The following is a 72,089-nucleotide window of genomic DNA, read 5'->3' as shown; positions in this document are numbered from 1 at the left end:
ATCTCTGGTCAGAGTCAAAGATTGATAGATCTGTGAAAGCCAATATGCGATGGGTCACTGCAGCATATGTGCGCGTGGAAGCAAAGTTTCAGAATCAATCGTTGCAAAAAGATGAGCCACGTTGAGGATTTCAGAGCACTTTCACCGGCCACTTATTTTGTATAGGGGCCGTTATCGTCGAAAACACGAATGTCGCCGGACTCGTTGGACTCAATTCAAGACCAGAGCATTTGAGTCCATTTACAAAATAAGTCAATAAGGAAAAAAGGCACAAGAACAAAAAGGTATGTATAATAAATATGCACATTATGTACCTACTTAATAGTAAAAAGGTGGGCAAGTGGATGTCGCTCTGCTGTACTGTAGGTTACAAGTGGGTCACTGTATAATGGATGGTATTAAATTTGAATTCAATGATATATCATTGTATAAGAAAAACGATTCTGAGTGGAGACGATATGTCAGTCTAGGTATAAGACATATTATACACTTATCTATGGTATTAAAAAAAAAATTGACCTATAATAAATTCCAAATTAATCATATCACAATATCCATTAGGTACATATAACGCGTTATACATCAACAACAAACCGTGATACTATCATCATAATATATCGATGAAAATATTACAAATTAGAAGTTTCAAGTGCCCACGAATAATATTATACAATCACAACAAAATAACTAAAATAGTTATTCTAGGTTTTTATGTAATTTCGTCCAAATTTGAACTTAAAATGACTATACAAATAAACTGTGCTTGTGTATTTTTTAGATTTTTTGGTAACCGAATTATCTATTTACATGGAATCTTGTTTTAAATTTTCAATCCTTAGCTATAAAAACTGAACATTTTATAATTTATTAATTACAATGGTTGATAATTTTCGAGATTTTGATAAATTCTGTCCAAATTTGATCTTTAAATGCTTATAAAAAAAAAACTGTGCCTATGTATTTTCAATATTTTTCAACTGCTATTGTAAAAATATATCAGGAGTCTTGTATTAAATTTTTACACTTTTTGGCCCAACAGATAAAACTTTATTGATATTTATAGAAAAAAAAAACTAAAAAAATTGAAAACTGAAAATGCCCGTAAACAGCTCAAAAAGTGTCAAAATATTTTCAAAATTGTATGGTGTATAGGAAATGCTAATATAAACATTCAGTGAAATTTTCATGTATCTACAGTTATTCGTTTTTGAATTACAAGAAAATAAGGAAATCGGTACATGAGAAATCGAGTGAATATCTAATGTTGTGAAAATATGAATTTAAAACGCTCATAAAAATTTAATTTGACTTTCTTGTAGAAATTTTTTTTTTTGATAAAGTTAGACAAACTTATGAGGAATCTTGTATTAGATTTTAAAATCTTAGATTTAAAAAGAAAATTTTTTATGAATTTCTAACTCAAAATAATTTGCAAATTTTCGTGATTTTTCCGTATTTTTTCAAGATTTGAACTTTAAACGTGTATAAAAAAAAACTGTGACTAAGGATTTTTAATTTTTTTCATCTGCCTTTGAAACAATAACCTAGGAGCCTTCTATTAAATTTTCAAGCTTTTTTACCCAACAAATAAAATTTTATTGATATTTATAGAAAAAAAATTTAAAAAAACTGAAAACTGACAATGTCCGTAAACAGTTCAAAAAAAGTCAAATTATTTTCAAAATTGTATTGTGTATAGAAAATGCAAATATAAACAACCAGTGAAAATTTCATGCATCTACGGTCATTTGTTTTAGAGTTACACCAATAACCAAAATCGATTTTGTTAAAAATCGATTTTGCGTAAAAATTCCCGTTTTTCCTTAATTTTTCTTTTGTTTTTCACATCGCTTTTGAAAACTACTGGGAAATTAAAATTTTGACCTCCCCAATGCACCAACGATATTCACTTTCCCATCGAACAAGATACTGAAGTCGAAAATCGAAGCATTATTTCGACTACTTATCGTGTACACAGACACACAAATAAAAAAAAAAATAAAAAAAAAAATAAAAAAAAAAACACACATCATTGTAAAATCAATACATTCATCGTTTCACTCAGAATCTAAAATGCTTATGAGTGAAATAGAAAATTTAATTATTAAGCTATGGCCTATGATGTATTTTTAAGACACAAATTATAAATAATCATTATTATTTATATATTTACAATATATTTCATTATATTGTAATCACTAAATTAAACATAATGTACAATAAATTAAAATATTTTAAGAAATGTAACTTATAATAATTATGAGTTATTTATCCGTGTTTTAATTGGCCCCACTGTATCTAGTGAGTAAAATAAACGTACTTTGTCTGTAATATAAGAGTAAATTCGCTATTTTAGTCCAAAATGTGAGTCAATTAACCGCGGATACTGCAATATAATCGGTGACTACTGTATAACAATTGGAGCAAAAATTAATAGAACCATTAAATTGTCCAAAAACCGTAAAATCCAAACAGGTGCAATTATATATTAAGCATATAATAGAATAGATATGTGTTTAACGCATAAGTCACGCTAGATGAATTCGTTGCCGGCTTAAGATTATTTTCGGGAGACGCTTAATCATCCACCGTTTGCTGCAGTTTTAATATTTGTTTTCACGCGTTTCAGATGGTGTCCCAACGACGTTGCTATATTATATTATAGCCATCGCAAGCCTAGCCAAAAACCATCATCACTATCGTATGAAAAAATAACTATCGTATCGGTACCTATACTACCTATAAATGTTTGGACACCGCAGTCGATCGATCACAAGACACATTATGATGTCTGGTCCCAGACATAATATTAAGGCGTACCTATAACGCACACGGCCGCGTACGACTGTACCAAATGTGGTATTTTGCGTGCACCTAATATACCTGTAATACCTATGTCTATAATATGTACACGAAGACGTACGGTAATTATTATTATTGTTATTATAGATGTTGACTCGGACTCGGTTCGCCGATGGCGTCGGAATACGCGGAACGCCACGCCATGCCACTATGCGGTCGTCGGACGTGACCGACGCTAATTTCCATTCCGAGATGCGATCGAGCTGGCGCGTGCTGCTTAAAAACCGACAAACTGCATATTATTATTGTTATTATTGCAGGTCCACACGTTCTGCGGATGAAAAGGCATTTTGGAAATCTCACTGACTTACGGCCCGGGACGTAGGGAAGGGCGTAGGGTCAACGTTTCGAGTCAGTGTCTGACGCTACGGTAACAATATTTTGCCGTCCTTGTGCGGCCATTATCGACAAGCGTGTGCAGACCAGAATTCGTTTTTCTAGGCGGACGTAACAAAGCCATCATTAAACGACTGTATTTAGGACTTTTGTCAAATCCACGTTTACATCGACAACATTACAACGACATTTTGAAAAATTCTCAAATCAGTATTAGTTCTCGAAATCATATACAAAACTCGACTTACCCGTGGTGACCAACAAGATGATGCAATTAAATACAATTTAATATTTTGCACCAACGATGTATTCGGGGTGCAAATATGTCACTATATGCGGCCCCCTCCCGAGATCTGTAATTTGCCACTACTGCAGCTCGTACACTACGTGTATGACGTAGGTACCACTAGGTATATACCGGATTAACCATTTAGGTAACACCATTTGTGAGCTCTTAAATAGCGACCTATAGGGATTGAAGTACTAAGCACTACGATCATTCCCACAGTCTCAAGGATTATATTGTCTGCACAATTTTGTGCAAATATGACTGAACCACTTCAGTAATTTCCACGTCTATAATCTTCGTGTAAACGTAAATTCGTTTATAATATATATAGATATATTACATTTTCTGTACCACGCTTTCTTTTCACGGACTATGGCCATACATCGTAATACTGTCCATTGACTTATTTTTATTACAACAATCGTTTCAATAAATGAACAAACGTGGATGCAAGTGGCATCCGGGGAGGGGGTTATAGAGATGTAACCGTCCTCCCAAGTCCGAATATAAAATTATAAAACAGATAATTATATTTTTTTTAAAAAGTTATATTTTTTCATTGTTTTAGAGACGAATACCTAATGAGCGTAAAAGATTAAATAATACTATAAGCAATTATATTAAAAATGACATAAAATAAAACATGAAAAATGTTTATAAATTAACAACTATAATATTATTTTCCGATGAATATTTATTCTGATTTAGATTTCGATCTTCAAGCGTAGTAGTATAAACGATTCAATTATTTGGTCATTGATCGGCGGTGACTGCAATATAATAGCAAGACGTTAAAATAATTCAAAAACCACAAAAACCGTCTGACATTCATTGTGATGACCTGCAGCAATGTCAACAGGCGGTAGACGGCCGCACGTCATGATATACAAAAATTGCATTATTATTCGTGATCCACGACCACAAACTATATTATTATATACTTCATAATGATATAATGTGTCAAACACGGTGAAACTCGATGTCTAATATCCTATGATTATCCCACTTTTACTATATAAAGCGACAGTGTTGTATTTATATCATTCTTTCCGACGGCGATGGATGAAGGAGGTGACCACAGCAGCTATATAGTAGGACTTACCGCTATAACCTATGACATTTTGAACAATATTATAATACAAATACATTGTATGCATAATTATGATTACTGTCTTTAAATTAAGAAAAATATACCGTGCCTACTAACACGTGCGTTACTCGACGATAGTTGAAATAATAATATTATTAAGACGGTGACGACAGCAGCTGCAGCATCAGCTATTATACTATATTATAATACGACCCCTACCCATAATATATTATAACCTATGCCGGTTTGAACGATATCTAATACAAACAGACATTGTACGCATTCTTATCATTATTACCTACGACTACGGTCTTAAAATAAAATAATATTAACGAGCGTACATGTACGACGATCGTTGGAATAATATTACCATTCGACGCCGCCGAGGTCGGGCCCGTTTGCGTTTAAACGACGATGACGGACGCGGAGACACGAAGCAGATGGATATCTATTTGACGTCCTGTCGTCCTGGGCGCCCTGCGCACGTTAAACGCGCATAGTCGCGCCGATTGTGTCCGATGTATAGAGGTACAATGTAATAATGATGATAATTGTCGAGCACGTCGGAGATTATTACTCTCCCATCACGTCTCTCGATCCAGGTCAGTTTTAATATAGGTACGTACATTAGCTGGTACCATATAAGAACGTGATCGGGAATTATAATCTCTTTCGGCTTCTAGAAAAAAAAACCTGCCGCCGCATCGAAACCGTAGTCGTTTTTATCTCTATTTATTGTATATTATAAAAAAAAAAAGTTTTTGTCTTATTACTGAATATAACATAACATTATGTTTTTTTTTTCAGTTTCGATTTATACGCGTAGAGAAATAAAATGGTAATTTTTTTTGCTTAAAATAAATTGTTTATGCGTACGAAATAACGCAATAAACTATAATATTATATACCTACATATCACTTATCGCCTATAAAAATTAACTAGTAGATAGTTTTAATTTATTCATAGTTCAAATTATATACTATTTAACGTAATAGATTTACATTTTTTTTTTTTAAGATTCGTTATGTAATAATTTTTAGTGGCCAAACTAGTATACTCTGCAATATACGGTATAATAATGTTACTGCAGGTACATTCGGAACTGTTCGTAATAATTGTACGAACACAAACAGACTGTAATAACTAATAAATGACAACGATAATAATTATTGCCGCTAATAAATAACCGTAGTATTATGCTTATATTTTTGTACTATATATGTTGTCAATAGTACGGTATATCGTGGAGGTACGGTGTTTCTGAAGAAAATGAAAAATTATCGTTGCACCTTTTCTATATTTTATATTTACTATTAATTAGATAACATTAATATTTTCACTTTTCTCGTTCAAATGATAATATAATAATATTGTGACGGATACACATATAATATTATGTATAGCTGTACTGACTTGGTACTACGCTTGCACATTGTCTGTGTCCAATCGAATGTAATAGTATTATAATTTATATATTGAATTTTAAACGATTTTCGTTAATTATTGTTTCAATACGTCAATTCGTCGTCGAGATATTATGGCCTGCAGATAATTATAATTATGAAATAGCATTATAGTCGAATAATAATTATATCCAGTAGCACTTAGGCGTATATTACTACTTCCTGTACAGCTGTACCTAATCCTCCTGATACAATATTATATTCGATTTCTTCGATTGAAATATTACACGTTTTATATAATAATTGGAAAATAATATTACGTATCGATATTATGTCGGTGCCGTGAAAAATGTCAGTAGGTATAAATACAACCGTAAGTAAAAGTGGAGATGATATATAAAACGAATTACGATTTATAACGCGATATATAAAACAGTTTCCCTTGATTGGGCGATGTTATATAATATTTGTTTTCGATAGAAAATAAAAATAATACTCCCGGAACTGTCGAGATTTTTTTATTAACTACTACTTTTTTAGTTTAATAGTCGTACTCGACCACTATATTTTATCTGTCGTATAGTAGTTGAATGATAAAATTATTTTCACCAAACGAATGTGTATAAAAAAAAAACATTTTACACATAATACGTACTGATAAAGAACTATAAAGACAAAATATCCAACGTAAGAATGTTACATCAAGACGAATAATATTGAGTGATATTAAGTTAAATTTGACGAAATTAAAAATTACATTAGAGCACTATTTTGCAAATCGAAGGTATTATAGACTTGTAATAGCCGCACATAGCCAAAATGTTGAAAGTTTAACAGTGCATATTATTATAATACCGCACTTGCAACTTAATATATTAAATATATCGGTAATGACTTACTATCGTTGTCAAACAGTTGTTTGGTGGGTTGTGACGATACTTATTGAAACGTTACATCCAATATAATATTATACTGTACAAATGTATAGGTATAATATGCTTTAATGCCGTCAAAGTGCATCATAAAATGAAAAAAAAAATGGTAGACGGTATAGTGTTTTATAAAATGCAAATTTACATGGTAATCATTAATCAACATAATAATCGCAGTATCAATTCGACGAACAATAAAAATGTATAATTATACATTTATACCCGAATTCACCTGTTACATTATACTTCTAAAACGAAGTTAACACGCTAATCCGAAAGCAGACTCATTAATAAAAATAAAAATAAAACCGGAATATGTACCTGTTCAAGATTTTTTTTTTTTATGGCATAAATATAATGTGTGTAAAACGGCCTCTTGACCTATCGGCGAAAGTTATAACACATATTTAAACATTGAATTTTAATACCGGATTTTAAATTATATGTTTTTATTTCATTCAAACGTAAATTGTACAATATACATTAATACGATCGCATCTTTATGTAAGCATATTCGTAAAAATAAAATTTACAATCATAAAAACGAAACACTTAGGATGGTGTTTAAATTTTGGTGCACACAGAAATATAAAAATTAATTAATTACCGACTTTATATTATTGTTTAATGCCAAATACATTTATAAAACATTGTTTAACAACTAATGTACCTACATCGAATGTAGGTATTGTTGCAACAGTGATCACCGATCATAATACCTACATGAATATCACAAAGGGTCATACCCGTAAAATAAATAAATATAATATTATAGGTACAATATATTATTATTATTATTATTATTATATTATATTTACAACGAATAAATATCAACAGAATCTAACAGAACTTAAATAATATGATTGTTAGACAAGTTAGACGTTTTGTTTATTTGATACTAATAATAATAATAATAATAATAATAGTAGTATTACTATTGTATACGCCGCAGCTGACACGTTTAGAGACTTTAACGACCGGATCTGACAGTGATCACGCGTGAGACGATTCCGTCCGTTCTAACCCAAACTGCAGTATTTTTCGAATTCTGTTTTAATTCCGAATAAAATGGTTCGTTAAAAATGTGAGAGTGACGGACCGAATTTGTCCGATATGGAGGAAAATAATAAAAATAAATAAAAAGTGAAACTTCCGGCACGCCGCCGAAATCATCACTGCACATATGTGACGTGAATTATGTGATTATTATATTATTATTATAGGTACCTGTGTAACATAATAACAAACCGTTTGATCGAAAGTCCATTGATATTCGCGTGTATGTTATTATTATCGGGCACGTCGAAGAGTATCGAAAAGAAACGAACGAATTGTCAGTGCCCTGCAGTCGTCATTTGGGTTCGGATTTCGCGTCTACCGATTTCGATGACTCGCTGGGGGGATCGTCGTGACGCGCGCCGACTGTTGGACAGGCGTATTGCACGAGGCTGCAGAGATGCGAGCGGCGTAATATTGTATTTAATAACAATAACGATAATGATGACGACGATGATAACAGTAATAATAGAATAATAATATTAATAATAATAGACCCACCTCGGGCGATGGCGCTTGCCTCCGAGCTAAAACAATCAAGTGAAAACGACGATACGAGCGTGCCATACAGCGTACCTTATATATACTTATATATACTTCTGCAGTGTAATAATCGGTAAACGCGGACCGATTGAAAACCATGACTATTGTGAGCGAACGTGAGCAACAATAAGCGTGCGTCGTGTATATAGGTAGTAATTTATTGTAATAATAATAATATAATATAATAATATTATATTGCCCGGAGACAATGCTGATGGACCTGTATATATAATAATATAATATATTATGATATTGGCGATCCAATATACTCTTCTGCGGTGTGTCGTCCGGACGTTAGCGACGTAGGTACGCAAACAATAAATGAATACAGTCTCACAATCATGAAGCAAAGAAGAATATTATTATTTCAAAAGTTCCGATGACTTATCTCCCGGCTACTATCGTCGTCGCATGACTGCGTATTTCATTTCATCATTATATTGTCGATATATGTTTTACCGTCGTCGTCGTCGTCGTCGCCGTGTGACTACTATGGTAAATCAATAATCCATTATTGTACACAGGTAAGTGGAGGCAGACTCGTAGGAGGTATATTATTATTTGAATCACGCGATTTACAAAAATATTTATGGTTGGGTGTTCTTTTATGGTTGAAGAAGGTAAATAATTTTTAAAAGTTATTGAACCACTATAGGAACCAGCTATGAATTCACTGTTTGGAGATCAATAGAAAATTGTTTAACATGGGTATGGTGTAAAAATATTAAATATGATTCGAGGCAAAAAAAGTCATATCCATCATTGCCTATTTTATTTATATATTGTCAGTTATTGCGCGCACCGATTCGTTCGTTTAACGTGTGACTTATGTTTACTATCATAATATTATCATATACCTAGTGGTTTTCCATTTCGTACACGTCTTATAGTCTCGTGACTATTTTTTTATTAAGCTCGCACGTGTTATTATAAGATATCCCAACTAATTCCCAAGACTTGTTTGAACATTTCACATCACTGAATAAACTTTATGGAATTATATCGAATATATAATAATTTATAGTGTTATAATTATAATATATAATAAGCTATATCAACAACTCAAGAAACTTTTCGAACTTGCGGTTTAAATATCATCCAGACTGACCATACAATATGTACACAACTTTATCGAGCGCCTAATTCATTGCTATCTGACATGTTTAAGGAAAAATATACTCGCGTAATACGCACAGTGTACTCACAGAATAAAAAAAAATCGTTTGCAATACGTACATTTACGTGTTATTTATGTTTAAAATATATTATTATTCTTTAACACTGAATAGAGATCAAATCCACTATAAAGAAATCAAATAGTATAGTTGTAATGAAGACTACACCAACACGCGATATGTCTGCAGTTAAATACACACATGTATATTATTATGACTGAAATCGGAGTACGATTTGCTCAAGTGTCGAAAACTGCGGTTTTTACGGAAACGAATAATACTTTGTTCTGAAAACGAGCGGGCGCAGTATACGTTAATTATATATTTGATTTACGGTAACCGACAATTAAAGAAGAAAACTGAAACAATGAGAATAATAATACAGCGACAACAACCACGTAATGATGATAATATGTGACGAATTAAAATATAATATGTTTTGTTTTTTTTTTTGGCGAAATGATATACGCGACGGTGGCGAATCGGCACGTGGGATTTTTCGTTCTTCTCAGACGGCACTTGTAAAAAATTAAAAACGACGTGAAAGATATAAAATATTTCATAACATTATATTTTTACATCAAATCGACTGCTGCTGCTGTGCGACTACAATACACGCGTGCAGCATATTACTGGCACTGAGCTGAGTCTCGCGAGTATGGTAAAAACGTATTCTGGAACCGTCCATCGAGTCGTATCGTCCTCGGCTTGGTCACCGCCGGCACCGTCGTATAATATTAATTTTGTCGAAGTGGTCGCGACCGGATTATCATATTATGGTTAACGATTTCGTGGACGGTTAACGATAACGACAGTGTCCGCGGCGCAAGTACGCGCGCTACGTTCACGGCCGAAGAAAGGCGCCGCCGCCGACTACGGACAAGAAAGTCGGGTAAAATGGGCGGGCGCGGGCCGGGAGTGCGGCTGCAGAGTGGGCTGCCCGGACGGATGTTGCAGTGTCCGGTCCGCGGAGGGCGGGCGGGCGGGTGGGGGAGGGGGGGGCAATAGTTACTATGCGCGCCGCGCCGTCGTGTGCAGCGGGTTCGGTAAAAAGCGAAAACCGGCGGGCAGCCTCCACAATAAATACGCCGGCCGCCCCAACAGTTGTATCATTACAGTCGTACAGTTCAAAGGAACAACAACAACAACAGTGTAACAGCGATCAGCACCAGCAGCCATCATCCACCTGCAGCTAACTACGTTCAGCAGAGCAATTCTTCGTGATCGAAAAATCGAAAAACCAACCATCATCACAATGAGTGTCGCGTTTAAGTTCGGATTAGTAGTGTTGTCGGCGTGCGTGTGCTTGGCCTCGGCCGACCCGATCCCCGCAGCGGCGGTCAGGACACAGGACGATGGATGTGCCGGAAACCAGGACTCGTTTGCGTGCGCACAGATGCAGTTCTACCGGGCCGCCCGGTCTTTCTTCGACCAGGACAAGGTTGATCTGTTAGGAGGTTTGTCCCTCGTCAAGACCGAGAAGAAGGGTAGGTCCCTCGCCGAGAACGCCGAAGATGTCAACAACGTCGAGAACGCCAAAGACTCCAACGACCGCGAGACCGCACTCGAGGACTTCACCATGCACAAGGTAATGCGCTTCTTCCAAGAGAGGACCCTCCACTGGAACTTGTCGCCAATCGTCACTGAAGTATCCGAAACCGCCCGCAGCGTCGTCGACCAAATCCCGACTCAATTCAAATCCAAAATCTCCAACTACATCGAAGAAGGTAAAAGACACAATTCAATACAATTATTTTAGTTAGATACGATAGTTTGTTTTCGTTACGATAAAGTATAGCTAAACGTCTTGGATTCCTAATTAACTTAAATTATTAGTAACACTTGGACACTGACATAGTCTCCGCGTGTAATATATTTTCTACATAACAATTTATCTACAGTAGACTAGCAATTTATATAATATTTTTATACATTAGACTAGTAGAGGACAGCCTAGGCTCATTGTTTTATTACTTCGGTTTATACTCGGTATTTAATTTTCTTTTAACCGCCAATCAAAACTTAATCGTTTCTATTAATAACCAAAATCTATTTTGAAAAGTTTTCTGTCATTTTAATGACGTTATAATTTTTTTTCTTAACGAAAATCATAAAATTATTATTTAAAAAAAACACACTTCTTGCGGCGTTCAAATAGTCATTTACTTTTTGTTCATCAGTTCCGACTAATTACCGATGGTATAATATTGTCACATTTATTGGCAATTTGCGCTGCAATTACTAGCTACTATGGTACAAATGAAAAAAATCGAAATGTAATCTAATTATCTCGCACATGTTCGATTACTATGTACTAAAACGAAACATTTTCAAAACAGGTCGTGGTATCCTCAAGAAGAAGAAGTTCTTGAAGCATCTTATCCCACTCTTGATCGCTTTGAAAGTCAAATTATCCGCCTTTGTCGTTATCGCCTACGTCGTCATCGCTTTGATCGCCAAGAAGGCTCTGTTAGCCTCTGTCATCTCTCTGCTCGTTTCCGGATTCATTGGTATCAAAAAATTGTTGGCCGCTCAACACCAAACACCTCACCATGAAGTGGTAAGTTCACGTTATTTATTTATTACTCATAATGGAGGCTAAAACACTGAAAATTCAAAATATTCATGTGTCGCACGATATTAATACGACAACAATACGTTCAAAACTCTCGAGGTATAATTTTAACTTTGGCGGAACTCAAGAGATCGAGAACTCTGTACACAAAATCCTATTCCCGGGGCATATCATTATCGTCTCGTGGGCGACAATTATTCCCCCCCCCCACAATCCCGATCCGCGCTATTTGATAATATTATTAATTACGAATATTTGTTGTTCTGGTGATCGCAGATCGAAACACACGCCGGACACGGTAGCTACGGTAGCAGCGCCCCAAGCGGTTACAGCGCATCCAGCTCCGGATGGGACAGCTACGGAGGAGGACACGACGCCCATGGATCATACTCCAACAACGTTGGCCAGACCTTGGCCTACGGTGGACAAAAGCCAGTTGCCAGATAGAGACTACGGTAAGTCGGTAAAATATCATATAATAATAATGGTTACTATTACCACCGTTGTATAAAACACACATACACGCACGTGCCCATATTATATTATAATAAACTGTACCCGATGCACCTACGGCGGTCAAGGATGACATCACACAAATACAGTGCTGTTATAATATTATTTTATATAAATCCGCGGTCGTCCGACCGTAAACCCGGACGGACATCTGAATGCGTCGCACTCGCTTTCTAGGTTAATGACGGCCGCGGAGGCGGCGGACTCGGAGTCGGTTTTTAATCGAACTCGCCGCCGCCGGTCGCTGTACATTCACCCGGTGGTTAGATCGCCTTATAAAAATATATACAATAAATAATAATGTTTCATCGCCGGCCTCGGGATATATACACATACATACATATATATAATACGCGACGACGACGACGACGACGAAGACGGTTAAAACATAACACGCGTAGTATAAATAATAATAATAATAATAATATACACGTTTTGGATAATGTTTAATGCATTGTAGGCGTGTGTGTAATCGAATCGCTTTTGAACCACGCGGGGGACCCCCTCGGGAGAAACGGTCAACGGACAAGGTGAAAGTCGGGCAAGTTCAAGGGGGACCGGGTGTGCCGTCATTCGTTTATTTGTATTATATTCCTTATTTTGTGCGCCCGGCATCACACGTGGCACACGCGCCGCAGACCCGTTTGAGAGATTTCGAATCGATAGATGATCGTTTTTCCGGGCGAGTGAAAGCTGTACTACCAAACAGGTTTTCGGGTCTTCGGCGTTTATTTGGATTTCCGGAGGCCGAGAAACTCGAGTGGATTCTCACCTCGACGACGCGATAATAATATGTAGTTCGGGGCGGTGTCCAATGTAGTTTTTATACATTATTATTATATTATATATATATATCTATTGTGCGTGTGCATGTATGTCGAACTGGTTTTGACGACGACGATAGTATTATAACGACGATACGGTGATAATATTATTAACTATGATGATAAAATCACCGTCTTCTCGGGGCTGATCAACATTGCACGCCGAGAACTCGTTTTGATTTTTTCATATTTCGTATTCCCAGTACACCACCACCTCGTTAATCTTATGATTTTTCGGGATCCGACGATGGCGACGCCTTTATACTAATGCGAACATTTTTTTGTTTTTCTGTTTTCAGACGTGAAAGGCAAGCCTGACTATTTGTATATATATAATATTTGTGCAAGGTCTTGCCCGCCGCAGTTCAACAACAATGGTGAAAACAACATCAGCAAAAAATACAAAAAAAAAAACTCACAAATTATTTATTTCAAATTATCATCGATTCCGACGCGGCGCGACACGTTACTCATACGACACCGGGACGACGAGCCATCGACTGCCGACATTTTTTATTCAAACAAGTCGATGATTCGGCTACTCGCGTATATTTACGACAACTACTACGATAGGGACCACGTGACTGACATACCTATTACCGACGCGACATTTATATAATATCATCATCCTCTCGTCATATATACCCGACTCGTTAATTATTTATTTTTAATTTTTATAATAACATAATATTACATTATATTATGACTCTTCACTTGGTAGGTTGACATTAACCCGACAAACCCGAAACGGATATGGTGTCATCCACACGACTGACACGTTGACTGAACGTACCTATGTAATATTTTTACCATAATTTATTTTCAAAAATAACCATAACGCATATATTATATAGCATAATAATATTATAATGACAAATAGATATGTGCCAAAGACATAATAATAATAATATATCAACAATAATTATAATATTACGTGTAGGACATGACTGACTTTATAGCCCCACTCGTTGACTTCACTGACTTTGACCGTCGTCGTGATGCACTGTCATGACGACCATCAAAATAACGACCATTCGACAACACGCAAACTAGCTGACAACGTATATAACCGACTCGATTAGCTTATCCGCTCATACTATACTTAGTCGTATCGGACGTAAGATAATTATATTTATTTATTTTTACCCGTTTTGTAAAAGATTTGTATTTTTTATTTAATAAATAAACGCATTTAGTTATTGCCAAAGAAAATGTCAATACGAAAGTTATATTTGAGTGTTTAGTATATTATTTTATCTTATCACCGCTTCTGTTGTCCAAGTCTATATGCTGTAACCAGACAGTGCCTTGGCAACAATCATTACACACTTTGCACTACTTAACTGTGATGTGTCAGAAGTTGTATTCGTCCGTTTGTACATCAGCACCAAAATTGCCTACACGCACGCCTGCCTGTGTGTACAATAATGGTACTACAGCATATTATCTACCTTTTGTTCATAAATAAAAAAATAAACCAGAAAAACTTTCACTCGGACAGTAATATCGCAGTGTTCATTGGAAAAACCTCATCGTCCCGCCGAACCGGTGGGTGTACCAGCACTACACTCGCTCGATTCTCTTGCCGTTGAATATAATAATATTCCTTCTTTTAATACACAAACAAATAAGCATTACATATACATACAACATAATATTATATACAAATATATATATTATTTATATATAATATACACACACACACACACTTACACATACACATACACAAACACACATAGTAGGTATATACATTTTCCAATTTCAACTTTGTCAGACACACACTTTGTTTGCGATTCATTCATCGCACATATACATTAAAAAATAAAATAAAACGTGTACGTGAGGTTTGCAATAATGTTGACACGATAAACCAATTACGGCGATTGAATGGAAACGCATTATTCATCTGCGGCACGTTTCTAACACGACGTGGCGTATATACGAGCCGTATCGTCCGTTGTGTTATCAATGGTACATTGGTACCTATTACTGCAGTCGGACCCCGGGTGGTTGCCGATACAACGATATCGAATAAAATATTATCATCTTTCGATTTAAAAACATTACAATAGTATTATGGGTAGGCAGGCATACGACAACCCGCGCTCGGTCCAGCAATACAGAACAGTTATGGCTCGGGCGATGGGTAAGATCGATAGCGTTGTGGGTTTTTCTAATAGATGATTCGAATTAAATGACAAACAGCTATTATCCATTGCAATAATACGTCTGCGGACTGCAGGAGTACCTATAGAGAAGTATATTATGCGCGTTGTTCACTCGTCGACCAACGACACTAAAGTGCACTCGATGAAACATTATGCGATCGTCATGATCATGCTATGGTTTCGTTACCATATTATTGTGCGCAGGTATATGAAATCTCGGCAACAACAAGAACGGCCGCAATCATCGTTAGCACTGGTAACGTCCTGCTGGCTGCTGCAGGCAACCAAATAATATAATATTCCGTAAGGGAGTGTTGATATTTTTTTTATATTATTATATATTATATCTTTCACCGGCGCGCGATTTGAAAGCACGTCGCCGCCGCCGTGTATACAAATAATAATAACGATTTTTTTTTTTTTTATTATTAATGCCGGACACAAATCATCACAATACGTGATTAACTGCATATTTTTATAACGAATAATCGTTAGAACGGTTTTCTCAAATTAGGCCATCAACAAGACGTATCCATCTATATGATATAGGTAGGTACATAATATAGCTGCTGCGACTACAAGAAAGAAGCACACAAAGTACGCATACTTTTCACCTGATGCAAATGGCGTACGTCACCGAGTTGTTCATCGATACGTTCAGTCCGAACCACTCGTCGTTTCTCAAAATGTTTGTGGACCTAAATAATTATATTATTATGTTTATAGATATCGGGATCCGTGTAGTCATGTTTCCGTGTAGTTTCACGGAACAAGTATTCGAATTGGGTCACATTCAAATGTATTAAGTGAACATGAAAATATTTCTACGCATATATCCTATGTATATGTGTATATGAATATATATATATATTTATCCAATAATAATAATCATAAAACAGGGAAAGTTTGTCTTATAAACCACACATACACACACACACACACACACACGCTTTCGAATAATTTACGGCAGTTGTTTATATAAATATTTATAATAATATAAAACTTTAAAGACAATATATATATACTTATACTGTCTATTTTTATGGATTGATCATGATAATCGAATCTCTCCGGTTGTAATACAATATATTACGTCGGTTTTTGTAGTTTTGAACACGTTTTCTATTAATATAATATCGTACATGGGTTGACTGACCGAATAATGAATTTTGTTTTTTGAGCATAGGTATAACCCACGCAGATCCCATTTCACATAAAAATTTAAATAAACCTAATTACAACATTCAGAACGCTGTATTATAATTGCACTGATAAAACATGACCTGAAACGCACATCCGGACGAGCGATAAATAATAATAAATTGCTTCCCAATAAAAATATGCTATTGTTAAAGAAGACAAAATATATTGTAGTAATATTTTCTTTTTAATGAACGATAATAACGTAAATATTATTACCAAATTATAGAGGTACCTACGTCCTTTGAAGAAGACAAATTTAAAATATTATACCTGTGCTCCCATCTAGTGGCACGAATTAAATGCAGTAGAAATTTACGAATAAATTATTACAGGTGGGAGGTGTGTGAGCGTTAAGTTGCTTATTAAACGCGCCGTTTATTTGCCTCCCGTGTACACGTCTTATAAAATTATCAACTAAATAAAGACATTTTTACGATCGAAATTTTTTTCTCGTAAACAACCAAGATAACATATTGAAAAAAATACGTAATACCTCACTTGGAAAGACATTGAATCGTGAACATGTTTCTTAAATATTACAATAAGAAATAATTATAATAGATATGATTATAATATTATTTATGCGTTCATCACAGTATTATATTTTGATATCACCATAGCGACTAATAACACATCACTAATAATTCTTACAAAAATTGCGTCTTATGAATTTCAGATAGACCCCCAACCAGCTAAAATACATGACGATCATATTGTCAATATTTAGATTTGATCGGATACTAGTTGCCAACAAAAAATTACAATAATGAATAATGTATCAACGATATCAATTAATATATTTTGTTAGTATACTGCAGCTGCAGGAAAGTGAACAATATTTTGTAAAAAAATTTAATACCTCATGACCTGTGCAGCATAACCAAATATAGTTGTTTGATATTCTATCGAATGAAAACAGCTTATAATAGGTCAGATTATGCTCAGTAAAATTTAGTACCAATTTACGGCATGTATTCCCACGCCTTAAATATTTAACTTTCTTTAATTATGTACTTTTTTTTGAGGAGGAAGGGACTCATTTCTGCAGCTCGTAACACTTTCTAAATTTTGATTTTTTTTTTGTTCAAACCAACGTATCATTATATCAATAACTAATATTATTTGGGAATACTTCATAGTTGTAAATCTTTATTGTATCCAATTTATACGTGCGTAATGGCGTTGAATTGTGAATAAATCTATTACAAAACTTACGATTCATACATGACGTACCTACCATGCTCGCTTTCGTTATTTCGAAAATAAGTTTTTAGCCCTGGAAATTCGTACAAACTGTCTAAGTATATATACACTATACATACTATAATAATATATGTACAAAGATTTACAAATTCAAGAAATATTTAATTTAATATGTCAAATATCTAATATTATAACATATAAAAAGCGAATTTTATAAAATATTCACACAAAACCTTTTGGATCCTAACCCGCAACGGGTATTGTCGATATCGGTTACTTTTAGAGCTTTTGTTTTCATATAAATCTCCATTAGAGTGGTTATATACAGGGTGAACCACCTCTTCTGTTCTTCAATAATAGAGTTTTTCAAAATCTGCTTTTTTGGAATTTTTAAATATATTTAAAGATCATATTTTCATATTCTTGATATTTTTAGTATTGCTTCTTTGTCTTGTGGAGATACAAACTTCTGCTTTCCAAATGAGAACAATCTCCCCCTCTCCTTCTACCAAAAATTATTTAGTGGATCATTTTTCTGAAAATGTTGACGTGTTAGAATCAAAACTCATGTACGAATAGATTTTGAGTTATTTAACTGACACAACGACACAACGTACACAACTAAGGATAATAGATCCATGATAATAAGATAGTAAGATATGGGAGATACGGTAATTTTAAAATTGTAACAAATTATAAATGGCCTATAATAAATACTAAATCCAATATAACATATTATATTTAACATTTTTTCAAAACCATTCTTAAGGACTTCTATCCTTAGAATAAATAGTTTAACAACAACTAAAAACTATTCATACAAATTTTTATTTAGGTACTTGCTCAAACAATTTTCAATAAAACATTTTCAGTATAAAGGGAGGGGAGGATGTCGTGTGAAAAGCAGAAAGTTGTACCACCTCATGATTATTAAAGCGAAAAAATGGGAGTGAGCATGCTTGTCACACCGCATACGTTATTACAAATGTTGCATCGTTGGGATACACGACGGAATGAAGTTCATTGTAAAGTATAAATATATTAATTTTAGCAGTTGGGTGCATACACAAGATACCTATAATATTACCTGTGCGAATAATTTTTATTTTATTCAACATGACGTGGTGGTACGTGTGTGTAATTTTTTCGTATAATTAAATAATAAATAATTTTTATTTGATAATCTAGAGATCGGTAAACGTGGGACATAATAATTAAAAACTTAACTTTTATCGTAGAGCAGAAGTAGAAGTAGTTGTAGTCTGTAGCAGTGCAGCTGTAACTAAGGTTGGTGGGTTGGAATGCCGATCTTAGAAACGCTATTGATTGAGCAGTTTCCAGGTGCAATGCCCTGACGCGTGTAACGTTTTTATATTTGTTAAATATTACGATAATCTTTAATATTATATTTGTTTTCAATTTTTGTGGTCGTATGTCATTATTGATTGTACGTTTTATGATTTATTAAATCAATTATGGCGGCTCGGCAGGGATGCTTCCGGAAGCAAATCATTTTTCCCCTGCAGGTCTGGTGTGATTCAAAGACAAACATTTAAAAAAGTTTAGTGTTATTATGGTAGTACCGCCTAATAGTTGTAGTAGTAGTGGAAATCGTCCATTATTTGTATATTATCATAATATATTATATTATATCGTAGGAAGTGTCAGTAAAAAACGTGAGTAAAAATTGACATCATAGTTAGCACATCGTTACCTACATTATTATTGTAAGCAGTAGCTGTTAAATGGAAAATATCGGTTAGAATAATACGCACATTATTATTATTATTATTATCGCTACCTAAATACAGTTAAAATATAATATATATTATAGTATCGTGTAGTTTCCCGGTGGTCGTCGGGATTCGTGTAGTTTATAAAAATTTGCGAGACAATATATTATACTTAGTGGCGCGCTACATAGCATGTGATCTTTACGACGTACCTATATATATTTTATATTATGGTGAGGCTGTGGGTAAGGTTTCCGATGGATGCGGCTGTGAATGTCGTGAGCACGTCGTTAAAGCGTTTAAGCGACGACCGCCGTCGCCCAAAGACCAGTGTAATATACTAATAACACGGTGCTAATAATACCTATATAGTATAATATTATGTTATTGTAATCATACCACGAATGATACCACCTCTGTACAACGAGATTTGGAACAAATCGCCGTTGCAGTCGTATTATACGTCTTATAGTTTATACATAAATTATTATAATTATCGTTTTACAGGGTGTCTTAGACCCCGTCGAAAATAACATTTTCCCGGCTAATATAATTATTTATAATTTATGTTATATATATATAGTCACATTCAAACAGTATAATATTTTGTTGGCTCACTCGACTGAAAATAAAATAATTATTTAACCAAATACGTATAAGTACACACTATAATAATTAGTGTAAATATTTTTAAGAATTATTACTGTTTAAATATTATGCTGTTCAATTGATATATAGACTATCGTGTCCTTGCGGATAAGTCTTAAATAGCTTTGGGAGGACGTTGCAGTATTTAATAGTAAACGATAGGGTATAGTTTTAGTGTCACAGCAACGAGAAACAACACATTGAGACACCCTGTATACAACAATAATAATAAATTATTTAAGTGTGCGTGTTGATCGCGATTGAACGATGCTGACTGACCTGCAGCAATCATTTGTCAAACCGATTTGGAACGTGAACTACCAATAACACATATACATACATACATATATAATACTTATATATATATTAGTATTATATGTGTCATTTTCTGCACTCGTGCTGACCCGAAGAAGTATACATATATGTTATACCTATATTATACCTTGGTGACACGTCGTTGTATAATATAAATAAACATATATATAAATATATTATATATAGTACCTATGTTTATAACATTGTAATAGTATCTGCCTCTAATTTATATACCTACTCACCGGTATATTAATACATACTTGCGATGTAGATTTTGCTCGCGCCCGGTTAACGGTGTGACCTTGTTACCTATTATAGCCGTTTAGCCACCGAGCAGTATACCGCGGTCGTAGTCATCGTCTCTGGAGGCGACGGTATTGAGTTGGCCACGTATAACATACACATGCATATACAATATAATTTATAAATTTACAATATTTATAAAATATTATATTATATAGCTGGTCTATACCTACGGTCGATATCACCTCGTTGGACAGCGATATATAGGTACATAGTATATGATCGTAACTGTTGCAGTAAAAATTCATTATTTTTATTTAATTCGACCACTATGTGGTTTGTGACTGTTATAATTATAGTAATATTATACCTATATCATTCAGTAGAATGTATCCTTAAAGAAAATGTTATAAAATCATTATTACAGTGGAAGCTCGACCTAGAATCTGTGGGATAAGTGTCCCCCCCCTCAAAAAAAAAAAAATTGGAGAGTTAATAGTATTTTAGGGGTAGGCAACGAGGTGGGTTGAAAAATATTTACTGTCACATGATTAACATTTTTTTTTTCACCGCTATACTTACGTCGCTAAGATGAGACGTACATGTAGTGAACACAATTTAAATTACTCTAACTATTGTATACCGTTTAAATTTATCCGTCCGAAGACAATTTCAAATGTTTCAAATAGGTAAGACATGTGGAACAAACTGCATAATTCTATAATTACACTTCATAATTATTGATGAAAATACCTATATATTGGTCTACATAAAAAGTTAAAACTTGTTTTAAAAGTTTTTTACCACACGTGTGGACAGTTACTCGACACTCAGTCACAACGGGTTAGATTAGGTTAAGTCATATTAATATATTATTTTAATCTTGTTTTCTCGCGCTTTATGTATTTCTGCGTACCTATATAATAATATATAATAAATATATTATACTGCATTACAATTATATATAATATAATTTGTATAGTTTATAACTTTATACGTGTCTGGACCTGTAAAATATAATAGTATAATAGACACGAACCGTGGTCACCCCGCCGTAGCTGTTTATAACCATTGCAGCTATCATAATATTAAGAGTAGTCCAGTTACGTCTCGCGGTGTCGGGCGTCAAATTCTCCTCCGGGCGTTAAAGTCTCCCGGATCGGCGTCGGTGTACTGCGGTGCGATCGAGTAGTCGTGCGGCTCGTGTATCGCGTGTCGCCGAAACGTAATATTTGAATAATAATTTGGCATATTAAATTATAATATTATCTATGCGTACCTACATGCATAGCGAGGTGTATAATAATAATATGTATTCACCTCGGGCGATGGTACCCTCGATGTGGCACACTCGATGATAGGGGCCCGCGCGACATTAAAATATAATTTTTTTCCCAAACATTTTTTTACACCGATCGACATTTGACCCGTACGCGCGTATGCAACGTATAACATATGACCTACAAAGATGCGCTTGACTCGCTCTCGTACACGACCCGAGCTCGCGAATCGGATCCGCGGGGTTATCGCGATGGGAACACCTCCGCTGCAGAGGGTATACATTTTCGACACGACAACGACAGCACGCACGAGCTGCAGTACCTATGTATATAGCGTCAAGGACGCGCATCGCGAGTTCCGACTGACCACGTATTGTCACATCATACTTAAGACATCACTGCATATGGAACGCGGATGATCTATTTGGTATTCAGTTTTCGTCAACCGTCCGCGTGACTGCGTTTACATTTGTATAGACACTATATATTATTATGTAGGTAGGTATATATAAGAAATAATTGCGAAACGAAATCACATATAGTCTTGTGAGAAAAATAAACACTAGATATCGCGCCATCCGTTAAATATATGTGCTGTTATTACGTTTATAGGATTTTATCATGATAGGTATATTATTATTTAATATACTGTATCACATATATATTATAATATGTACGTGGCGTATAATATGATATACCTATACGGTACTGACGATAAAATTTGTAATGGCCGAATACCTACGAAAATTATATACGACGACGCGGCACTGCACAGCAGTCAAAACAATTAATCGGAATAAGTATAGGTTCGTGTATCATATGCGTAATACGCATACTATACACTCTGCCGTAAAACGTGTTGTAAGTACAATTATTATATCAACAGCTCAACATAATATTATAAACCTGCAGCTAATTCGATGTGTACGATCTTACAACATACACCGGAGGATCTGCGTGAAATCATTATTTCAAGTGAAAAAAATTTTTGTAAATTTGTCATGATTAAACGATTCACATACTATATTCGTTTGAATCGTATTTATCAAACTGTTTATAAATTTGTGTACATATCGACTTTCAGTTATTAATGGTGTTGCATATTATTATAAAATATTTACACAGAAAATCCATGCACGAATTTGTTCACGAATAAATTTGTTATGATATTAAAATATTCGTGGATAACTATATAATATGGAAAATAATATTTAACATTATATTATAATTATTAGTTAACGATCCATAAATGCAATACTATCAAAGACAATAGGTGGTGTACCTACCTACGTTTTTTTACATGGCGTATAAATTATAGTTAAAACATATAAGTATATAACTATATAAAATGACGTACATATTATTGTACTTGGTATGCCAAGTCATATTATACGATTAGAATAACAACGATTTCGTATTTGTAGATTTTTTGTTTCGATCGTAATAGTATAGCTATGAGAGGAAAAATGTATAAAATAAAATAAACAAGGCACTCGAACGTCTTTTCAGTAGTAACAAATACCAAGAATATGCAAAATATAATCGATAATAATATTGTTAATTTATACTCTGAACAGTCTGAACTAGAATATGGCGCATATAAGGTACACTCGACCTCAGTGCAAATCCCGCGACGGCTGTTCGAAATGATAATGATAATAATATGATAGTGGTGTATGTAAATAAACTCGTTGGCGTCGAAAAGAAATTGTTATATCGATCTTGCCTCCTTCTCTTCCTCCTAAAAGTACGTGTGCAGAGCCTCGACTACCCATAATATAATAATATAATCCAACAGGTAGGTTGTGCGTATATGGTTGTATATTATACGTCTTGTACGTCGATTCAGTAATACGCAGAATAATATGGACTGCGGCACCACAACGTGATTGTGGTAAGACCACGACGACGTAGCAATATATCGTAACATTATTTTCGATCGTATTTAAAATTAAAATTGAAATTCCTGACCAGCGAACGGGTCGTCCGAGTGAAATCCGCTGACGAAAACCTATATTATAGGTACCTACATAATATAATGTATGCGATTCCTGCAAATGAGATGCGTATTTGGGAAATAAAATAAATATTATTATCAATATAGAATATGCGGCGAATAGTGTCGTTAATATACGCGGTTGTACGGTTGTCCGAGGAGCGTACTTACGGGTTGGTCGTCTATAAATATGAATGCGATGCGGCGATATTGCGCGTTGAAAATATTAATCTTATAATCGCATTATATATTGCAATTTCACACGCTCGGCCACGACGACCGATGATGTCCGTACAACACAAGTCGTATAATATGTTACTATAATAATATAAATGTATAGACGCGTTCCAGTTTTGAGCGCCGCGAGAAAGATGCGATCGGCCGAGTGCATTGGTTAAATTTTAAAATATGTATTCGTTTTAGAAACTTTAAATGACTTCACGACAAATTGGTTACGTCTGAAATATCATAAGACATAATATACGTACAAGTATGCAGCAGCCGAGTTGTCTAAAAGTCACCATAGGTATATACTATGTATGCGTAGAAAGTTGTTTTGAAATTATATTCTACGCAAATTGCATTTTTATTGTCAAAGAAAGAAGTTTAATGCGTAAAGACGATTGTACGTATACATATGGTATGTATATGTGCACACATCGCATCGGTATTATATTCATGAATAGAGCCGTTTCAACTGCGATTTGAACATCCGTCGTAATTAATTTTGAATTTTCTAAATTTACAGACTTTTACTATATATTATACCTACCTATATCGCCGTCGTTCGTGCCACGGACGGTAACTTATTATATATTTGTATATATTACATATTATTTTATGTACCTATATACAATTATTATAATACACAAGGTGTAACAGAAAGACCTGACAAATGAAATAACTTTTCTTCTAATTTAAACATTTTGTATTAAAAGTATATTATAATTTATAGACGCTTGCGCTATAACCAACAAGTACGGTATAACATTTTTTATTTTTATTTGTTTTTTACTGAAAATTAAATTGTTTTAATTTAGTTACATTCTTTTTTGAAAATGTTCAAAATAGTAAATATGTTAATCTAATTTTTAAACAAATTTTGATGATAAAAAACTTTTTTTTTAATGGTTTTTTGTATAAATATATTTTTTGAGTAAATTAATTTGAAACACAACAATTTTGGGAATTTCCTGATATTAGTTTATTTTTTTAATTATTTATTGTCCATAACATTTTCATTTTTCATAAATTTTATCATATTTTTAATTATGGTATCAGTTTTTATTTTGAGTTTTCGGGTCCTTCTGTTACATTCTCCATAGGTAAAATGTTATTAAATATCGTAAAACAAACATGCAATAAAATAATTGGTATTGCAATTCATACTTCTGCAGTAATATTTATATAGATACTAAATTATAGTGCCGTACCCACGGAAATCTACTACACATATAATAATGATATTATGTAGGTACGTTAATAATTACGATTATTATTATTATATTGAGTAGGTACATATTTCGGGCTTCATCATTTTCAGTCCTACTTTCAAATATTCCTAAACATTTTAAAATACAATATTTGAAAGTAGAATGAATACGAATATTGTGTTTTATTAACGGTTTGTATAGTAAATTATTAGCACATATTATGATTGGTGTACAAAAAAAAAACCGAAGGATTAAACACACATTTTAGAGAGTATACTTATACAAGGTTTTTAAAAAATTTGAAAATGCATTAATTACTGTTTGCGTATTTTTATACTCACATTTAGCAATAACGGATAACGCACTGCTGCACATTTTTAAAGTAAAATATTTAATCACCTCATTAATATTATATCATGAAATTATCGTTTATCAGTCCTAATTAGTCTAATGACCATTTCCTATTTTTTTGAACACCTTGTTTGTAAACAGTAAACGTGACCTAGTAGTTAGTACGTACTAAGAACGGGACTTAAATTATAATATATCGAAATCGACCAAGTGTTTTATGTGACTTAATAATTATTATTTTATTATAATAGAATATAATATATTCAGCCACACATTCAATAAATACGACAGTAAATTAGTATAGGTATATATTACATGGTGAGTGGACCGATGAATGAATTGGTTTGGACACAATGAAATCACGTGTATTTTTTTTCACTGGTGTCATCGTTTTTAGTAGCACAACATTTTCCATTTTAAGGGTAGGTAATTTGTTTTTGTTTTTTAAAGGAAATATTGATATTTTATGTGATATGTTGTTATCTAATATAATAATATCATTAATAATTATCGAATTAATAAATTGTTATCTATAATTAGCTTATGGTCTAATACACTGCAGAACCCTGGTGGTATGTGAATAACTCGTAGGTGTATCAGGGAGGCCCGGAAAAAAAATTATTCGAAATTCTACAACAATACACCATTTAACGACAATAGTAATGAAAAAAAATTTAAAATTAACAACGACATGCCACGCATGTGCTACGCTGACGCAATGGCTGCGATCAGCTGTTCAGTGAGCATTATGATGTCCAAGCTATTTTTAGTGAGTATAGATTTATTTTTAAAAAAATCAAAAATTGATAATACTACTGCTGAGGAACCAATACCCATCAACGAGTGATGTAAACGTGAACATTTCCATTTCCAATCAATGTGTCGCATATTCAACGAAACGAAAATTGTATAAATATGTATTATAATATGTTGCCGTTAGTTGTCATGTTTTGTCTACGTACATTTTTTGAAGACATTTTTCATAGGGGTTCACCATACAAAATATTATCGTTTGGCGTTTCGTGATTTCAAAAAGTTTAAGAAACAAGTATGTGGAGGATGGTGGTATTCTGCCAGCGGCCCTCACTGCATAGGTAAACGACTATTATAGTATTATGCACGCACAAAGCAACTTACTAGAGAAAAATGACAAAAATATATACACGTATGCGTACGTTAGCAACTTTGTGATTTCTGCAGACTTGTTCCTTATCAATACATTTATTATATCATTTTCGTTTTCTGATTATTTGATTATAGTCATGCGTGGCCAATTAGAGACCAGTGAGAATAGTGCCGCGTACAACGTATTATTGCACGCATAAAACTAAAAAAAAAATGCATAAGATTGAGATATGGCCGACATAAGTATTATTATAGGTACTCGTATATTGTTTGTCGTGGGAGTAACTACAAATGCCGGCATCAATAAGGCGCTGATGACCTGCATCAGTCACCGCAACAAAATGCAGTCATTAAACGGCGCTTTTCAGGCGGTCATCTGACGCGAAAGTGCAGAACCTAGTCGAGAAGCCATAACCATTGATTGTAAATAAATGTGTAATCAATGATATAACTTATATTACTAACCAGAAGCCATGCCCCTTAGGATATACCTCCTAAACATCAGCTAAGGGATTGCTAATAGAGTGAGGTGTTATCAAAACTGTTGTTAGAGGAAGCCGCCTAATAGATGTTAATATTATATTATTGCAATACCAATCATGTACCTAGGTATACGAAGGACGACATAATGTCAACACGCGGGCTTGTGGTACTGCATCGTGGTTGGCCGCCCGCCGATGATAAATCGATCGTTTGGCGCTCATTAATAACAATTAGGTATGACCGAAGACAATAATAATAATTGCATTATAATACAAACACCGCGTATCGTTATCCGGTGACTCGGTGACTGGGCGTTTTTCGACGGTGCGCGGTAGGTATCCAGCTACCTATACACAAGTCGTGTATCGTGAGACCTACATGAAATACATTCGCGGGTGGGTAGGTGGGTGGGTTGGGTGTGTATGTTGTTATATTATTATAAGTGCAGCTATAACCTGTAGTACACAGCGACGATAATACTCCAGGCACACGCGCCCGTGTGTGTGTGTGTGTGTGTGAATGTGACGGACTCGGCGGAATATCAATAAAATGTACCTAATACGGTTTACCGAGGGGTGACGGGTGTTGCAGAGGCAGTCGCGCCGCGGTGGCCTTAATCTATTTTTCTTTTTCTTTTTTTATTCCTCTTTACTCGGACCAGAGTCCATTTCAATACTTCGAGGAGACGTGATGTATTATACGACGAGTCTTCGCACCGAAATTGGTGTTTATAAAATATATTATATTGTTGTAATAATTACTTTATATTATACGAGCAATACTCGCATCACGTTATGTATATACTTTTTATCACCAAAGTAGTTTTTTCTATACATATTATACCTATAACAACCTACTGCTGCTGCTGCTCTCTGTCCCAGACTTTCGATCGCACTGCGCACATTATAATATAATATATTATATTGTAATAAATTAAGAAAATATGTATAATAGTATATATTCTCATATACCTTATACTAGCTGTTGAATGGGTTTCAGTTTCGGCTAGAGGCAATAGTGTTCTACATAGAACCCGAACGCTGTGAGCACCAACAATCGGTTATATTTTTTTTCCCAAGTGCTCACTCAGTCAATCACTGCTCTTGTCAAAATATTTAGGTATACCTACGTCTACGCGGAACATGATATTTTGAGCTATCTTTATTGGTTTCATATTTTCCGAAACCATCATCACATTATTCTGCTTCGAGTATTGTAATTATTAACAAAAAAAACCCATAACCAGAATTCGAAAAAAATTATTATTTATTTAACGCGTAGGTGTGCAATAGAACCAATTAGGTATATTTTATGGAATCTGACGGACTTCGCGCCCACGCCCGTGGCGACGATAACAGTAAAAAAATAACACATCGCAGTTTTCCCAATATCCGTCCAATATAATATTATTATAATATTTAGGCATAGCCAGCACAGACGCGCAACACACTTTTTTAAAAAAAAACACGTCTCGCGCATACTCACTGCTGCAAGTTCGTATATTATATTAATATGGGATAATGTGTATACGTTTTTCGTATAAATTATAATCGTACCTTAACGCGTGCGTCGTGCGGTGTGCGTGCGACGACCATTAGTCTGACAACGGGCGTAAAAAAAAATAATAACCGCACACACACACACGAATTAACGCGTTTAATAGACGGTTTCTATTTGAGTTTTTCGACGAGACGGGAAAAAAGATATATATTTATACACGTGTACCTATCTCCTATATTTATATTATGTATATTATGTACATAGTTGCTGCTGTTGATACCCTACCGTACGCGTACATAATATTATAATATATTTTATATAAATATATAATATATTATTTTATATGTATATAGACATTTTTGATTAATGCTTAGCCAAATTGGTGTCAGGTAGTGACCGTGGCCGCCGCCGCCGTAGTGTATCGAGCGGTCGCGCGTAAGGGCAGCATTCCTGCGGACGGGCACGGCGGCAGCGGCGGCGGCTTCATTTCTCCAATAACGACGTTGACCTTTGCGTCCCGATACTGGTTGCCGGACGGTCGCCGCCGCCGCCGCCGTACGCCGGATGAAAGTGTTCGACTTTCACTGCTGACTATAATATTCCAATTTTGTTCTCTTTCACATTTGCATTTTATATATATTTCCGCCGATAATATTCGGATATTATTATTATAATATATATATATATACACGCGTTGCCTGTATATAGGTATATACCAGCGTAGCTACCCACCGCTATATCATTATCATTATTGTTATCATGGCCGGCGAAAGGTCAACGAGTCGCGGCCGCGGCGGACCCCATCGCCGAGTGATTTTCGTGAGATCTGCAGCCGCCGCCGCCGCCGTCTTCGCCATCCCCGCGCTGCTTCCCGGACTGATGTTTACGGAATCCGATCGGTGTAATATTATACACGCATTACGCCCGTAATACGGTGGTGTGCGCATGCGTGCCGGCGCGTGTAATTATAATTCCAAGAGACGATTTTTTTTTTCTTTCTTTCGTTTTCGCGTTCCCGGTCGAACACTCCCGGTTTTGCCAAATATTTATACAAGAACATTTTAGTTTTACTTACGGCTATAATAATAATGATAGGTACACCGGTCGCCGGCCGTGTGGTACTCGCGATACCACTTTTGCGTACGACGGGTCTCAATTCCAGTTCCAGTTTAAATGTACTTGTATTCGTGTGTGTGTGTGTGTGTGTGTGTGTGTACACGATACATATACATTCATTCATAAAACCACTTTCATCATTCACCGGAACTACGACGACGACAACGCGCGGTGGTCGTCGAAGCGGTTGTCGTGAAGAATGTAGTTTACGGGAATCGCGGAGGTCAATCAGCGTACAGAGTGGTTGGCTGACAATATTAATTTCACAAATCGATACATTATTTCCATATTATTTCGCAACACTTGCAATGCAACGTGAAATCATACAAAACACATAACAACGGCCCAAAAACAGTAACCGCGCAATTTAGTATGGGTACCTACCTATATTGTGTTCTATAGACATACTTTTTTTTATAATATCATATCGACTAGGTTTTGGAGTACCTGTATTAATGGTATTTGCATATTATGATCACTCACTATATTTGTAAAAGAAGGATTGAAAAATATGTATATAAAATCACAGTTTGCATTGATTCTATAATATGCCAGATGTCAACGATTCATTAACTCCATAAATAATAGTGTTTCTTTTTTTGTTTTCTCTCTTTTAGAGACGCAGGTAATTTCTTTTAATAGAAATATTTAAAGCACAAATGTTTACCTACGTGATGTCTGATAGATTTCCGATTTCAACAATAAAATAGATTCTCTTTTAGTTATAATAGTAGTGGATATTACAGTTGTAGTAGTTCTGAATGTCACAACTTGTTCTGTTTCGAGTAGTACAACAATTAATATAAACATGGGGCATGTCTATACGATTGGACATTGAATATTTCCAATAAACAAAATAAAAGTTACTTAGGTAGGTGGTGGATGAAGTTCATATTAGTAAATACGTCGGATAAGTATATTTGTGAAAAACGTATTGAATTATAGAACATTATATTTTAGAAAAGTTGAATTAATTATCTCATGAACGGAACAATTACGACGATCTCAGTTTAAAAAAAGATATAGTGCTGAATAAACGTGATTTTACATTAGTTTTGACAGTAATATTCACCACACGTTGATACGATCAAATGTGTACCTACAGAAAAAGTTCTCGACTATTGTGTCTCAAAGAATTACATTTTTTTCTACTTTTATTAATATTGTGAAAACATCTGTTCAAAATAAATAATAATATATTGGGCATTTCAAAGGGTCGATGATAAAAATGTCGATAAAAATTTTAATTGAGTTCTGCATGCGCGTATCATAAATAAGTCAAAACGTCTAAAATATATAATATTTTGAAATTTTATTCATTAAACTAGTATTTCTTACCATATAAAATATTAACCATCAAATATTTTTTTTGGTAACAGTTTGTTGGTAACTGCGGTATGGCAAAGTATTTCACTCGTCATATTATATCACATAATATGATAAATAGCCAATATAGGCGAGTATAGGTAGTAAAAATTTCAGAAATTTTCTTTGAAATACAGAAATTGTAATAAAATTTGAATACTTATTTTGAATTTATTGGTAGGTAATCAGAATGAATCATATTTATTGTTATAATTTAGGCACTTACGACTAGTTTTTTTTAAAAGTCCCATAGGGTGCGCAAAACTAATCAAATTTGTGGAAAATATTATGGGTCAGTGAGTAGATTTATAAAATATTTATTCTTAATCCATATTTTACGTACTTTATTTGATTCACTTATTAAAAAAGATAGTAATAAATAAAAAAATTAAAATAGTTTGTATGCTCCAGTAATTGCTTTTTCGAATATCTTATCCTATGGTGATTTAATTATGAGCTGATAAAATTAACAATAGCGATGTAAAAATATTATAATAATTGTACAATTACCATAAAATAAATAAAACATACATAATAATATGAAATATTTAAAATAAATCTATTAGATTAACTGTTATATAGTAAACATTCAGTACATTTTTAAGTAATTAAAAATTAAAAAGTAAACAAATAATGATGTAGACCAAACTCTCGTTACAGTTTTAAAAAACACAAAAAGAAAACTAAAATAATTGAGTTAGGTGAAATATTTTGTGTGAAAACTATTAATTGTTTAATAGTATACAATAGTTTATTTAAATTTTTTAAAGAAGTTCTGTGAATTAAAATGCCATAATTTGCATCATATATATGACGTACACGTTTTGTATCTCCCACATATTCAAATATTAAATAAATAGAGAAACTTAACAATATGTTTTAACGTAAATATACCTACATGGCTACATTATTGAAATATAATATAATTATGTTGACAACAATTTGAACAGAGTAGGCCACTAAATAGTAACGTGGTAACCAAAAATCACATTAAAAAAAACACACACATCACTGTAAAATCAATATATTCATCGCTCCGCTCAGATTCTAAAAACATAATATTATGTACCGCTTAGATTAAATTTTATAAACGAACATAGTATTGAAATGTAATTAATAAGCCTAATAGTCATTTACAGGTTCGAACACGGAATAACGGTTTTCTGTAACTAATGATATTTTATTATAGCTAATTGAAAATAAGAATAATGCTGTCAATAAAATAACAAACTTATTTTTAAATCAGATAATTTAAAAAAAAACTTCTCGTAGGCATACGTTTATTTGAGTGTGTTTTATTAGATCAATGGGAAAATAAAATGAAACATACAGCGCTAAAATTAATAATAATAATATTAATCATAAACAAAGTATTGCAAACGGAAGTATGAGAACATAACTGATCGTAACAAAAACATGTCTATATGTGTAGTAACGATAAAATATAAAACCACAGAACACAAAATATACTTTTAGATTATACCTATGGTCTAATGCGAAGGTAAATAATGAAATTATATCATGTTTATTATTTTGGTTAGAAAATTCAATAAAAATGTTTACGACTTCGCTCAAACAAGAAAATAATACACAAGTGCGTTTAACTACTGCAATAATCTATGCATTAAAAACGGCCTGCAAAAGTAATACATTTATAATGAATAAAATCCGTCTCCACGCCTATAATTATTATAATGATTACAAATATAGAATATATAAATATTATAACTTTTGGACTATGGATTTTTCTGTTCTCTTTTAGAAAATTAAAAATATAAATTTATACCTACAATTTTATTTTAAATTAGTGAAATTTAACAATGTAAAAATAATCAGAAAATGTCGACGTTAAAGAAACGAGCTTTTTATCTAAGAACAGAAATAGTATGTACCTTGTAGATGTGATGATTTAATGATTATTATGTCGTAGTATTTGAATTCAGATTTCGATTTTCATTAAGACGTTTTTCTAAAATTAAATGTCAAATACATTTACGTGGAGATTTAGATAATTGGTCTTTCACCGTTCAGAATGACATTATTAAAATTGGGACAAGCGAGCTGCGTGTGAGTATTATACAGCGTGAGGGAAAATCTAAAACGAAAAATGTTTGTTTATTCTTAAGTGTATAATTTGTTTGTATTATAATAGTATTATTCTAAGCGTATTAGCTGTAAAATATCTATACCCTAATCCAAATAAGACGTATGTGTAGGATTTTCCAAATATAATCTTCAAAAATATTCCATATCATCAAATTTTCCTATCGCACATCAAAGCAGTAAAAATCACAAAATAACATAACACTGATGAATCCAGGTTTACGTCAACCAAAATCCTAAGTCTAAAAACGGAAATTAATGTACTGTTTTATAGATGTTTTTAAAAGCGTAATTGACGGAGCACTTGTGTACTGTGTTGTATGCATGATGATAGGTATACATTTCTCAAAAAAATTATTACCTAAGACATATCTTTGTTCAGATTAAACCTATGGATAGATAATAATCATATTTCACATCAATTTAGTTCGTAGTGTAAATATTTCAGTATGCTATATATTAGGTATGTATATTGTATAATGTATATTATGCGATACAAATATTTATGGACTGTTTACAGGTCCAACTTGGAACTTACCCGTACAAAATTGTCTAAACATAATAATATAGTATTAGTATGGTATCAAATTAATAATATATTAAATCTTATTTATAATTTTATATTATGAATTACCTAGTAAACAAGTCGATGATAGTGACTAGTAAAACGTTAAAGAATTAATATTGTTTACAGTTATAATTATGTAAATCAAGCTGTTTTCAAAAATGTATTTTTTTTATGTTCTTCTAATGATTAAATGTTATTTTAATATATTTTTATGGGAAAATTACTAATACTTGATAAAGCATAAATTATATTTGTAGTTATGTAAACACAAATCTGAAGTATTATTTTCTAGTTTAAAAACGAGAACTCTAAGAAAATATAAAATACACAAAATTAAATATAATATTCAAAACAGTATTGTTCAGGATATTTTCAAACAGTTTCTGTTAATAATAATACAATAAAAGGATATTATTATATACGCCTAGTTCCAATTATAAAACAATTCGATCTATGGTGCAATATAACACAATACTAGATGGATATTTTTTTATTTTCAAAATAATAAAAAAATTAGCAGTTTTTATATAGTGAACAAAGTATAATACCTAAGAAAAAGACTTTGAAAACCGCAAACGATGTGAATTCGTAAGGCGAACCATAAAATATCAGACATTATACATGCTGTTAAAATCGTATACAAAGTCATTATTAGCAGTACAAGTTATTATCGAAATTAGCATATGTGGTGTTTAAAATAATAGTAATAATAATAGCGATAATACCGCAGAGTCCATTGAGAACATCAAAAATATATATGCCGCTGGTGTATGTGCGCATATGTGTGTGTGTGTGTGTGTGTGTGTAGAACGCGAAAGGAAGGAGCCGGTAACCGGTAGATAGAGAAAGTCCATCATCTTCCGGGGGTCCAGATCGGTGGCGTCGAAAAGTGGCTGAAGTGCCCGGAACACCGAAGTGGGGGCCCGGTATATAAACATCGGCTGCCATGTCCTACCTATCATACAGTTTTTGGGTTTCGGGGCGTCACATCGTGTGCTTTTCAGACTTCAGTGCGGTCCGCAACACAAACCATACCTACCCATCTCAACCATGAACTCCTTGAGGATATGTTTTTGCCTGTTCTTGACCGTCGCCTGTGCATGGAGCTTGCCATCCGGCATGGACTCCCAGTCCGTCGGCCACAACTCCATTCAAGGCAAAGAGGACTTATTGGACGGCATCTACAGCGACTGCATTAACAAAGGATCCGTGTCATGCATCAAATACAAGTTGTTCGCTTACGTCGACAAGGCGTTGAACAAGGATGAGATCAACCTGACCGAAGGAGTGACTGTCGTCAGATCTGCCGGAAGCCCGGGAGACGGTGCCCCACGATCATTGTCATTGGACGGCAGTGCAGACCAACCCAAGGACATGGAATCCTTGGTCGTCAAACGCGTCTTGCGTTACCTGAACGAACACTCCATCAAGGTCGACATCAAGGGAGTCGATATGGTCAATGCCGTGTCCAGAACCGGAAAGTCCATCAGCGACATGGTCAGCCAATTGATCGGAGACAACGAAGAAGAAGACTCATCCGAAGAAAACCGTGGAATCAAAAAGAGTAAGTTCATAAACTTATGATAATTATTATAACAATTAAATCCATGCGGTGTTTAAAAAAAAAACTCATACATCGTATGCACAAATGCATTTATCGGCTTTCAGAGCATTTGCGAATTACACATAATATTTATGACTATAATTTCGATTATTTGACAATCGATCGTTTATATTTCCAAAATATTTATAATCGACAATAGTATAATAGAACAAAATGTTTTGTCTTACTGTAGGTATTACGTATTTACGGTAAATTCGACTTTATAATATTGCTAAATTGATCTGAAAATTATTAAAGTAAATTAATCATCGTTGATCGTCATTACCTAACCTATATTAATTTAACAAGAGAAATAAGATAACTAAAGTTATAAAAATATAATTCGTACCGACGTGAAGTTACGGCTCGCTGTATACAGTGTTCACAAACAACTATAATATTATCATAACAGTTATATCGATAAACGTGACGTCAATATTTTGTACAGCCGATTAAAACAAGTTTTTTGAATTTTATTGTTACTATCGACCTATTTGGTTTGAAAATTATTTATGTTATGATAATTTCACTGCATTCGTATTTTTTTAAATCTTTACTCGTTATATTTTATTGGTCGACGATATTAACTACCTGTATACGTTTCATTGATTTATATTATAGTATTATAACCGTAATCCGACATAACACACGCAATAGCAGAGCGTGGTCTTTATATATTATTAATTGCATGTATAGGTCAAAAAAAAAAATAATGACAGTAATAATAATAATAATATACCAAACGATGAGATAAACGGTTCGCACACGTGTCGTGGTGACTCGGCAAACGAATCTTGTGGGTGCGACGACGACGATACTCGGCGCTTACACCTCTGGCCCTCGGGCGGCCGTGCGGTCTAGACGGTAGTTATCTACACCGCAGTCATAATAATAACAACGATGACGAATGTTGTTACCACGGTAATATTGTATACCACGCCGGTGACCCCCGGAGAAGAAACGGCTTCGTATTAGCGGCGAGCGACTTCCGTAAACGACCCGCGACCCGCCGCCAGATAGGTCGTCCGGACCGCGACGGTTGACGCTCACCCGCCGCTCTGTGTCCCTACTGACCCGATTCCCGAGAGTCCGTCCAACCCACATTCCATAATAATCTTGTTTACTATTATTGCGCACAAGTGGATTTTCGATAAAAAAAAAAAAAACCCGACCGTCAACCGGTCCCCGGCCGCCGCCTCGATTTAATAACACACAGGTGCGTCGTGGTAGCCTGCTAGTCGTAGTTGTATATTATCGTACCTAAATAGTAATGATACATATTATTATTATTATTATTATCGGAGACGACTTTCTACGCGTCAATCAAATCTCACGAGAATCTCGTTTTCCACACACTCCCACGACACCGCCGCCGAGGCCGTCTTCTTCTTTCTCTTTAACAATAATAATAATAATATAATAACATCAGTCGGACACACACACAAATAAATAGAAATAAACACCCCGCGTTCCAAAGTTCTCACTCGCCGGATACGACCGGCCGTATAGAAAACGTCGTCGTGCCGCACGAAAAACCGGTTTTAGAAAGTGCTCAACCCCTGCCCGCGCCCACGAGGACCATAGAGCAACGCGATACCCGACGGCCCGCCAGCGGATAAAAAACACACGACCATGGTCGTGGCGGTCATCGGGCCGTGAATCCGTAATGCGATATTGATAAAGACTCTCACACGCACGCACGCACATAAAACTACTGAGATCGGTCGATCCTCGGCGTTTCCGATTACGTGGTTCGAAACAATAACCGCGATGGTAACCGTATATACCATAACCCGTAAACCTGCACCCGATCACTGTCACCGCTCGCATATGCAACGATACGCAATAATATATTATTATACTTACGCCCGTTTCCTTTTTTTTTTTTCTGCAGAGAAGAAGAGCAAGCACGTTCTGTTGACTCTGTTGACCCTGTTGAAGATCAAACTCGCCGCCATCCTTCCGTTCGCCATCGGTAAGATCGCCCTGATCGCCGGTAAAGCCTTGTTGTTGGGAACCATCGCACTGGTGCTGTCCCTGGTCGGCGTCCTCCAGAAGGTGCTCAGCAAACATCACGAGAAGACCGTCACCTACGAGGTGATCCCACAACACCACCACGAAGTGCACGGTGGACACGACTCTTACGGCAGTGCCGGAGGCGCCGACATCTCGTCCGGCGGATACGGTGGTGGTTCAGCCAGCGGCGGCGGATGGGGACGCAGCGTCGACTCCCAACAGATGGCCTACAGTGCCCAAGCACCGCAGACATCCCAATAAACGCCCACGCCAAACGTGAGTTTCCGGTCCGGCTTTTGCGACATCCGCTGCCAACGCGACCCCTGACTTATCGGGTCACGCTCACATAATTTGCACACACACACACACACACACGCTCACAGTCGTGCCGTTTGTTTGATTTTCGTTTTCGTTTTTACCGTTTCCAGTAGAAGTCCTCGAGTTGACGACGACCACGACGTATATGATAACACCATCATCGCATATACCTACACCACCACATCGTGTCATACCAGCGGTGCAGCTCACGCACCACAACCCCGACGACAATCAAAGTTCAAACGAGCCATCGAAACGCGAGCTACACGACACGCCAAAGCTCACTAAACTTATTTGTACATTATTTATTTATTATTTATATAATATTTATATTGATATATTTCAACATTGTTTGAAACGTTCATACTATATTTTGATGTTTTCGAAAAAAAAACTTGTGTATTTTATTTAACTCGCACCGATAGCATCCCTTAGTGACATTATCGTCCAACTACTACACACCCGGTGTTATATACCGCGGTTGCAACTCATCCCGAGTCATCGACGAATAATACGATGTACTATTATGTAGGTAGTGTTATGGGCTACGAGCTTTACGCGTGAACAATACACGAGCTGTCCACGACGACGCTTATCGTCGTGTCATGTTTAGGTATACTATGGTGTACGACCAAATGTGTGACATTAATTGTACGGGACAATAATTATTATAGGCATACTATTGTTGCTGACTACCACAAATGTATGTTTTGTTCATAACGTCTCGTTTTTTGAACGCTGGTAAAATATAGGTATAGGCAGGTGCTTACCGCAGCTACACAATACACAAATGGGAACCTAATTACACAGCTCGAAATTCGCGCGATAGAAATTCAATTGACGATAGGTATTAATTGAATACGACGCGTTTAATTTTAATAGGAAAGTTTTTAAATTTTATGGAGATCATATCATAGCCATGAAACAAACACGGACATTAACGAATAACACGATTGTAATTTATATGCGATGTGTGTAATGTGTTCGTATATTACGCGATGACGATGCACATTTCACGACGTAAACATATATTACAGTATTAATTATAGGTATATAATCTAACCATGTGAAAAATGAAAAACGATTTCGGAACTATAAATTACCAGCTGCTGTTGGCTTTGAAAAGTTGCGGGTACGATATATTATAAGGCAACAGAATAATATGAGCATATTATAATTGATACGTCACATATTATTTACCGGCATGAATATAATAATATTGTCATGTTATATTAGGGTCGTCGAATATTCTCGTATAATGTTATTATTGAAAAAACAAATTAAATAAACTACGATAAAACTCGTTTTGGACTCTATAAATAATATAATAAGATATTATAATAATATGTGTAGGTACAGTGTACACCTAATAATTATTTTTGATCGAGGATTTGTAGGTCAGAGTTAATGGCGTTATTCGAACTACGATGTGCTGGACGTATTGGAATCATGTAGTTCTCGTTATTTAACGGGATATGGCTGGCGCTGCAGTGGATACGTGTTCGACAAAGTACGTATATATAGGTACGTACATATTAATTCGACGCACACCATACACGCGGTCATAGGTATATTATTATTATATTATAAAAGTCGGGGGCCCCAGCAGGACGCTCGTACGCTACCTATATATAATATTATACCATAATTATTATTTTTCTTACACGTCATGTGTGATGATTATGGTACCTAACATTATCGTATTGTTATTATATTGGAGACCTAACCCGTGTCCGATTGGTTTCGAGTACCTAAGATCGTTGGTTCCACGCGGAGTCTACCTCGTCGTGTAACGAGACGAATATTTGAAAAACGTACGCGTATAATATACTAAAAAAAACGATGTTATGTCGATTTTTTATTAATGAAGGAGTCGTACGATTGAAATCACCATGGCTCGTTTCGAACCCCGAGTAAGCGTCTGTGAACTTTCACATATTTTCATTTCCATATACCTTTCGTTTTATGACATTATAATCATGTGTGCGATGTACAGTGTGCGGCGCTGCAAATTGTAATAACGCGTAAAAATTATTATTAGATATAATTCCACGAAGAAAAAAAAAGTGTTATATCCGAGTGATTATTGGTGGTGGTCTTATCGATTCGATAATTTTCCGTGGTGTGAAATGGAGTCATAGAATGGTTACACAGTATCTATACAGTTGTCGGAGTGACGGAAAACGGGAACAAATGCGTGGCCAGTATAGAATATTAAAATATTGTAAAAATTGCGTACTGTTTTATTTACTCGCAAACGAATACGCAATATATATAATACATTAATTTTGAACGGACAATAAAAAATACACGAACAATTTTGCAGGTCATTATTAGTCGTCACTAGTCGTTGAAATAAACATCCTATATAGACTTTAGTCTGAGTACCAGTTCGGCCATACGCAATGTCATAATATTATAATTTCAAAAGTCATTAGTTAAGACTTGTTTCACATTTGAAACGATCCAAGTAATTATTTATTTCATATGGCGGCTTAATGGTTGTTGAAGTTTTGGATTTTGTTTGATATTAATTTTATTTTCGGTCGCGTCAAACGTCCATTCCTGCAGCTATCTTGGATGAAGGTTCCTCCAGTCCGAACCTCCACCAAAGATTTATACATCTCTTTTCACTTCGTAATCCAACTCCCATCTCATACGAGGTCTTCCCAGTGGCCTTTTTTCTGTTGGAGTCTTTTCAAATACTATATGTGGTAAAGAGTCCCCGGACAAGCCCCTTTGCCCCCCCCCTTAAATCCACCAATGCAACCCACTGTAGTACCTAGTCTTTTACATTTTATTGTCTCAAATAGGATGTGGAGTTTATAAACAAATTAATTCTAATTCATAATTTTGTTTTAATAGTTGTCGACCATAGTAATAGTTAATATGAATAAAAGAGTGCAGACATCGAATACATTTATTTATTTTTCTATTAATCTATTGTTGAAAATAAATATAATATATATTTTGTTTTTTCGACTGATGTAATTTTCAATTTTATTCATAAAGCTTGAAAACATAATATAAGATACCTCATGGGTTTTTATAACTGGAATTAAAAAGTAGTTTAGGATTATTTTGTATGAGCATTGGATTTTTCGTCCAAATTTGTCAAAATCTCGAGCATTTGCATATTATTTTATTAGTATATTAACATATAATTATTAGTTGAAAATTCATAACACTGTATATTATATAATTATATAGGTATCTTCTTAAGGTTTAAAAACGTTGTATAGAGTCCACGATGAAACCAATTATAAAAGAAAATGAGTGTGATTCAATAAATACTTTTAATGAACGTCCGTAGTTAAAATTAATGGATGCATACAATATTGATGTTAATATTGTAATTAAAAAAGTAGGAATTCATTTTAGAATACATAAAATTCGATGTAAAAATATCTAATTTCGATCTAGTACCTAATTAAATAGTAAGATAGTGACTTATAAGTAAGTAAAGTTTAGGTGAAAAGAGTGGGGACAGACATTTTGCTAGGTATTTCTGTGTCACTTACTCACTTCAAGTCTCCACACTTTTTATCTAAACCTTAAATACTTATTACTATATATAATTATTAGTAAAACTAAAATTATCAGTTATTTCAAAACTTTATTATCCTCAGAAAAATATTTAAAAATGGTTTTTACTTTTTGAGATACTGATTGATTACTGTAAAAATAAACTCTAATCGCTATGTATATCATGAATAGTCACGAAATAATTCCAACACATTTATAGTTATAGTATTTGCAAATAGTAAAGTATTATTCATTACAATTAGATACTTACTAGTTACTACTTACATGCAATTAACTTATCAAAAGCGAAATTTCTTAAAAATTAATATATTCGACCCTGGTGCGACGGTTTCATTTTGAATAATTATCTACCACTTATTTAAGTTGATATTATAACACGTTAAAGACATGTGTATTTTAGGTAGGTATTGTATTCAAGAATATTAATGTATTTCTTATTTCTTATTTTTCATTCGTTAGAATAACCGTACCTATATTATATTTTTTTCGAAACGTTGTATACAATTATTCTTTCTGTTAAATTATGTTTATTAATTAAAAAAAATTAATAACTATAAAATATGCGCTCGTACAACGAGTAAGAACAAAATTAAATACGAACAGGACACAGTGACTGGATATTGGGCACTCGAGGCGGAAGCTAGACAGTGTTGCATTAAAAACGTTACATGCATTTGATAGGGACGATAAATCGTTTTAAAATTCTGATCGTACCAGTTTTACCTAAAATTAATCAAGAAACGACTGATGTGGACACGCCTAGTGAAAAAAACTACTTAATCACTAAACAATATTAATTATAATTTAATATTATTATTATAGTACTATAAAATGTCACTATAAAATCGATCGTTGTTAAATCCGTTATAATAACAATACATTAATATACGTATTACTCACTGGCTAATAAATTGCTATTATAATAGCACAAAAATAATACGTATTAATTGAGATCATAATATAATATAGTGTTATGATTATAAATTATAAAATTATGTATTGATTAGTAGTCTTGTAAAACAGACTTTTTAAACGTTTTCGATAATTACAGATATAGATGCCTACTTATTTTGAAAAGTATTGAAAATACGTATATTATATGAGTACTCAGGTAAAAAAAAGTATTCGAGTACAAATTCAAATACTTTAAGAAAGTATCTATATATACTTTAGAATGTACATAAACACACTTTTTACCTTTTAAATTAGCAGGACCAATTTTCATGTTTTCCATTAATTTCATAGAGCATTTTACCGTATCATTTAGGTACTACAATTACAACTATAAAACCCTCACCTGATTTTTTAGTCAAAATATTAGAATTTTCGGTTGAGTATAATAAATTCACGGTATAAAAAATTTATTATTATAAATTATAATTGTTTTTTTATATCTTTTGATTAAAATTAAAATAGAAAATATAATATAAACTAAATACAATAAATTGTTTGATAATTATTAGTATTTGATTTTAAATATGTATTTGAGAATTAATTAAAGAGTATTCGAATACTTTTCATGAGTACTTTACAAGAATGCTAATTTAATGTACCTATATGTCCTTTACGAAGATTGAAAACTTATAACTTATGTTGCCTATACATTCCTCCGTATTGAGTATACCTCATGATAAGTATGTTGGGAAGTATACATTGCATTCCGTAACTAAAGGATTTTATAATAATTTTTATTAATATTGAAACACAACGAAACTATAATATTATCAATCGTAGCGCAATAAAAATAATAATCTTTTAAGACATAATCCTAACATGTTTATATGTTATATAAATTATACTGTTACAAATTTAGACATTTTCAAGTAACCCGACATAATATTCTTTTCCAAAAAACAAACTTTTATTAAAACCCAATTTTAATTAAATCTAACTTTTATCAATAGTATATTATTGTATTGTTATTTTTTTTGATTTACTTAAAACCTAGAACAATTTTACAGTGTTTATAGATTTGAATTTTAACAAGTCGTAAGACATGCGCACAAAACTAATATTACTTATTTAATTGTTTACTTACAATAACATTACAATACAATATATTTTATGCATTGATACTTTATATTTTTGTGTGTAAAATAATATATTTTAATGACGTTTTTATTATTATTTTTTTTTATCAAAATTAAAAATCTTTTAACGGACTTAATGTAACTGACTATTATTACAGTTAATTTTTAATTATTATCTTAACCATAAAAAAACAACAATATTATAAATAATGTGATCTAATAATTACTACAGTAAAATTCGTTCTGCTTTTATGAACTAAAAAAAAAAATCAAATACCCATACATGTTTTATTTAGAGCCACTGCAACCGACGAATATCAACATAATATATTATTATTAAATTATCTGTGCAACAAACAAAATATACCATGTCTGTTGTAATTATAATGTAATGTTTTACAATTTACGGTCAAAAATAACGGTAATCATTAATAATATTATATGAATAATATGATTATTGTATAGGGCTGGCCAGCACATCATCTGATTTAATAATAATTATTCGCGTAGGTATACCGTATACGGCATGGTTTCAAGTATCTAGAAAAATTATATCGTCATTTTTTTCCTCTTATAATATGTCAGATAGAATAAAAATAATAATAATATTCCCAACTCGTGTCAATATAATATTACTCGATGAGACATAAAAACTAATATTATTGCATCATTTTAAGTTCGTTCAATAATAGAAACGACCGTTGTTATACAGTGCCAGTTTATATATTACATTGTTAACGATACCTCCGTATCTATTGTTATTCGTTTTTGATTTATAAGTATATTTGAATTTTAAATTGGGTTAGAAATATAATAGGTAGGACAGGTAAGTAGTATAATACTATATTTTCAAAAATAACCACCAGCGTGTACGGCGAATGAGTTCAATATTGAAAACTACTTTTATCATTATTATTCTGCGGCAATAATTTTTGGTATTTTTAATATAATATATATATTAACACACGGTGATACTGGGAAAGAAAAACATATAATTTTGAGAACAGCAGAGACACGCTCGCAAGTAGGTTATCAACCGAAATAACTCATCATCAGAAATCGACAATAATTACAACACATTGTTACTCATATTTTTGCACCCTGGAGTTTTAGATACGCAATACAAATATATGCAATCAATCAAAGGTTTCAATAACAATATTATAATAAACATACTTTAAAAATATGGTATTCGTAATATTTGGTTATTAATTTTAATAATATATTAATAGTATGTGCTCCCAATAACGTGATCATCGAATAACTCGTTAAAAATTCGATTGAATTACAGAAAAATGTCTAACCTTATACTCAATACTCATAGTCCATAGATCAGTCCTGTCTATAATAGTAACGTTAAGCCCCCTGCAAACCCTATTAATTTATCATCGAAACGACCTTAGCGACTGACGAAAATTAAAGTACTTCTAGTGGTTCGATTCAAAAAATGAAAGATGTTTTAATTGGTCAACAAGTCTACTTTGCATCGGTCGGAGCATATTTTTATATTTTAGATATTTTTGAATATATTCAAAATTAAAAATTTATAAATTTATAAAATGTAAAATATTTATTCTCGTCAAGAATTTGAAAAAATTGAAAAAGTGCTCCGACCGATGCAAAGTAAACTTGTTTACCAACGCAGACATCTTTACATTTTTTAAATCGAACCATTAGAAATACCTTAATTTTTGTCAGTGTGACGGCTATTTCACGTCCATAAATTGATTTTGAATATTAGTATCAGTAATCGCCTAAACACAACTGTGTCATTTTTAAGGAGTTGTGTGTAGGCAATTATTTCGTTCCTGCGATTACTGATCGTCTTTGTGTGTGTAGTAAATGATCATTATAGTATGTGTCATGTGTGTACTGTATACTCCACTACTATCACCCGCGACCCTCATCAATTTACAATTCATTGTTATTTCTTATCTGGCTTATGGTCGCATGCATGCACATGCACAAGTCATTTAAAGTCATAGATCAAAACCAATTTATGGACGTGAAATAGCCGTCACACTGACAAAAATTAAGGTACTTCTAGTGATTTAAAAAATGTAAAGATGTTTGTTTTGGTAAATAAGTTTACTTTGCATCGGTCGGAGCACTTTTTCAATTTTAGCAAACTCTTGACAAGAATAAATATTTTACATTTTATAAATTTTTAAATTTTTAGTATTGAATATATTCAAAAATATCTAAAATATAAAAATATACTCCGACCGATGTAAAGTAGAGACTTGTTGACCAATTAAAACATCTTTACATTTTTAAATTGAACCACTAGAAGTACTTAAATTTTTGTCAGTCGCTAAGGTCGTTTTGATGAAAAATTAATAGGGTTTGCAGGGGCCTTAAGGGGCCTCGCTACTGCCGCCATTTTTGGCTGAAAAGACCTAAAGTATTGACAAAATCAAAGATAGTTAACGTTGTCTGATTTTGATTCTAAAAAAAAATTTGAACTCACCAGAAAATTGTCTATATATCCTACGAAGCACTTAGTAAAAACTAAATTTTATATTATTGTGAACTGGAATTAAAAACTTGAAAATATGAACTTTTTCGAATCAAAATTAAAAACTAAAATTAATATTAAAAATGGAAAATGTTTCGTACGATCTACAGACATCTTTCTGCTGAATTCAAATATTTTTTCAGAATCAAAATCAGACAACGTTAACTAACATTAATTTTGTCAAAACAAATGTATGTTTTTGTAAAATTCGTATAGTGAAATTTATATAGTTATCGAACTATTGACATGTGCATGCGCGTACGAGAGATGATACCCGCATGTAATTTCACTCACACTAATTATTATTTATAACTAACACATAGATCCCGGGCGGCTATGACAAGATTAGAAATTGTCTAAATGTTGCCCCTTAAATAATGATTGTAGTGAGGCCCCTTAATTATAGTCGATTAACGGTCAGTTATTTCAACCAAAATTACCAATATTTTGTCAATCGTACCTGATTATGGACCTGATAATGCGATAAGACTTCTGAAAAATGATTTTAGTTCGTTACTAATACGGCTACTTGAGATCCATTAGGCCACATTTTACAATATTTTTCCAAAACTCCTATAAATCGCACTGATTATTTACAATTTATCCAATTATCAATGTTTGTTATTCGAATTTTAAATTAAACATCTTAAAATGTGGCCAGATCGATCTCAAGTAGACATATTGACAAATTTAAATAACTTTTTAGAAGTCTTCTCGCGATCTATCGGTAGGATTGACAAAAGTACATAAAAATGAAAATATTACATTGTTTACCACTTAATCGAGTGTGCGGGAGGGCTCCGCTATTTCGTTTACACTACAGTCACACACACTAATGATCACTTATCACCAGGGCTCGGGACTTATAGCACTTAGAATCATTAAAATAAGCACTTAAAAACATCATTATAAGTACTCTAATAGGTATTTAAAAAACATAAATTTAAGCAAAAATATTTAATCAAAAAAAACCTTCTTTTCACATGATAAAGTAGGTACTAGGCATAATTTGTATAGCTGTGCTAAAAATAATGTTTAGGAAAAGTTTCTAGATAAAAAAGGAAAAAAAATAAATGAATGCTGTAAAAAAATCAAACTTCTTTTTCGAGACATTTTGCATTATTGTTTATGGATTTTTCGATGGATTTTCTAATAAATAAAATGTAAACGATATTTACAAATAATTAAAAAAATTAATTATTTAATTAAATCTAACCGTCATTATTACATTGAATGATTTAATTTTGCATTTCATTTTAATTCTATCAAAAACAACTTTGCAGAAGATAATCATAAAAAAGTAGAAAAATTGATAAAAAAACTGAAAAAATCCAGAAAAATTAGAAAAAAGCACTTTTTGAAAAATCTTTGAAAAAAGCAAAAAAAAAAGGCACTTTAAAATTTTATAATTGAACGTGTTGTAGCACGACATACACTTCCACAGCACTCTACTACATTTTAAGTCAATCCATAAAAATAAGCAAATGCTTTAAGTCCCGAGCCCTGCTTATCAGTTATCACGCACACATTTACAAGACTTGCATGCAAGCAATTTGAAAATTGCCTAATTTGAACTCCTTAAAAACTGTCCAATTGCAATGCCGTTAAGAGTCTGACCCTTAAGGTCAGAGGATGGAGGGTGCGATAAAGACGTGATTAAATGATCGGTGCACTCATATTATTATATATATAGTTATAGTCTTCGACCGTAAAATAAACCTAAATAGATAAGAACTTCTAAAAAAAAATTGGTATATATGATCGATAGTTTATACTACCACGAACGCCCTCTATCTTTGACCGATCTGAGTGTACAAAATGCTAGTCTATTAGTTTAAGGTCTATGGCAATTTTTTTTCCTGAAAAATTGAAAAACAATAATAAATAATTTATAATAATATAAAAATAGGTATATTATCGTATCCCGCATTTCCGCCAATGAAGTTTTGTTGTTACGTATTTTCCTAATAATTATTAATTAATATTGTCATTACTCATTTTGTCAATCGAGCGCTGTCTATATATTTTATCTACAACTTACAAGTAATATTAATTATATAACATTTGAAAATACAGGTGATTTATTTTCGGGGAAATACACTCTCCCACATAAATACCAATTTGATATGTACCTAACTACGTTATTTTTAAGACAAATATTGAAATATCCATATTAATATTTTTAATAGTTTAATTTTAAATTTTAATACAATAATACGTTGATATAACCGTATTGGCAAATGTGAAATGACAATGACAGGTTTTCTTATCTATTTTTTAAAATTTTTTTTTTTTTAACAGATTATTTTGATTTTTAAGCAAAAATACAATTTTTTAATTTTCCAAAAATTCGGTTTTTTTTAATTTTCCGAAAACTTCGGTTTTTTTTGGAAATTTATTATTTTAATATTTTTCAATTTTTCCACGTTTTCCGAGGCTCTGGGAAAAAAAATGGTTTTTTTCCGAAATTTTCCCGAATTTTTCAGAAAATTTTACAGCATTTTGATCCCTACTTATTTGTACGTTTTTACATAAGTTTTAAGACTAATTTTATGGTTTAGAAAATTAGGACAAATTGTAGGTTGTGGATTGTGTGTAGGTTAGCATATCTGGAGGTAAGGTGTTATATTTGCTCTCGAAATTACGCCACTGGTTTAAGTAATATATTTTAAAAACAATCACCCATGAATAATATTATGTTAAGGATAACAAACTGCCACTCAATACCTAATACAGGCAACCAATATAAATCTATAAATTAACTATTTTCAATGTATTATATATATATTTTTAATGAACAACTTCATTCCAGAAAAAAACTTACCATAAAAATACAGTAGTAAAAATTGAACTGTAAATGCCAAATTGTATACCAATAATATTATATTGGTCTCAACCTATACGTCTCGATAACTTATACAATAAACATTTAAATACCTAATGTAGTTTTGATACTAATAGTAAGATTATTTTAAACACGACAACATACTTATCGTTCTTAAATGATCTCGGACGGTATCTATTTTATTAGTTCATAAATTTGTATATATTTTGTCGTTTTCTATGAACGTTATGTTGCCTATACTTTGCACCGTAATAATTTTTTATCGCATGCTGTGAAGTATTCCTATAACAGCTAAGGGATTCACTACTTGTTACAAACTGTATTCAATTTATATAATAGTTAAATATAATATTTTGTTTACTCATCTAAATATTTTATATCAGAGTTTATAATAATTTATTTTCACTCACTTCTTTTAATCCTCAGTATTTTGATACAGACTTTGGTGGTGGTATTTTATCCATGAGAATAATAATTGTCGATCTAGTAATAGTTATGAACGGATATACACACAGCTTGGCATTTGAATACCTAAAATATGGTCAAATGTATATTCATGTCTATGTAGAAGTAATGGTGCATTGTGATGAAAGAGTGAAATGCGATGGAGACAAAGATCATTCATCCAATATTCCAATATAATATTATAAATATTTTATTTTAAATGCTAATAATATATAATGTTCGACGTTCGTATTATTTTCCAAAATCAGATATTTTATATTAGAACCTAGAGGTATAGACACTCAGCTAGTCAACTCGAAAACAAAAGATATTGTTGGGGCTTTGGCGAGTGAAGCGATCAGAGGGGCAGAGGGCTACTTTGTATTAGTATTAATTATAAATAATAATAAATAAAAATTTAAGTTGTTAATTAAATAAAACTGATTTTACTTTACAATTTATTTGACATATTAAATAAGATACATTTATCTAACTATGAATAATATTATTTATCACAATTGTATGAAGAAAACTGCACTCCACGTGAGTTTCCAACGGACACAGTATACAAATTCAATAATAATCATACTTAGGTGGTTAGGTGTTTACAATATTCAAAAATATTAGTTTTGTGGTGAAATGAAACATCTATGAGGTAGAATGCACAAAAAAATAATTTTAAATTAAACAATAAATAAATAATACAATATTTGTTGCATATGTCTCTGAAGTTGGTAACCTACGAAAATAAGTAGGTAGTTAGGTACATTTTACAATATTGGCAATAACATATTATATACAAGGAAAAGCTTTAATATTACTGTATGCACAATAAAATTGTATATGCCTATAAATACCAATAACAGGTAGCACTGCTGATGCACATTTATCGGGTTAACTATTTAATCACATCATTAATATTATGTTATTATCATAATATTGTCATTTATCGGTCTTAACTAACTAGTCTTATGACAGTTTCCAAACTTTTTGAACACTCTGAGTATTGTGTAATATACTAATATCACTGTTCATACTTAATGAAAATCTTACAACCATTTACGAACATTATCTACCGTAATATCAACAGATAAATAGTTATCGACATCTCAGGTCCAACCATTAGGAATGAGGTCTTTGATCCAAATATTTATTCCCGCTGTTAACATTTATAGAAATGTATAATATATCCATATCCTGCTGCTTTCATCATCCGAACGAGTAGTTTTTACAATATTTTGTGATTCGAAACACACTTGTCACTCCTATTTTAATCCGTTAAATATTTTTTATTGTTATAAAAAAAAATGAATACAATGTCACTTTTTTAACGATAAAAAACATTTTACTGTCATAATCGATTCATTCCTATTGGAATGTATCCCATTCACCAACATCCGTATACGAACCAAATTATTATTTTTTATATATAATTAATTCGAAAACTTTCATTTTTATTCATAATATTATCCGTCTATTACTCAACATAATCCTATTTTTGATTTGCTATACCTACGTGCATTAACTATTCTAACAAAAAAATCGATTATTTTCCAACCCACCAATATCCATTGACTTATGAGTTTATCGCCTATACTTGATTAAATAGTGAGTCTCATTCACTATAACTATTTTATTATGTAGTTAAGACTTCGTGTAATTAAGTTGGATACAAATATATACATATATTCTCCTCCTCCTAATATATAAAGCAGAGACCCGTGTGGCGACGCCTGTGTCGATTTTTATACTGCTTTAGTGGATATTGGAGGGAAGAGGGATCGGATCGCGGCGGTGGAGCCGTCGCTGCGTTATCACCACTTCTTATCACTTTTAACGATTTTTTCATTTTTACCCCCTTTGAAGACTTCCTGCGTCTCTGCTCGGACCTTATTCGCGTTCCCGCTAAATTTACAGGCCGCGCGCGATCGTACTCTGTTCCGGGGGGGGGGGGGGGGGCGTGGTCGAGATAACGTGCAAACTGAGCGCCGCCATCGCGAGTGTTTTTTGTCGTCGAGTTGTAGGCCTTTTAAACACGTCTGCCCTCCCCGTTGACGACTTATTCGCGTTTCCCCGCTAAATTTATAGGCCGCACGCGGCTGTATTTCCTTCGGGACGAGTCCCGGGGCGGAGAAGTCGATCGTGGAGAGCACGGCGTCGTCACGATCTTAACGATTTTTCGATGATTTTCGCCTCAAGTCGCATTGAACCCCTCTGTTAGACGTCGGATCTCCCCGTTGAAGACATATTCGCGTTCCCCGCTAAATTTATAGGCCGAGAAATTCGTTTTAGTCGTTGATAGTCGTTAATTTTTCATGATGCATTGCTATAAATTCGTAAACGAATCGTTTTAATCCGTCAGGACGTTTCAAATATTAAATCTATTTATCAAAACTGGTTTTCAAATTATTAAAACAATAATTAAAAAAATACAAATCGTTCACAACATTTTTTATTTAATTAAAATATATATTAAATCGATTAGGATAAAGTTATTTACCCAAGGCATAATAATATTATGGTTTTGTTGGGTCAAAGTTGGTGCATTGTTATATAATATATATATTATATATATGCATTGTACGATTCATCAATTATGCACCATTTACTGTAACAGTATGTGGTGAACAATTTATATATTTTAATGATAACCCACACAACGACTGGTAACTCTTAAGTAAAAAGTGTGTTATGGTCCAGTACAGAAATTATGAAATTAGACGATTACAAGTTGTGCAGGGTAAAATAGTTAAAATATTAAAGTGATTGAAAATACTTTATTATAAAATTGATCGCATCAATAATTTATTGAAATAATATTTCAATTATTTTATTTACACTATTATTTGTAATTTATTACAGTATAATGACCACGGCAAGAAAAATATCGAAACTTGATTTATTTACAATACAAATTATTATTGCATTACAGTTATAATGCCTATATCGGAAATCCGAACTTATTCGAAAATATAATAATTTAACGGTGCAACAATTTCATAATAATATATTATAATATAATACATAGGTTAATATAGATATAATACAAATAATAGCTACGTTGAAATATTTAAATTATGGACGTTGATTTTTTTTTTTGGTCCGTTTCACTTTTATTTGAAGAATGACAGAAAACTGAAAAATAATATTACAATCGAAAATCGTATTTATTATTTCACTTTTCTATGAATAATTTTTATTAAATGACGGCATTGTTTATGAACGCGGAAACACGTGTTGAATGCATAAGTAATAGGACCTTGGGAATGTAACAAATCAAAATAATATATGAACGTTTGGACGCATGCATAATGGTGACGAACCGGAACATATTTTGTGTCGTCTTCTGAGACATATATTTTTTGTGATGACGTTAAATGAAAATATTCTATGGATAAAAGTAAAAGTAAACAATCCTGGGGAAATGCAATGAAGGAAATATTTCAAAACGATTAGCTGCCTTTTATGGCTTTCTATAATATGCGAGTTGAATGACAAAAGTTAGTTAACCGTATAAGAAATCCGTAAGTGTTAATAGAGACTATATGAGACATTGAGACTAGAATATTATGATATATATATAATATATATATACACATTTAGCTCTACTCTTACTTGGTATCTAAAATGTGTGTGTGTTTTTTTTTTTACTGAACCATCTGTTCTCATCTTTAACATCAACACAGATTTTGAAAATCGTGTAGTCAATCAATTACTACATATTTATAAATTGCAATCAGAATTATGAGCACACAAAGTACTGATTATCCGGATTACTTATATCATAATACTATAATTATTTGGAGAAACTTGGAATTTATTCAGCGATACAAAAATATAATGCATTATAGAAATTATTCAGAGTTCATATAATGAATAGTCTAAATATAATGTGAGCAAATAATATTTAGTTAACTCAATTTATAAGATGTTTACTTTATACCTAACGTTTTCACTATTACAGATAGGTAACCAAAAACTGTAATAAAGTTATTCACCAATCACTTAATCAGTAGTTGTTGTAGCATTTCTCTTGAAATATGGTAAATACTTTAAAGTAACGCAGCGTTAAAATCACCGAGTCTAAAAGAAACACTTGATTTTAGTTATTTTTTTGTGATTAATCAAATGTTAATCAGAAAAACTAACAATCCACTATTGCTCAAATTGTAATTTTATACAAGCACACAGTGAGATTTAAAAAAAATATTCAGGAAAATTGTAAGCTATATTTTAATCGTTAATTAATTCTTAGGCACCGTGTCTTTCGCTGGTGATTATTTTTTTTGTATCTATTCAACAATTAATTGTGTAATTGAATTGAAATTGAATACATTCATTAAAATAATAAGCAGAGACTTACTCAATGACGATGTTCATTCGAAACTAGCTATACTATAGAGCAGAGCAAGTTCCCCGATATTTTTAAAAGTTCATTTTCGTTAATTATCATTTATTACAAACTATGTTTACATAAAGTAACAACAGTTTCAATATAACTGGTGGTACATTGATGCAACATTCTTCGGAATTTGTATAGATTCAATAGCGTAGTATTTTTAGTTAACAATATTAATAACGTCATAATTTCCTAAATATTACACTTGACGAAGCAATAATCCATTGAGGCATTATCCAGAGTTATCTTTCCAACAAAAACATACGTTACGAGATTTATTTTGACTATATTATTTCTTTATTGGTTTAATTATTATTTCACGTTATTGGGTATCACAAAGTTTTCAATTTTCGTATATAAAAACACAAATAATTTAATATGAAAATAATTCCAACAATGTCGTCAACAAATTGTGGTGGTAGGCCCAAATTGGAGTTGTGAAATGCGTGTGCCGTGCAGTTTCAATTAAAAATTGATCGATTTTTCTTTTTCAACAAGTCGTCGTTCGTTCGCGGCTATAATAGGTATACCAACTATAACCGCGAACAGGTTTGTGAATGATTTACGCGCGTAGAATGAATTTTCCATCAAAATTTGATTTGCACATGACGGTTTCCTTTCATAGTTGTAATATACGTAGGTACCTGTATTATACCACTCTGACGGTGCATAGACCTGCACAGCTATCATTTTGTAGTACGCGTCAAGAGCAATCACCAACTATGCGTATTATCATACTATCACTGTCGCGTACAATGAGTGTCAGCGAGTGTGTACATTATTCAACCGGCAAATGATTTTATGCGTTCCATTAAAATAATAATAATTTGCGACAATATTCATACTATTGACTGTTACTATTATAATGGAATTATAACGAAGGACAGTTCCTTGTCTTCGGGCGCGGAAAACGACGTCGTATAGAAAATAAATTTGACGATCTGTTTTTGTACGCATCGTTCAAATTTTAACCAAACGTGGTACCACACACGTACCGCAAATATAATATTTTCACCGGCTACGAAACCGATCGTCTTTTACAGAGACTGACGTGACACTACGAGACACGTCGTGTCATTTTCGCGGCCGGTTATTATTTATTAATCATGTGTACCTGATAACATAGTCTAGACTTGTATCGACGAAAACCGAGTTGGTGTAGATCCTATACTTAAAAATACTATAATACAAAAACCAAAAAGTCGAGGAAAACCGTTAAGTAATCGATTTGTTTTATACATAAAAAATAGTTATATTAATATAATAGGCATATAAACATTTTATACTTTGAGAAAAAAATACAACTATAATTTTAGTGCGTTATATTATAATAGTACGATATTTGATCACAGTATTACACTTATGGTTTTTAAGTCGTATGTGAACTATTTATTATATTTCTATATAATTTCAATATTGGATCACGTATGTATATAGATATTGTGCTAGCCAGATGTATTCCCGGTTAAAATTCAAACCACAGTGTCCACACACACACATACTATATATTTAAGTAATCGGAGTTTGTGGATCAGTATTGGATATGAAAACAAATTGGCATTCCTATCAATACGATCGTAATAACTATTGAAATGTTAATTTAGAGGCCGCCAGACTTGTATAATTATAATATGTCTCTGCCTCTGCTATAATGTTTGGATCCAAAGTTGTGGTCATCGTGGCGGGAAGGTTTTCTCGAACCAATTTAGCGACCAACTCGAGTTGATTTAAAATAATTTATATCTTTACTCGGCAAGCGTTTCTGATCGAAATGCACAAGTTAATTTAATTAGTTAACATCGAACAAATTTCTAAATCCAATCTCAAGTGCTGGACAACAATACATTGAATTCAGCTTAAACGTGGTCTGCAGTGAGCTATAAGCACATTGAAAATTCGTTGCCAAAATCAAGCCTAATAATGTCGTTCTTTTATGCGCGAGTTTCAATCGAAATCGTGAGAATTCCCCTCCGGACACTATGGACCATTATATTATAATTTAATTATCAAACCGATATTGAGGCCATATTATATTATAATATAATATCACATATTATTATCATGGTTACAATATGCATACTCACGTTTTAGATAATTAATAGATACATGAAAAAATTGATATCGATATTTTCGCAGAAAAAATTATTATTATGATAATCTTTATGAATAGCTGCTGTCCTATAAAAAAATATTGTTTTACAAGTGTTTGCAGGTTGAGTTTTTAGTGAATATGTACTTACTATTTTTTTTGCACGGATGGTTGAATCCGTATTATACAGTATAATCAGTATATTACTATATTCTAATCCTCTCTCTCCCTATATTTAATAATATAATATACATATTATTTGCTTTTTTAATTCGGCTATATGTCATTATTAGTCCGTAGGTAATTATTAAAACTTAACAGACAACCACGCGTGAAACTGATCTCATTATCTCAAAAGATAGTCATCGTGACGTCGTTGGTCCGGAGATGAGTGCACAGACCCGCGCGTACCGTTCGAATAATATAAAACAGTCCGTCGGAACTTATCGTTATATTTTTAATTGTTAAGAGGCCATGAAAGTACATGTGTAGATGCATAAATTTTAACGAGTTTAGCTACGTCTTATGCGACGATCGATCACACTCGTCTGTTTTCATTCGTGAACGACTACACACTTCGGTGATCACCGATTGTTGATTTCATTTTTTATCACCACTTAATGTTAAGTAAATAATAAATGCATAATATTTATTCGCGAACGTTGTCGACGCTGTTGATCATCGTTTGTCCGCAAAACGTACAAATTATTATAATGTGTATAACATTATACGGGGAGATTCACCCCAATGTTTTACTTAAATTAATTCAAATTCTGATTTATGGTATTTTTAAAATATATAATTGAAGACCATTTATTCTCATACAACTGTCTATGGATGGCTCATCGATTTCTTATAGCTATCCGTGTACAATCGTTTTGAATTTCGAAAAATGTACTGTTCGGTTATCACTAGCACAATATGGCAACAACAATACATAAAATGGAAGACAAATCAAAACTATTATTTATTGTCTTCATAATATATACACACGACTGGGAAAGTGGGAACCTACTAGCAGCATACTATAATAATAGTGGTTTTGAATACACGCAGAGGGCGTACAAAGTTTGATCACGCACGTGCGATCTAAATAATACACGCATATCATGTTTAGGTATGTCGTGTATTACGGAAGTCAAACGATGTTAAACAGCTCCCGAAAATCGTTTGTATGCACGACCACGGTGTCTTAGCAAGCATACCATTACAATTATTGCCATTATATACTGGTTTTTCATGGAAAGAAAAAGTTTCTGTCTTTGGACGTCTCGGTGTTTTTCCGAATTTCGGCGTGACGAATAAAAAATACGTTTCAATGAGCATTAATTATATCATCATATTATACCGTCTTCTTTATCATAATATTATTATCATTGCGCAAGAATACTGGATGGTTCTTCCCCCCACTCCTTCGCGTAGCTCGTATTATACTTCATATTAAGTAGGTATAGCCCAGTGATTTCTTTAGGATCGTATTGAAAATGAATTATACCAATATCGGTTGATCCCGTGCGTAATCTTATAAGCACACTTTTACGCTTTACTATAGGTGGTAGGATTTTTGAAACGAAACAATTTAAAAAAAAAATGTGCTACAATATACACTTTGACAAAAACGGGGGATAAGTAGTTCGTATTTTATAGGTGCATGTATTAATATGTATTTGTTTGATATTTTTGTACAATAATCCGGGATGGAAGTAACACTATAGTGGTGTCTACCTCAGTCGTGATGCCACTCAGAAAAAAAGGTCGTTTATTCTTACATTAGGTTAAAAAAATATTGAAAACACATAGATACAGTTTTTTTAAGCTGTAAAGTTCCGATTTTGATGACATTTATCAAATCTACGAAAATAGGCTAGCTGCCTCTGTCCATAATATGTAATATACAACAGGTTAGGAGATGACTGAACTTTCCTGGCAGTTCAGCCTAGTCCTAACGTTTTCACTGATTATAATATTATGTCAAATTATTATTGTTATTAGTATAACAACTGTATTTGACTAGAAATCTAGGATATATCATTATATTATAATATGCGAATATGCCCTAAACATACTAACCTAAACTTAATAATAACTAAACATATTTGTATATTTCTGTCAAATTTATTGTACGAGTATGTAGTCGTTCATATTTTCGAAATTTGCCATACATATCATTATTACGAGTTATAACAATTTATAAGAATGTCGAATGTACCTATAATATAATTTGTATTTAAATACTTAATAATTATTATTAACACGAGCAACACTAGCATACAATATAGAAAAATTACAAATTTTATACAGTTGTTGTACGCATAATATTATAGTCTTCAACAGTCAATTCACAGTTACTATACCGCGGCTTTCAATTTTGCTGTAGCCAGCAATTCACTGTTATTATTGTGATAAGAAACTAAAACAATACCCGAGCATATGACCAACTGTGAGACTTCCTTTCATGTATTTTTTCACATTTGTTAGTTAATATACAATAGTCAATAAGCTACAAATTACACTCAAGTATTGTACCTATATTTTGTATATTTTTCATAAACAAAGCCGATTAAAGAGAGCTTGTTGAAGTTCAAAATTCTTAAATTATTTTGTCGTCCAAAAATCAGAAAATGAACATTTTTAATTTTTAATCTTAAGGCTTGAAAGTATTGTAATATAAGGTTCCTTGCAAGTTGTTCTTCAAGAAACTAAATATAAGAAATACATAGCCACAATTTTTTTCCAAAACCTATTTTTACCATGTCGAACCTATCCATACCATTCTACGGTTATGTTATATGTTACATGTTGGGGTGTTGACTTACAAATAGTCATATGACGTGATATTTTTGGACATAATTATTTCTATCAAACGAATTCAGAAATTACTAATAATAATATAAATATAATATCATAACTTCAGTTTACCTCAAAAAATAGACCATGAGGCCCGTCTCTTTTACTCTTTTGCTTAGAATAGATTTTTCCTGTACAGTATCATTGAATTAGAAATAATTATCACATTCATTATGCGTCATGAGTCATGACCTACTAAATGACGAGCCTACACTGGAAACCAGCTATACAGTGGAAGAGTTCCCCGGTTTTTTAAAAATAATTTTACCACCAGTCGGAAACCATTATAACAGTATTTCATATTATATTCGTTAATAAGTTGTCCCGACTTTTTTTTTTTACTATTTTATACGATCAAAACGATATGGAAACCGCACTCGTCGTGGGAAATGTTACTATTTTTTGTTTATCTTTTGACGGGTATTAACAACTACAATACTATAGCTACACAGACTATATGAAATTTTTTAATTTTCATAATATAGTCTGTGATAGCTATTACTAATTATATTATGACTGTGGGCAGCATAGTATCCACCGAGAGCGTTTAATTCACGTCGGTCGTAATGTGTATGGGTACCCAAGCATGTGTGTATATCGTATTATATAGTACACACGCGACACTAATTCAATTATTATTGCTTAGACTTTTTGTTTCGTTCGCATGTAAACATAATGAATTAATAAAGTACACGATAATATATATCGTACAACATGTTTTTAGGTATATTATAATGCGTAGTTATTATACTATGCCTACATGCGTCACTTCCGATTTCTTGTGACCCGATTCCGACACCCGTGTAAGTATACAAAATATACCTAGCGCACACAAATCTCATGTGCCGTGCTTTGTGAAACGATATTGTTTGTTTTCGCGCACAATATTTAATTATACAAAGGCGGCGAACATCGCTACAGGGAATCGTATTTTTCTTAATTAGGAACTGGCGCACGCATTGTACTGGGGCCCCGAACACAATGAACGACGACTTATTTTTCTGGTACGCGTAATTGAATGTAATTTGCTTACGAACACAAACCTGGAGCCGCTGCTGGTAGGTGGGCATATAGAGGCGGCCGTGGCTAGGCAGGTAAAAATAATATCCGACGCGGATATTAAAAAAACACAGACAGGTATGTGAAAACGTCTCATATTATCGTAGGTATTTTTTAACTTGGCCGGACTAGACGCGACTCGGGACGGCGCGTATTTATCACAGTCGTTCGTCTAAACCTATTTACCAAAAAAAAAAAAAAAAATTTAAAACTTAGAAACAATTTGTTGTCATTATGATAGTAATAGTAATTATATTATTATTACTTGTGGCTAGTGTGCCATCGAAATAATATCAAACACGACAAAATGCTTTCGTGGTTATACGCATTATTGTTACGGCTGGCGCGATAAATTATTACAACTATATAGGGTTTTCCTTTTTCCCAAACGTCACGCAAATGTAAGCAACCGACTCGGCGACTTACGATATTTCATATAATATTATGTATAGTATATTATATACAATTTTAAACGACGACGTAAATATATTGTGATACAATCGAGTTTCGAAAACTTGAATTTTTTTGTTCTGGAAGTGTTCGTATAAGATGTGTTTGAGGTATACAAGTCAAATTTATTTTTATTCTGAATGTATAACTGTGGCATAAATATCACAAGAAATTACTAGGATGTATTTAATATTACATCAGGTACTATTGTAGAAATAAAATATTATTCAAACGTGTGCTAAACGGTATGTAGGTATCTTTTTTTAAGATCCACAAAACCAAAAATTATGATATACGAGTTGAAAATTTATTTAATTACATTATTTAATAATTTATTTTGATCATAACTCGAGTAAGTATAAATAATATAATTGGTTATTGGATAGAACGTTTAATTCTAAATTAATAATATAATCTGGTATTTTAAACAAAATAGTTTCTGGTTAATAAATTCTAGTTCGAATTTATTAACTAAAAAGTAGTTATCGAAAATATACATGATATTATACAGGTCTCTGATATTGTAATAATAACTTATTTTTTGATAAATTATGTTATTTTATATCGTACAATTTGTTATTTAGCGACTAGTGACAGCCTGCTGTTGAACGGACTATTTCGTATGGCCAAATGTTTTGATTTCTAACCCAATAACACCAAGTAATTAATCATAAATAACACAAAATAATAATGCATATAATTTTGTTATGAATTATAATGTATAAATACTAGTAATTTCACATAACAATATTTTGTTAAACGGGCACATTTCGGTTTTTAATTGTTTTCGCATCTTCACTGTTAGATAATACAACTTACGAGAAATATAATATTATTGATATCAACAACAAGTCATTGCATAAGCGTAAAAAAATACGCAGAATCGTACGAAAATTTTTTAAATCATAGGATAATCGTTGAAAAGTTCAATGATTTAAATTAAAATATATACTCATTGTCATTCAGTCGATGTTGGTTTTAGATCCATGGTTAAGAGGTCAAAATCATTAAAAAAAATTCGGTCCATCGGAATTTGGTATTGAAAACACCTGATTGTTTATAAAAAAAAACACAAGTTGTATAGCACATGCGCTCACTGACAAAACCAAACATTTGAAAATTATCAAAAAGTGTTTATTATTGTATTTCCAACACCTCTTAAAAACCACAAATCAAACCGAGGTCTGTACACTACAATATTTCGTGTTACCTTTAAAAGGAAAACACACGTATAACAGATTCAATTTAGTATATTTTGTAGCTGCGGTATGTTTAATATTAATTTATTTATATAATGTGACCATGATGATAAGAAATGTTAGTAATTAGAGAACAATTTACTTTGAACACCTATATAAATTATAGGATATTTGATGATCTACTATAAATCATAAATTAATAAATACCTATATATGATTTATCCCATAAAAATAAAAGCAAATATTGAATAGATAATACACAACAATTGTGCAATATTATCAGATCACGGCCAACAATTAATAGTGATTATAATTTACATAATTATAATATAATATACTTATACAAAATAACAACTACATGCATATAAGCGCACACGAAATATTGGAATTTTAGTGTTTACACCGAGTAACCGTTAATCCGAAGTCTTCTACAACGATAAAAAAGTTTCCAGCAACGGTTAAAAATAGTGAAAAGACGGGAATTATATTTTTTACGGGGAGGACGCTTTCTCCCGCGTTAAAGTCTCCATGGATATGCCTCTCCGTGATGATCAGGTACCCATCAGTTTGACACTTGGACGCGGGTTCACGCTAAAAGCTTTTAACGTAGGTACAGCTAATGCGTTTGGTCTGATAATAATATGTACTTTTCATCGAAATCTTAAGTACAATAATAGTTATAAGAGTGACCCAGAGAACGATGAAATTGCGCTAACATATAGGTATGGTGAAGGTACTGCTGCACACATAATATAACATAATAAATCAGTGTGTTATATTATTATAAACACAAATTAAGATGATAATAATATTGTGTTCTCACCATCGTAATGTCACCATCGTCGTTGTCGGTATCTTCTTCGTTTCACGAACGCACACACATAGTACGAGAAAATCGATTTGACAATGATCGGCGAAACGGTATTCGAATATGATAATGACGTCGTCCATACACACACACACACACACACACACACACATTAAACGCAATGCGAAAAACGAAAATAGGAATAGATAGTGAAACGAAAAATTTTATCGAAAACATTCAAAAACTATTCACACGGTATTATTTTTGTGTGTACTTAAGTGCAAAAATGGCCGGCGGCGGGTGCCCATCATACATGGCCCCCTCGGGATCGCACACACACAAACACAGACAATGTATTACATATATAATAGGTACATATATATTATTATTTCTCTCTCTATCTCTCTCTCACTCACTCTCTTTCATATTATTTTTCTTGAGCTCTCCCCACACACACACACACACACACACACACACACCGGTCAAGCTCCATTTATCGTTTGACGATGACAATGGACGACTCCGATGATGGGCGACGTGAAAAATCGTTATTATCGCGTCGTCGTCTTCTCCTGGTGGGACGACGCAGTTTAATTATGTTCGACGGGAAGTTATCCGGATGTGTTGTGTACGTGTGCGTGTGTACGAGCGGTCGTGTGTAGGGCTGTCGGCTGGAAAGTAGCCGGTGAAAACAAATCTGGTGGGGAGAGTGGGGCGCCGTATAAAAATCCTAAGGACCGCTGTGCAGGACAATTCGTGGAAAAACCTCGTGCGCTCCGCTTACCACCGCAGTCGTGTAGTTATTGCGATCGTCGTCGTCGCTATAGTTTTCGTCCGTCGTGCCATATCCGATAATCGTCGTCGTCGTCGTCGTCACCGTAGATCCGATCGAATCGAACATCAAGTTATATTATTATCCTCAACAATGTCGAGATTAGCTGCAGTCATATTCGCGGTGGCGATCGCGTCCTCGGCGGTAGCGGCTGAACGGCCCGAAGCCCGCAAGATCGATACCGGTCTCGGAGATTTCAAAGTGGTGTTCAAAGTGTTTCAGGACTGTTCAAAGGCGCAAGTAAGTCGTAGGCCCTCCACCGATTTGTTTCCCGCCGCACTGTTGTTGTCGCTGTAACTATATATAATATTATAATAATACGAACGTCTTCGTGTTTGCCCGCAGTTCGGACCGTGTCTCAAGCACAAGTTGTTGACAGCCCTCGACCGGATCAGCGAACAACCGGAAATGGAATTGTTCGATGGCGTCCGATTAGTCAAAGACCCGGCTGTCGCTCTGAACGACGTTGCCCATGACATATCCTCGGCCAGGTCCGCCGGTGATGACGAAACGGCCAGCCTGGACACGCTGGTTGTTGACAGAGTGGTGAACTTTTTCAAAAGCCGCAGCCTCCAGTTCAAACTTCTCGACAACGAACCCAGAGAAATGGCCGATGGTAAGTCAATTAGTTGCTATATCACTTGTTGGCACTCACGTTTCTTACCGTCGGACTTTATACGTTACGGGTGATAGGTATATAATTTATTATTATAAAACGGTTTATACATGAACAGAATTCGTAGGTTTTTTTTGTCTATAGTTTACCCAAATATAATACCAGCTGAACCAGCATTCACAGCCGTAAGTTAAAATATATTTTTATATACAACAATCTAGATTTGCCGAACAAGACATTTTCTTCGTTAAGTACCTACTGGAATCTGCACAAAACAATAAATTATTGACTGCAGCAATATTTTATAATTAATAATAATATTTTATAATTTATTATAACAACGTATACAAATTTAGACGTTTTATAAAATTTAATTAAATAGAAATAACGAAAACTGCAAACTAAAAATAAAAAAGTTACTAAATTTAATAAAATAAAATATATTTAGTAACAATTTATTGAAAAATAAATAAATATTCTTTTAAAAACAACTTATGATACGCACTAATCTAACATTTAAATATATTAAAGCTATAACATATTATTTTATTTTTTAAATAAAAATGATATTGGTTTAATATTTAATACTTATATGACGTGTTTTATCAGCAAAGTAACCAATATAAAAAAATACGTTAGGTTTATTTAAAAATTAAAATAATAATATTGTTATACCAGGTTATATATAATAATATTGTCATCAATCATGAAATTAATTTCTTGTTGACTTTAATACGTGAATGCACATTAAGTGTACCTATAATATCTATAATTATAATTTTTTTAAATGAGTTTAAATCATAATCAGTAATGATAAACTATACATAAACCCCTCCATATTGTTAAGAATTTATAAGAAATTAAAACAAAATAATAACTTTATCCCGCTTTTGCAAGAAGAGCACTTTCGCCAATTTGTAAAACATTTTTTTTTTTTTTTTAATGAGTTTGAAACAAAAATGGAATTTCGGGAATGATATCTAAATATTATCGGTTATTATATCGTTTCCTCAAGACTTCACACACGAGGAGGACGGTCTGTATATATATATAGCTGATACCTACGTGAGCTTAATAATTATTAAAAACCGATGGAAAACGATGAAAACCGAACACGCAATCGATGGCCAAATATATTATATTGTATATGTATAATATTATAGTTACACGCGCACACTTTCAGCTGAAAAACGGCACCTCAGGCGACGCGTGCCGCCGGAAGATTTTCCGACTATATATTATTATTATTATTATTATTATTATTATTGTCATTACATTGTGTGCGCGAATTTTTTTCTCCGACGAAATTCTCGATGACCGGCAGAAAAACGTAATCGTTTGTAATGACGTTTTATCGTCGTCTACCAAACGGTCGGCAGAGTTTTGTAGGTACGATTGATTTTTAATTATGGTACATTTAGGTACGGCGGGTCGCGTTTCTTTTTCTCTTTTCTTTTTCATCGCCGACTCGGAAAATTCCTATGCGATATTCGGTATCGTGTAAACCGGGTGATCCATGTCTTAACGTAAGACTACACTCATTATTTTAATAACTATAATAACGTTTACACATTTTTTACACAGTTTTGAGCATTTAAAAAACAACATAATATTTCTAAAAACCTTTTATATTTTTACTAATTCGTATCCTTATCAAATTTTAAATTGTTTACTTTACATTAATGACAGTGAATTTTTGATTCCTTATTCCAATCAGAATTCGTTTCCGAGTACTTTGATGTATTAAAATCAAATTTTGGATGAGTTGTTTATTATATGATTTATAAGTATTCAAGATAAGTGGGACGGAGTGGTACAACAGAGGTATCCCACAACATTTCGGTTCACTGCTTTGGACTTGCAAACTTTATTTGATTTTTATATAGATCGGAATGCTTTGAATAATATTCTACTCCGGGATATGAAATTACCAACAATAATTGTCATTCATAAGATTAAAAAAAACTTAAAAAATTATAACGGTAAAAAGTAGTAAAATTATAATATTTTTCCAAAAATGTTAGTAATTATCTTGTGACGACTTAGAGGCACCTACGTAAAAATAATATTTTCAAAAAGGTTTGTGTTTTCTGAAATAAAGAATGTCTTACACGGTAAATGGATCACACAGTACACAATGATATTATTATTATTTTTCTCCACCATCGCATACCGTGTAACAACCAATCGATATACCTATTATTATTATTATCATCATCATCAATGCACCTGTTGATCGTTATTGTGCGCGTTTATATTAGTTCGTATACACTTTTACAATCGACGACGAGGTGACATCAATATCGTGATGACAATAATAACAATTTAGTACTATACTTTTATATATAATAGCAATAAAATAATAAATTAACATAATATTATTATTGTTATATTATACGAAGCACACCGCGCAAATCGATGAAAATATATAATTATAATATACGCGCCACACGTCCGCGGCTGTCGGTGTTCGGCCGTCATTTCGTTTGAATTTTCCGTTTCGTTTGAATTTTCCACCTACTTATATATTATTGTGTATAAACACGTTAAAAACACGTGGTCGATACTGCAGAAAACTTAATCGCAAACAATGATATTTACGAAACTTTTTATCTAGATATGACAATTATATTACAACTGATTGGATCGTGTTTTTCGAGTGCAACAATTCGTGCCATCTACTGTTATAATAATTATAATTATGACTATCGAGTTGTACAATATAATATTATGGTCAAAGTTTTTCATTTTAGGGATTTTCATTGTTTGTGTGAAGCTTTCCTTTTATTTTCGTACATGTCTTAGATCTAGGTAATTTCATGGGTGTTTCGCTACGCAGTTTAATTGATAAATTATAATATTGATAATCACGAACTCGACTATATCATATCGGAGAGTCATCGAGAGTATAATAATATAGAGGTATACGTCGTATACTGTATAACATAATTTGACATAATATTTTAGTTTCCCAAAGGTCTTACATAACGTGTACTGAGGGCCCGCCTGCAGTACGCCGTGGGTCCTCCCCTATAGGACAAGATCGATAAAACTTCATGCGCATTAACAAGTATCTACTTAAAAAATAAATCGATTTTACTAGTTCTACAGACGTTAGACGAAAATATTACGACTTTCCCCTCCCCATTCCGATGTCATCCTACACGTCTAAATACAGACGCTGACAGAGACACGTCTCCACGACATGGTTTCCACATCCGTCGATTCTTGCATACCTATATTAATATTATTATTATGTTACAACCTGTGGCGTACACGTATGTGAACCTATTCACACCGCAGCGGTGCGCGACGACTGCAGCGGAAACCGGGTCACAGATCGAATCGTCGATGATGCGGAGTCGCGGTCGTCGACAACGTCGTTTTAAAACAATAATCAATTAATGATCATTAAGACGGCGATGCGACGATATTATTATAATACTGTGACCTGAAACGATATGGTTTTGTGATGGACAGTCGCCGCCACGCGCGAAGCCACCCATGAAATAATAATAATAATAAAATGATACACCTACACACTGCACCGCGGGCTCATCTATAATAATAATAATAATAATTAATAATATTGTCATAATATTTTTTTAAATCGTTATCGAAGTTCTCATTATCTCACACACCCTCTTGTTACGCGGCTTCGTCTCGACATGTACTTTTATGTTATTATTATGAGTTGCCGCGCAGCCTCTATAACGTCCACTCCTTTGCGAGGTGGCGGCGGCGGCGGCGGCGGCGGCAACATCTATACCTAGGTACCGATTGTCTGTATAATATCGTTGAGCATGGTATCTATAGTATTGTACAGTTATCGGCCTTTCTCTTGCGATGTATCGTATACGATACGTCTGTATTGTTTTGTTCAATCATCCGCATGCCCGACCCCGCGCGATTACGCAGGAAAACTTTTTAATTATTAAATGTAATCTTGTCTGCAGCTAGTTGCCCTGCTGCAGAGACCCTTCTTAGTTAGTTAATTGGTTAGTGTTAGTCACCTATAGCAATGAATTATAAAACTTACTTATTAAACCATACTCAATTGATTGTAAACAGCCATATTTTTCATTCTTCAATAAAACAAAACATAATCTACGATGTAGTAACAGCTATAATATAGGTATGCGTTACAGTTCCTATTTTCCCGTCTTTGGAAGTTATTGTGTGATCGTTTATTGCCGCGATATTAATATAATATATAATAAATAGATGCTCTAGTTCTTGTACACAGTGGTACGCAACCTTTTTAGATCCACGACCCCCCCCCCCCCCCAAAAAAAAAAAAAAAGAAAACCGTATTTATTTCGATGAGGCGACCGCATAACAACATAACAATTATAAGTACTTATATAGTATTACGAGTATATATACAATATTAATTTATGTTCGTATAAATGAAATCGTTAATATTTTAGTCAATTCGATATTTATTTAGTATAATTAATCTATAATAATTGATCCAAAATATAAATATAAAGACTGCTACTCTTAAATAATATATGCAGCTTCGACGTGGTCGAGGGTCGTTATAAATATAATTTTAAAAAACCACTTCGGCTAACCCTGAAAACAATAATATTATTGTCTGATGTGATTTTTTTTAAACAATTATTTTTCCAAGCCACACTTGTGCCATAATTTTTTTAACCGTTAATTATTGTCCGTTACATTGTCAATAAAGGTCGCAAGAAGAGCAACAAGTACAACTCGATGCTCATGTACCCGTTCATGATGGGCGGCATGACCATACCGCTGGCGTTCGGCGTGCTCGCCCTGTTGGCCGGCAAGGCCCTGATCATCGCCAAGCTGGCGCTTGCCCTGTCCGCCATCGTGGGCCTGAAAAAGCTGTTCGGCGACCAGGGGGGCAGCAGCCACGAGCACATCACGTACGGTGGCAGCGGTGGCCACTACCGCCGGAGCCTGCCCGGCGAACCGGTGGCCGCGTCCAACATGGCGTACAGCTCGTACATGCCCGTCTACGAGGAGCCCATCCGGAGCACCACGACCAACGCGATCCCCATGCGATGAACGGCGGAACACGATCCACGACCACCGACTACGTGACAATACGATGATACGTATAACATAACATTTACATCATATTGTTATTGTTATTGTTATTGTTATTAGTATTTTATTTACGGAAGTCGATGGTCATAATATTATATTTATTGACGGATGGTATACTGCACTAATTGCGATGGTATACCATTTTTATATTATTTAATTAGCATTATTATTATGATTAGGTATATTAATATTATTAATATTGTTATTGTATTATTTATTTTGAATCGAATAAATTTGATCCGCCTCTACGATTTAGTCGATCTAGTTTTTGGTATAGCTGTGTTAAATTTTGAAAAACAAAATTTCGGGGTAAGTGTCCGATCCGACATCGCTGGTAAAAACAATAAAATATAAATTGAAAAAAAATCAAAATTATTATTATTTAAGATCTTTATAATACGACCGGGCCCTACTATAATAACCTGCTCAAAGTGTTCGACGACGACAATAATATTATTTTTATTACACCTATATAAACTATAATAATTATTATACTATATATTTTTATAAATTGTAAAAAAACATTGTTATAGATTTCTTTTTGCAGCATACTTAGTTACCTATCACTACCAATCTTAGATACCTATCAAACCCAAATCAACGAAGTTGTAAAATATAATTATCTAATAGTAAAAACGGTTCACCGTGCCCGTTTGTATGACAATAATTATTATAATAAATATAATAATAATAAATTAATAATATGTGAATCGTATGATATGCATGCGGTACAAAATTCGTTCGTTCTAATTTTTATATGGCATATAAAATATCTAGCGTGAAACGTTTCGCTTTAAAAAAAAAGAAAAAATAACGATTCAATGACTACACCGTGGATATTATCATGATATTGTATCCATCTCACGGGACGTATGGGTTGCAGGTAAGTCCCAACGCCTGACCGAACCACGGTACCAGAGTGGTAAGTAAGTACGTGTTTATAGATTTACGTCGTTGCGGCGCTGCGGCGAGCTATAGAAATAATAATAATAATAATATAATAACGTATCGTCGATTCGGCGGGAAATTTCTCTGGAATTTTTTTTTTATGACTTGGGTACCTAGGTATACGGTACTCACGTAATACTCGTTTTTCCGTTTTCCGTTTTTACGGCAATCCGTAACGACGATGATAATACTCGTGTCAATGAGAGAAGTCTCGTTTTCCGATAGTAATATGTGTCGGGCGCGCGTGCGCACTACAACGGAGACGGCGACACAATCGTCGTTTTCGTTTTCAGACGGAAAAATCGTGCAATGGTCACGGTATTTTGTATTATACTCGGACTCACCCGGCCGACGATCCTACACGTTCAAGTCGGATGTAAAACGAAATATTATATTATTATTATTATTTTTATTCTTTTTCGACATTAATCCATTATTATATTATTATGCTATTATTATTATTATTATATATACATATAATACACGACCGGCAGACAAGCGGCTCTCCGATAACACTCATTGTAATACGACAAAAAAACATTTTCTATTATATATATTATTATTATTATTATTACTATTATTGTTTCGCACTGGACTCGATAATAATATTATTATATTATGTTTCGTAGGCACTCTCGCGCACTACACTTCATCTGCAGCACATTGAATTCACGCGTACACCTTTTATAATTATTTAGCTCGTTGTACCTATAATATTAAATGTTTGAGATTAATATAATAATATTATCGCGTTGATAGACATAATAATAATAATAATAATAATAGTAATATCATGACGTCTCACGGCAGAACGGAGATTAGAAATTCGTCCAAACAGACGGCTGCACCATAGTATAATAATATACAACATGGAACAATAATATATTAATACGATACCTAATGGCTAATCGGTTTCTGATGACTCGCGTCCGCACGTGTGATTTTGTTTGGCCGCGAAAACGATGATGATTCGAACGGCGAGCAATGACTGCCGCGATGCTGTATTGCAGTCGAGACATTAATACCTATGGGTAACAATATTAAGTATACCACTGGTAGACGTGTTCCAAAAATAATCATCGGCAGTACCCACTGCAGCACTGTTTACAGTGCAAAACCGTGAAGAAGTTTATAATTCCAGTCAAATAGTGGGTATACAAAGGTATATTATAAGTATATAATGATAAAACGTGTATCGAAGTAGGCGTACTGTTATAACGAAGCAATATATTATAGCGGCAAGTATACGAGAGTTAGGTGCGTTTTTGTTTGTTTTTTTTTTCAGCCGCAGTCCGCCAAAATTCCTCTGACGAAATTTCTCTTAAATAACCATGTAAAATCATATGGATAAAGACCAGCAAATTGCATTCAACCGTTTCATTTCAATTGCACACCGAACTCATGTCGCGAACGTCGCACGAGATCCGTACGCGAAACTATATACCTAGGTACCTATATAATTCACCACTTATCGTCATATGCTCCTTCAAGTCAACACAATACGATACGGAATGATCGATTTTTCGTTTCACGTAGGTATATACCTGCAGTTAAACACCTAGGTATATACAGCACTATTATAATGTATATACAATTGAAAATAAATATTCTGTATTTTCGTCGCAGTTCGTCCACAATAATAATTATTAGGCATTAATAATAAACTCTCTCTACATATGTTCAGTGTTCGCGGAAATACAAATTAAATTACAATATTCAAATCAAACAATGTATGACGATAATATTTAAAAAAGTAGTAAAAAACTTTACAAATTTGATGACCATTTAAAACAAAAGATAGTCCTCTTATTACATCACGATCGCCATGTTTATAGAAACTAAAATATAAAATTTGCATTAGTTTATACGATCATCAACAAACCTAATTATCCAAATACATAAAATGTTTTGACATTTAACATTTTAAAATTACTTACTCATTTCATTATTGAATAATATATTAGAAAATGATTCAAGTTTACGAGTAAAAGTAGTATTATAAATT

At 33.2% G+C, this 72,089-nt stretch overlaps 3 protein-coding genes across 4 annotated transcripts; all 3 read left to right on the top strand.

Moving 5' to 3' along the window:
• Positions 1–10,788: 10,788 nt before the first annotated feature.
• Positions 10,789–14,828, top strand: LOC132952015 (uncharacterized). Its single transcript, XM_061024125.1, has 4 exons — positions 10,789–11,414; positions 12,027–12,247; positions 12,539–12,717; positions 13,899–14,828. Exons 1-3 carry the CDS (start codon positions 10,943–10,945, stop codon positions 12,707–12,709), a joined length of 864 nt encoding a protein of 287 aa, XP_060880108.1. The 5' UTR covers positions 10,789–10,942; the 3' UTR covers positions 12,710–12,717; positions 13,899–14,828.
• Positions 14,829–35,386: 20,558 nt separating this feature from the next.
• LOC132952257 (uncharacterized) lies at positions 35,387–38,740 on the top strand. 2 transcript variants are annotated; one of them, XM_061024491.1, is made up of 3 exons: positions 35,387–35,996; positions 37,930–38,327; positions 38,483–38,740. In XM_061024491.1, the coding sequence occupies exons 1-2, from the start codon at positions 35,483–35,485 to the stop codon at positions 38,310–38,312; spliced, it is 897 nt and encodes a 298-aa protein (XP_060880474.1). In that variant the 5' UTR covers positions 35,387–35,482; the 3' UTR covers positions 38,313–38,327; positions 38,483–38,740. The 2 variants fall into 2 exon arrangements, with proteins under 2 accessions (XP_060880474.1, XP_060880473.1); XM_061024490.1 differs by having other exon boundaries at positions 38,480–38,740.
• A 24,601-nt stretch (positions 38,741–63,341) lies between these two features.
• On the top strand, positions 63,342–69,384 carry LOC132952747 (uncharacterized). Its single transcript, XM_061025162.1, has 3 exons — positions 63,342–63,675; positions 63,781–64,051; positions 68,748–69,384. Exons 1-3 carry the CDS (start codon positions 63,529–63,531, stop codon positions 69,092–69,094), a joined length of 765 nt encoding a protein of 254 aa, XP_060881145.1. The 5' UTR covers positions 63,342–63,528; the 3' UTR covers positions 69,095–69,384.
• The last annotated feature ends 2,705 nt before the right edge of the window (positions 69,385–72,089 follow it).

This window comes from Metopolophium dirhodum, chromosome 9, assembly GCF_019925205.1.
Source record: "Metopolophium dirhodum isolate CAU chromosome 9, ASM1992520v1, whole genome shotgun sequence".
NCBI classification, from domain to species: domain Eukaryota; kingdom Metazoa; phylum Arthropoda; class Insecta; order Hemiptera; family Aphididae; genus Metopolophium; species Metopolophium dirhodum.
This window is presented reverse-complemented; position numbering and strand designations above follow the sequence as displayed.

Coding starts and splice junctions, on each gene's coding strand:
- LOC132952015 (XM_061024125.1), top strand. CDS start 10,943: ATGAGTGTCGCGTTTAAGTTCGGATTAGTAGTGTTGTCGGCGTGCGTG. Junction 11,415..12,026: donor CTCCAACTACATCGAAGAAG/GTAAAAGACACA, acceptor TTTTCAAAACAG/GTCGTGGTATCCTCAAGAAG. Junction 12,248..12,538: donor AAACACCTCACCATGAAGTG/GTAAGTTCACGT, acceptor TGGTGATCGCAG/ATCGAAACACACGCCGGACA.
- LOC132952257 (XM_061024491.1), top strand. CDS start 35,483: ATGAACTCCTTGAGGATATGTTTTTGCCTGTTCTTGACCGTCGCCTGT. Junction 35,997..37,929: donor AAACCGTGGAATCAAAAAGA/GTAAGTTCATAA, acceptor TTTTTTCTGCAG/AGAAGAAGAGCAAGCACGTT.
- LOC132952747 (XM_061025162.1), top strand. CDS start 63,529: ATGTCGAGATTAGCTGCAGTCATATTCGCGGTGGCGATCGCGTCCTCG. Junction 63,676..63,780: donor AGGACTGTTCAAAGGCGCAA/GTAAGTCGTAGG, acceptor GTTTGCCCGCAG/TTCGGACCGTGTCTCAAGCA. Junction 64,052..68,747: donor ACCCAGAGAAATGGCCGATG/GTAAGTCAATTA, acceptor TTGTCAATAAAG/GTCGCAAGAAGAGCAACAAG.